Source organism: Patella vulgata, chromosome 7, assembly GCF_932274485.2.
Source record: "Patella vulgata chromosome 7, xgPatVulg1.2, whole genome shotgun sequence".
NCBI classification, from domain to species: domain Eukaryota; kingdom Metazoa; phylum Mollusca; class Gastropoda; family Patellidae; genus Patella; species Patella vulgata.
This window is the reverse complement of record NC_065885.2, coordinates 32232777-32290912: the sequence shown is the minus strand read 5'-3', so window position 1 is coordinate 32290912 and position 58136 is coordinate 32232777. Positions and strand designations below refer to the sequence as shown.

General features: G+C 36.5%; 3 protein-coding genes and 1 pseudogene across 3 annotated transcripts; 1 reads left to right on the top strand and 3 right to left on the bottom strand.

The window, feature by feature from the left end:
* Nucleotides 1-9476: 9476 nt before the first annotated feature.
* Nucleotides 9477-18915, bottom strand: LOC126827196 (arylsulfatase B). Its single transcript, XM_050556433.2, has 14 exons — nt 18789-18915; nt 15805-15916; nt 15319-15370; nt 14804-14907; nt 14573-14679; nt 13977-14041; nt 13253-13354; nt 12617-12680; nt 12418-12515; nt 11419-11555; nt 11220-11278; nt 10673-10796; nt 10028-10173; nt 9477-9694 (listed from the first exon to the last, which is right to left on the bottom strand). Exons 1-14 carry the CDS (start codon nt 18892-18894, stop codon nt 9516-9518), a joined length of 1455 nt encoding a protein of 484 aa, XP_050412390.1. The 5' UTR covers nt 18895-18915; the 3' UTR covers nt 9477-9515.
* A 6865-nt stretch (nt 18916-25780) lies between these two features.
* On the top strand, nt 25781-26548 carry LOC130013566 (G-protein coupled receptor GRL101-like; annotated as a pseudogene).
* A 1923-nt stretch (nt 26549-28471) lies between these two features.
* Nucleotides 28472-32106, bottom strand: LOC126828007 (G-protein coupled receptor GRL101-like). The gene is made up of 6 exons (XM_056102422.1): nt 31084-32106; nt 30615-30869; nt 29953-30080; nt 29540-29603; nt 29068-29303; nt 28472-28749 (listed from the first exon to the last, which is right to left on the bottom strand). Exons 1-6 carry the CDS (start codon nt 32054-32056, stop codon nt 28612-28614), a joined length of 1794 nt encoding a protein of 597 aa, XP_055958397.1. The 5' UTR covers nt 32057-32106; the 3' UTR covers nt 28472-28611.
* A 2077-nt stretch (nt 32107-34183) lies between these two features.
* LOC130013565 (complement factor I-like) lies at nt 34184-38594 on the bottom strand. The gene is made up of 3 exons (XM_056102273.1): nt 38450-38594; nt 36531-36743; nt 34184-34197 (listed from the first exon to the last, which is right to left on the bottom strand). The coding sequence occupies exons 1-3, from the start codon at nt 38592-38594 to the stop codon at nt 34184-34186; spliced, it is 372 nt and encodes a 123-aa protein (XP_055958248.1).
* Nucleotides 38595-58136: the final 19542 nt, after the last annotated feature.

Sequence of the window (58136 nt, the reverse complement as noted above, 5' to 3'; positions counted from 1 at the left end):
TGCTTAAACAAGACTTTTATATTGCCACCTAATGCGTGACAGCTGAGGTCCAGTTTGGTTAATTTTATTGCAATGCGGTACATTGACAAGTTAAGAGTTGTTGGTGATAATAAGATATAATATTGATATCCTTGTGTAAGGGGAGAATTCTTCATAATATTAATTGATGTTATGTAACTTAGTAAGTGGCAGGTTGTTGATGATATTAATAGATAATATTTATTTCCCATTAGAGTGGGTGACTGGAAATTACTACTGGGTTATCCAGGTAGTATAGACGGATGGTATGAACCTATGAATGATACTAAAGACACACCCCTTACATACTACATCTTCCCAAATACTGGAGATTCACCAGCAAGACTCTTCAATGTTATAGGTATTATTGATTTAAATATATAGATATAACCACTATTAAATATTATGAAAGCACAAAAACTAGACTACTAGAAGCGATTTTGAAAGTGCAGAGGCTACGATCACCAGCACTGGAATTAGTCTGCTGTATAGTCAAATTACATTACAAACCACTTCACCATGTCTCGGAGAAGACATGCCTTACTCGATCATCTTATAATACTCGCCACTTTATTTTTTTATATTGTAAAACAGAATTCAAGAATTATGGCATTCTCGATTGGTACACTGGAATTAAGTCAAAAACACCCTTTTGTATATTAAATTCGGGTTCTTTGCATTATCTTTCAGAGGATCCAAGGGAATTAAATGATCTTGCTGCAGATTATCCTGACATCGTTCAAAATCTTACAGCAAGGATAAATGAATACCGACAAAGTTACGTTAAAGCAAATTTCCCAACACCCTTAGAAATTGCCGTGGAAAAAGCAAAACAAAATGGAGGCGTTTGGTCACCCGGGTGGTGTTGAACACTATAATAAACATTAAACATGTATCAGTCATTCTAGTCTATTCTGTCTTGCCTAAGAAGAAAGGTGGTGGGGGTCATCTTCTTGTATATGAAATAATATTGCAGAATGGTGAATCGATAGATTTCACATCAGTACATTACGCGAATAGTCTTACAGCTAGTTACACAATGGTTGAATCCGATACATTATAGGCTGGAATGAAAGAGACTCACACTATAAACATATATAAATTTAGCAAATTCCCATAGCGTTGATCTACTGAATAATTATTTTGTAATGGCAGTGTAAATAATTATGATGCATATATACATATTAATCTTTACGTTTTAAGTTCAGAAAGAATAGACAGTTTAATTCGGATTTAACCTTTCTTAATAAAAGAGCTAAGCCTAACTAAAAGAATAATATATTGAAGTGTTGTATAAAATACTGTATTTGGTGCCGAACAAAAAGAATAGTGATACTTGATAAGATTAAAATATTTACATTTTCATTGATATCGCAGTAGTTTTTATTGACCAGAGACGCACTGGGTAGCTTTGGGCCTTCCGACCAACTCGTTTACTTGGGCAATCGTCGCGTTGAAGAATACGTAGCATGACGAGAAGACGAAATTGGCCTGATTGCCTGATTCACCTTTCAAACAACCCACGCACAGATCATTTTCCTACTCGGATTTATGGCCATTATATTTTTCAGTGGATACGAAGAAGAATTTTATTTATTTTCAAAACAATATATTCCAATTGTCTTTTCCAATTGGGCCCAACCCTTGCTTGTTTATACAATAGATCAAATTAATCAAATATAGATTCACTTCCCAAATCTTCTTGATGTGTTAACTGGCTTGGTTTCGAATCCCCGGTTGTACGTGACAAGGAGGGTCGCCTGTCCAACCTCGTAGGTTTTCTCCGGGTCCTCCGGTTTCCTCCCACTGCTAAAGATCCCTACGCGAATTATTGAAATAAAATTAAACCATATGTTAGTCCCGAAATGACATAGTTTGTGTCGAGTGGACGTTAAACCACATTCCTCTCTCTCTCCCCCTCTTGATCTGTTTTAAGTGGGAATTAGAAACATTATATTGTTTTAACGTATGAATATTGAAACAAGCTTTGGTATGTTACATCATGCCATCATAACTTAGGAATAGATCTAAAAGTTTATGTTCTTGCTCTAAAGTCACAATTTAGTAGTAGTTTGCGTACATATTGTAATGGCATGACCCAATGATCAGTGTTTAGTCCACCCGTTTTCATTTGAAACGGTAATGATCGTGTAAGCTTTACATTTCGTATCTTCCTAATAAAAGAGTAGATATGATACGTCATAAAAACAACAATGACTAAGTTTTGAAACACACACGAACTATTAAAACCAATCTGATTAAAATACAGATCTATATTTCGTTTCGTGTTTTTTATACTTTCGATAGCCTACACTACATGAAGATCTGGCAAGGTTTACTTGGATGTCATACGACCGGCTTTTAGCCCCAAACGTCAGACCGTTTCAGAGGCTAATTCCTCACACCAACTAAAGCGCCTGTTATACAACCGAACCTGTAAACTTTCAGGCACGACGGGTTGTTGCATACCGTCTCAAAAGTTTACCCACACTATAGACGTCATCTGGTTGTTTGGAACTTTCTTGGTCAGGTAAAACTAATTTAGCTGAAAGTTGAGTCTTCAGAATTTTCTATAAAAATAATGCACAAGTAACATTATTTACATAAATTGTTCATTGATTTTAAATAAAAGCATGGCATCGGGCTTTTGGTTTTATTTTGCGATTGATCAAAATTAAAATGTCTGTGGTCATAATATTTTTAAGAGTCTTCAGAATTATGCAATAAACAACCATGGACTTTTCAGCGATCTTTTAATGACGTGGGTTTATCATAATTTTACTTTTCATTGTCCTTTTCATTGACTTATATCCTTTCTCCAAACATTGTATGCTCAGAGAGTTTAATCATTGCTAATTCATGGAGTAAAGCATTTAAAAATAGCTTACCTTTTTATTTAGAACAATAAGTATATCTTCTTCGGTAATATTGCCAAAATACAGTTGTTGACTGTGAACCCCTACCATTCCACGCACCACCACTTCCACAATGGCTGGTATGTCACCACTAGCTGATAGCTCTGACGATGACAACAATGCTTTCAGAGTTATCACCTGATCACCAAAAGCTGCTGATCCAAAATTGAAATAGTTTTAAATATTGTTTAGTTATTAGTTAAACCAGTGGTTCTCAACTTTTTTTGCCAACGGCACACCTTGAAACACATGAAAAAATAGCGGCACACCTGGCTAAATATATAGAAAAATATTTGAATTTTGCCAAATAAAAACAGGGTAGCAGACGGCATACAACCATAGACAGAGACTAGTCATAGACACATGGAATGACTCAAACTGAATAAAGAAAAACACAGCTATGTATTTATCAGTAGACACCGGTGAATACTAAATTGGGATCACGTGATTTTTCGCATTTCTTAGTGTGCCGTGAAACTTAGGAAGATCTATCGAAGCCTATAACTACCATTCATAATTTCTACTTTTCACCTCTTCAAAACACGAAAAGTCTAAAAGTCGAAAAGAAGAAGTTACGACAAAATGTGAGGCGACAACACGCTATACAAGCCAAAATCAACTCGAAACTAGGAAATTAAGAGATAACAGACTGCGATAATAGAGCCCCTCGTTTTTTCCTAATTTCTTATTTTCGACTTGCATTTTGGCTTGTATACCGTCTTGTCGACTTTCGACTTAGTCATATTTTTGTATTTATTGATGTCAGTAAGAAGGCGCCAACACGCATACCAAGCCAAAATGCATTCGAAAAGTAGAAATTAGGAAATTAACACATCACGCTATTAGCGACTTTTCGACTTTCGCCTCGGAAGTTGTTGTAGTCTCAGTTTTCCAGGTCGCATTTAAATACGTGCAATCAGGGCTCGACACACTGTATTTCATTCTTTTCCGTCAAAATGGATAATAATTTTTAAATAAAAAAAAATGTTCATATTTTTTTCCCGCCAACTGGGATTTAATTAATTATATAGGCCTATTATAAAATAAATTTCCCGTACCGAGATATATACAATATACAACAACATACATGGGGATTGGGTGGGCTAGTGTTTTAACACGTGCGCGTGAAATCACAAGGTCTGACATTGATTCAAATGGCGTGGTTTCGATTCCCAGCTTAAACATGACAAGGGAGTTGGGTCGCTTGTCCAACCTTGTGGGTTTTCTCCGGATACCCCAGTTTCTTTCCACTGCTAAAGACCCCTACGTGCAAACGAATTATTGAAATGATTTAGTTTGCAACGAGCGGATGTTAAGCCAGCCTGGAGGTCGGGTTTTCGATCCCTGCATTGGCCGAGAAAGTTCATCCAGATTTTCCGGCGGATTCCCCCTTGTCAGTGATGCAGGACGGGGGGGGGGGGGCTGACAAGGACAACTGTCGCATACTAAGCCAAAATGCAACTCGAAAAGTAGAAATTAGGAAATAAACACACGCGCTATTAGCGACCTATCATTTTGGCTTGCTGTCGTACTGGCGACATTTCGAGTTTCGCCTCGGAAGTGGTTGTAGTCACAATTTGCCAGGTCGCATTTAATAACATGCAATTTGCGTTTACAAAATAGTCTGTATGATAAAGTCTAGTATTGAAGGCGATATTAGCGATCTATGATTTTGGCTTGCTGTCGTGTTGTCGACTTTTCGCCTCGGAAGTTGATGTAGTCTCTACTTGCAAGGTCACATTAGAATACGCGCATTGATAATTGAATTTCATTTAGGCCTACTGTGGTTTCATACCGCATATAAAATATACAGGTTTTCCCGATTGTATATTATTATTTTATTTCAAATTATATTATCACCATGGGTAGGAAATGTAAGAACGAGTCGAATATAGTGACGTTTCAGTACCGCCGCCAAAATTCTCTAATGATTGTAAGCATGTCTTACAAATAAAATTGAAATTTCTATGAGGATTCAGATTCTGGGTCATTACGGTACCTGCAATTAAGAATAGGCCTATTGTACATGCAAAACTTTAAAAAGGGAAATCCTTGGATGAGACTGGCGTGTAGAGGCTGAATATATATTGTTCTGTAGCGGGGTGGGGGTAACGTCCACTTGAGACAAACTAAGAGTTATTCAGTGACTAACATGGTGCAATTTTATTTTAAAAATTGGCGATGAGAGAAAGAGAAATTAAATGAAATTGGGGTTTAACATCCTACTGTTCTGCTCCGAACTGGGCTAATGAAGACGGGCATACGCCATACAATGTGCTATAAGGGAAATTTTGCCCGGACAGCGGCAATACGGTCTACACTTATATCGAATCCGAACTGTCAAGGGATATTTTACGTGCACGCCAATGTGTACACGGGACCTCGGTTTTTTTGGTCCCATCCGAACAACTAGACAGTTGTCCTTGTCAGCCCCCCCCCCGTCCTGCATCACTGACAAGGGGGAATCCGCCGGAAAATCTGGATGAACTTTCTCGGCCAATGCAGGGATCGAAAACCCGACCTCCACGTCCTGCATCACTGACAAGGGGGAATCCGCCGGAAAATCTGGATGAACTTTCTCGGTCAATGCAGGGATCGAACATCCGACCTCCAGGCTGGCTTAACATCCACTCGTTGCAAACTAAATCATTTCAATAATTTGTTTGCACGTAGGGGTCTTTAGCAGTGGATAGAAGCTGGGGTATCCGGAGAAAATCCACAAGGTTGGACAAGCGACCCTACTCCCTTGTCATGTCCAAGCGGGGAATCGAGACCACACCACTTGAATCAATGTCAGACCTTGTGATTTCACGCGCACGCGTTAAACCACTAGACCACCCAATCCTCATGTATGTTGTTGTATATTGTATATATCGGTACGGGAAATTTGTTTTATAATAGGCCTATATAATAAATTAAATTGTTGTAGCCTAAGATGTTTTTTTTTATCAAACATTTTTGGCAGATAAAATATCCCAGTTGGCGGGAAAAAATATGAACATTTTTTTTATATAAAAATTATTATCCATTTTGACGGAAAAGAATGAAATACAGTGTGAGCCCTGATTGCACGTGTTCAAATGCGACCTGGAAAACTGAGACTACAACAACTTCCGAGGCGATCGAAAAGTCGCTAATAGCGTGGTGTGTTAATTTCCTAATTTCTACTTTTCGAGTTGCATTTTGGCTTGGTATGCGTGTTGGCGCCTTCTTACTGACATCAATAAATACAAAAATATGACTAAGTCGAAAGTCGACAAGACGGTATACAAGCCAAAATGCAAGTCGAAAATATAGAAATTAGGAAAAAACAAGGGGCGCTATTATCGCTGTAAGTTATTTCTTAATTTCCTATTTTCGAGTTGCATTTTGGCTTGTATAGCGTGTTGGCGCCTTCTTACTGACATCAATAAATACAAAAATATGACTAAGTCGATAGTCGACAAGACGGTATACAAGCCAAAATGCAAGTCTTTTTGCTTATAATTAAATGTTACTTAGACTCATAACCGATGAAACGAAATGAAATGCAGTCTAACCTGGCAAATGAAAACGGACACAACGACCGCAGTGGGTCTTCATCGAATTTCAACTGAGAAGGGTTCTATAACGTACAGGGATGGGCCTTGGTTTGTTTACCATTAAAGGACTCGATATCCTGGCACCACTGACGATGGAAACCAGGCTAGAAAATCCCAATGGAACTTTCTGGGCCAATCGAACACGGGACCCCCTAATTGGTGAGCTAGAACTGATAATCGTATGTTCAAAAATGTAAAAGTAGAGATTTGCTTTTATTTTACTTACCTTATTTCCAATAAATGACGTAACAGTATACAGAAATGGGTTTAAAGCTGAATTAACTAGTAATATATACTATTCAAAAAAAGTAGGGGATATTTGATTTTGGGGGCATAATACTAAAATATGCAAATGACTACGAAAAAAGTCACTATAGAACCTAACAGAAGAAACATTTCCAGTTACATGTGACGCCCAAACGCACCAATAGCTACCGCATGGAATGCAGGTGATGCTTGGGATCATCATGGGGGTCCAACCCAAGATTTGCACGACTCTGACTTTGAATGTTACAGTCATTGTGGCATTGAATTCCAGGGTGGAAACATCAGTTTAATTGTTTTAGTGACCAGAAAACAAATTTTGATATGCGTCGGCTTACCCAAAATGAAAGGTTACGTGCCCTTGGCATGCTACAGATCGGCACAACACAGGCGGTTGTGGCGCGAACGATGAATGTTTCTCAGTCTGTCATAAGCAGGCTATGGTCCAGATACCGTGATACACAATCTGTACAGGACAGACCACGCTCAGGTCGACCAAGGGCGACAACTCAAGCCCAGGATCGATTTATCCGTACCTTGGCCTTGAGAAATCGTGTCATCACAGCAAATCAGATCAGCGCTCGTCTTCAAACAGACACTGGTGTGAGAGTGAGTGGCCAGACGATTCGGAATCGACTGCATAGGGGTCACCTTCGCGCCCGACGTCCTCGCGTGATCCCTTGTTTGAGAGATCATCACATTCAGGCAAGACGTCGTTGGTGTAGGGATCGTCAACACTGGGATAATCGACGCTGGAGCAATGTGATGTTTTCAGATGAGTCAAGGTTCACTGTTGATTTTTTGGACAGACGTAGGAGGGTGTGGCGTCGTCGAAACGAGCGCTTCCAAGACGTTAACGTCATCAGACATGATCGATTTGGGGGTGGTTCTGTTATGGTGTGGGGAGGCATCACTGTTGCTGGAAGAACGGCTTTACATGTTGTTGCAGGGCGTGTTACAGGCCAGTACTACCGGGACAACATCTTGGCAGTCCATGTTGTGCCGTTCGCACGACGTCATGGCCGCCGTTTCATCTTCCAGGATGACAACGCAAGATGTCACAGGGCCAGGATCGTTACAGGTTACCTCCAACAACAGAACATCACCACATTACCTTGGCCAGCACTGAGTCCCGACCTCTCCCCCATCGAGCATGTCTGGGACATGCTTGGACAGAGGTTACGTCAACGTCAACAACGTCCTGCCAATGTCCAAGAACTTGCTGCTGCGTTGCAACAGGAATGGGACAATCTGGACCAAAATGACCTTAGACGTCTCATTAGGAGTATGCCACGTCGGATCAATGCTTGTTTGGCAAACAGAGGAGGATTTACCCGTTACTGACTTGGTTGTGATGCTGTGGTAACTTTGCTGTTTGACCCCGGGTATCATTTTACCCTTATAATGGTCAGTCTGTGCCTTACTTAGTCTAACGATCATTTGGAATAAATCGATGAATGTGAACTTCATTTCATTTTGTCATTTGTTTCTTCGTCAGTTTCATTAGGTGACTTTAATAACACTTAAAAATCAACTTAAAACGTAAAGTTTAATATGGGGACACCTCATTTTCCCCACATCTTTTGATTAAGAGTCTAGGTCCACCCGGCCATGACTAATTAACCAACAAAGGGGGTTTAAGGGGATTTAAAGTATAGTCTGTAACAAGTTTGTGACACTTCAACATAGTAAATAAATAAATAAATACATTTTTATAGAATAAATATTTATAAGCAGTTTGATATATAATAAGTACAAATATATAATAAATAATTATATGTGCATATATTAACTGAATACAAACATGTTTATAGTATAAATATTTATAAACAGTTTGATAAACATGATTTAACTCTGAATTTAAAACCATCTAGCACTAAATTCTGACCACCTTTAGTATTAGCAATGTATTTAAAGTTAACCAGAGCGTTCGCCATTTTGGAATGACCTTTTGCGTGTGTGTGAAATAGCTTTATTTAACGTCCGCTTCCACCGAAGTGATATCGCAGACAAAACCATTTGCGTTCGTTCGTTTCTAGAGTTTTACGTCCACTTCCACCTAGGGTGATATCGTAGACAAGAAAAACCATTTGCGATTCAGAGGAGCTATAATTATATATCAACCGATAAGCTATGATTAAATATCAATATTTTATTTGTTTTTATTTCAAATTAATTATTACATCAAAACAGCTCACAATGTAAATTTATTAGTAAACTGATTTCAATAATTTGCCCAATCTACTGATAGTGGGAAGTGTTCACCAGTAACAATAATTAGAGTGAGAAGTTTACACCAGTGATACTAATTAATTAAAACAGACTATAGTCCTACACCCACGATCTACTAACCTTCTAATCCTTTATCAAAACAATCAAATGTGGGGAAAGTGAGGTTAAACGTTTAATATGTATATATGCATCATAATTATTTACACTGCCATTAAAAAATAATTATTCAGTAGATCAACGCTACGGGAATTTGCTAAATATATATATGTTTATAGTGTGAGTCTCTTTCATTCCAACCTATAAGGTATCGGATTCGACGGGAATAGTTCTGAGCAAAAATTCAACCATTGTGTAACTAGCTGTAAGACTATTCGCGTAATGTACTGATGTGAAATCTATCGATTCACCATTCTGCAGTATTATTTCATATACAAGAAGATGACCCCCTTTCTTCTTAACCAAGACAGAATAGACTAGAATGACTGAGACATGTTTATTATAGTGTTCAACACCACCCTGGTGACCACACGCCCCCATTTTGTTTTGCTTTTTCCACGGCTATATCTGAGTGTTTTGGGTAATTTGCTTTAACGTAACTTTGTCGGTATTCATTTATCCTTGCTGTAAGATTTTGAACGATGTCAGGATAATCTGCAGCAAGATCATTTAATTCCCTTGGATCCTCTGAAAGATAATGCAAAGAACTCGAATTTAATATACAAAAGGATGTTTTTGACTTAATTCCAGTGTGCCAATCGAGCATGCCACAATTCTTGAATTCTGGTTTACAATATAAAAAAATAAAGTGGCGCGTATTATGAGATGATTGAGTGAGTAAGGCATGTCTTCGCTGAGAAATGGCGAAATGGTTTGTAATGTAATTTGACTATACACCAGAACAATTCCAGTGCTGGTGATCGTAGCCTCTGCACTTTCAAAATCGCTTCTAGTAGTCTAGTTTTTGTGCTTTCGTAATATTTAATAGTGGTTATATCTATATATTTAAATCAATAATACCTATAACATTGAAGAGTCTTGCTGGTGAATCTCCAGTATTTGGGAAGATGTAGTATGTAAGGGGTGTGTCTTTAGTATCGTTCATAGGTTCATACCATCCGTCTATACTACCTGGATAACCCAGTAGTAATTTCCAGTCACCCATTCTAATAGGAAATAAATATTATCTATTAATATCATCAACAACCTGCCAATTACTAAGTGAAATACATAACATCAATGAATATTATGAATAATTCTCCCCTTACACAAGGATATCAATATTGTATCTTATTATTACCAACAACTCTTAACTTGCAAATGTACTGCATTGCAATAAAATTAACCAAACGGGACGTCAGCTGTCACGCATTAGGTGGCAATATAAAAGTCTTGTTTAAGCAGTTAATAAAAGAATAAACTTGAAGAGCTGATGAAGTGACAGCACCAGAGTGGGGGTGACGCATATTCCAAAATTAATGTATGTTCTTTTCGAAAAGAAATAGTTAGCCATATCGTTGGCACCAACATAGAATAGGCCTGAATGGTGTGTAACGGACGAATTTGAAAATTGACATTACTCTAGGTTTTAGAGAAGAACCAAAGATATTTCGTACAAAGAAAGGTTACATGTATGTGGTCATGTTAACTAAATATTATTGTTACCTTATACCCGCATGGCCCTGTGTTGGAATATAAAAATCATCTAAATTATAAATAAATTCTGTTCTTTTAGAAGGTTGATTTAATCTAATAGAATCCCATTGGTTGATTCCATCAATACCAGGTACTGAAAATAAGATCAAATACAGTATAAATTACTAAACTAGATAGACGGCTTAATACAAGCTAAAACACAATTGTGATGTAGTACACGACATTGATTTAACAAGAATGTGTATATATTCAGATGTTTATTTAATCTAGTGTGGTCAGGTCCATACCAGAAGTACGAATTTTGGTTATACGCTTTGAATCTAAATCACTCGGTATGGCGACTTTGGTGATGACCATTAGCCAAATGTTGCCTTGTACTCATTAGCATCTGTTTCTGAACTATAAGCCCATTTATCTGAGACACCCCATCTGGAAAATAACATAACGTTGCCTTCTACTGATTATTAAATTTGTAACCTTCTTATATAGTATCATTCTTAATATCCACAAGAGCTCATACATAACAACTATTTAAAGTATAGTATCGCAACCTCACCTTGTTCAGCCCCAGCAGCACCAATTAATGTTGGCATCCAGTCAACAGCGTGTAATAAACTGGAATTAAAAGCGACTACTTTAATTATCATTTTAAATATCCAGCTTACCCGAAAGAACATAGGTTATTATCAATTTCAAATATTATTTGTTAGCTAACCGAAACTAAGATATTAAAAAATGATTGTGTAACCACTTACCCAGTATGTGTAATGCCAGTTTCTTGTAAACCATACCCTGACATGAAAGACGTCACCCTTGTGCCGCCTTCCCATAATGTGTGTTTTCCTCCTCTTAGAGGCCAGTTATTTCCATATGCAATCAGCTCAGCGCCATTCTTTCAACGGAAAATATACAAAAATAACCATTAAGGGTATTTCCCAAGGAATTGCATCTACTGTTTAAAGATATCCATGTCTTTCCAATAAGAAAGCTGACAAATGACATACATAGTTTAATTTTAAATAATAGGTTCAAGAACATATTACATGTCTTTCCAATAAGAAAGCTGACATACATAGTTTAATTTTAAATAATAGGTTCAAGAACATATTATTTAAAATTAAACTATGTATGTCAGCTTTCTTATTGGAAAGACATGTAATATGTTCTTGAACCTATTATTTAAAATTAAACTATGTATGTCAGCTTTCTTATTGGAAAGACATGTAATATGTTCTTGAACCTATTATTTAAAATTAAACTATGACATACATAGTTTAATTTTAGAAAATAGGCTCAAGAACATATTTCAACTGGTAACCAATCTCTTAACTTACTTTCACTGTACACAAATAACATATATACATGTAACAAAGTTCAATTAAGGGGTCTCTTATTTAGACTTTTATAAACCGGGCTTCCCAGGGATCGATGCTTTGAACCCCTGTATTTTGTTTACTTATAAATGAAATAGGCTTCAAGAACATATTGTAATATAATACTAGAACACTTATTATGGATACAATCACTTGGTTTATTATAATATTTGTAACTAGTACCCAACCTCTTAACTTAATTTCATTGTACACAAACAACATATAAAAATCAATTAATATTATTAGGTGTGTAACACCAGTTACAAAGGGTCCCTTATTTAACTGTTTATAAACCGAGCTTCCCAGGGATTGATGTTTTGGCCCCTTGTATTTTGTTTACTTATAAATGAAACCTTGCTTATTATTTAATATCCTACTTACATCAGCTGTCAATAATATAAGTGTATCTTCATACATTCCTTTATCTTTAAGTGTTTGTGTTATATTACCAATAGCTTCATCTAATATAGTTACCATACCTGTATAGATTGTAAAAATATATGACATTTTTTTGTTGTTATTATTTGAAGATGGCCGTGATTGTATTAAATGAACAACGTTTATCTGTTTTATTACTTACCACAGAAATTTTTCCTTCCCCAGTTTCTGACATACGGGTACATATTCGCATACTTTGGAGGTACCTAAAATACATTTACTTTAAAATAAAAAGCATCTACTGTACATAGGGCTAACTGACGCCCTACCATACAATCTATCCCAATAAGAGTGTGAAAATTATATCAAAAAAAAAAATTATTTTATAAAATTTCACAAAGTGGAGAGTTGGTGCCATGTATCCCACCAAGAGAAGATATACTCTCTTCGTGTACGAATCCCTTGATTACTGCTAGATTATTGCTCTGATGTCGAAGGTATCCTCGGGACAATGCCCCTCCCCCTCCCTCTTCATCCCAAATAACAATATGAAAACTTCAATTATTATTCTTTTTCTATAAAACATGTAAAGTTGACCTTTTTGTTCAGTTTCTGTATAATGACATTGTAGCTAATAAAACTGAACGTCATACTCGGGTCTAGATATACATCACAAATCACTACCAACACCCCGATTTTTCATTTGGGGTTGGGGGGGGGGGGCATAGCCAAATATAATGCGGCTGGGTCTGTTTAATCAATGTTAAGACCTTGCAGAATACGGATAGCCAACCACTCATTGAACTTAAGCAGTTGTTAATTTTTTAATAAACTTTACCTCAATAGGAGCATGTACATTCTGGAATGGTAGATACATAAATAAAGGCTGATCTGCGTTATGGTTAGTTATTATCTGTTGAGCTCTCTCGGCAAAGAAATACTAAAATGTTAAATAGAATAGTTCTTTAGTTTTGCTGTTGTCTTTTCTAACTTTAAAATAGACGAAAATAGATCTAAACGCCCAAATTAACGTAATATGGGTGTATATAAAGTGAATTACATTAAATTTATTTAAATTTATTGTAATTTCTAATCATTTATGTTCGGTGAAATACGTAAACAATCCAAATCGAACGAAATTTGTTTGCGCCTGCTTAGTCCGTTATCCACGTTGTTTATTATTATTATTATTATTATTATTATTATCACGAATCAGCCATAGTATTATTTCCGCAATGTCGTCTGGGATGTGTTTTCTTTGTTCATTACAAGTGGCGCTCGACTTCCTGTACATATTTCAAAATGCCCTTTGTATCTTTAAATATTTGATATTAGGATCGCATATTTTCACGGCAAGATAACAACATCAATTGTGATTGAAATGGACCAATATTGCATTCTAGATCGTATTTTCAATTTAGAATATTGAGTTAGAGATTAGTCTCCTTTAATGCCCTCTTATATTATGTGCTCATAACATTTAATGAAACAAAAATGACTAACAAATGGTCAACATATAAAACGTTTCTGACGGCCAGATCTTGTGAGTTAATAAAACTTACAGCAGAATATTTTCCATTGAAATTCCAACCAGGAGTTTCATTGTCATGAAGATCATAAAATCCAGCTGAAATAAAAACAATCAACAACTTACAGGTGATGTAAGAAAATACACATCACTGAGGATCTTCTCTACTGGCACTTACAGAGAACTCGCTGGGGAAAATCACGGCGTATTTTTCCTGCTTGCACTCACAGAGAACTCCCTGAAATGGGTGGGATAGGGTAAAAATGTTGTACTTTCTGACCCAGACGTTCCAATTTTAAAGGACCTATTCTATCACATATGTACTATTGATGCATGACAACGCAGTCTTTTATAGGCCGCATGTCCACCGTAGAGTCGCCATTGCCTTTCATTTTAGATTCATGCGTTCATGTAGTTTAACAACTTTAAAGTAGAAGTTAATGTAACTTTACCCTCAAAAATATATAATGGCGGTAATTTGAAGCTATTTGCGTTTTTGAGTCGTGTACTTTAAGGGAAATGTTTGAAGCTTAATTTTCACACGTTGAGTATTTTATGACACATAAATTGAGTTTGGATGATTACTCAGTAATTTAGCTTTGTATAAATCTGAATCCTACTCCAACCCACCAACAGTATGTTTATAGTAATCTTCATCAGCATTATAATACCCTAAATATGAATCAAAACCTCGGTAAGTTGGTGTACAGTTCCAGTTACAGAAACCAAGATGCCATCTGAAATACAAAGATGAGCTTCAAATGTGTTATCAATGCGATGACTCAAGTAGAAATAGTTTTGTTTGGCGTCATTCAGCGCTATATGAATACATTGCAAACTACAATAATGAAATTTACTTACTTTCCTATTATATGCGTAGCATAACCAACTTTTTTTAACTGTTGAGGCAGTATTGTTAGGTTTAAAGGAAGACACACATTTTGCGCTGCTCCGATAACTATATGCTAAAAAGACAATAACTTCTAATGTAGGCTACATATCATAAGAGTAGCACGGCCAGGTTTTTTTTTAACATTTAAGGATAGAAGATAGTCATTTCACAATAGTAATACATTAACTGATGTTCCGATAACTCCGCCGGGACTTCCTGACAATTAACATACAATCTAATGAATTGGTTTACGAATCTGAATTAAATTATGGATCATAACTGAAACACAAACACAAGCCTACAATTCTACAAAAATCTACAAGGATACATCAGTCTCAACTCTTATACGCTCGGTATCTGGTATCAACTGGAATCAAAAGAAATATCAATAATGTTAACTTTAGTCACTCATATATCACAATTAAATAAACCTTAAAAAGGCGCATTTAAATGTCTTACTGTTAATGAATAAATATATGGTTACCTGCAATCCAGTTTTGAATGGATATATACCTGACATAAATGCTGATCTCGATCTAAAAATAGATCATAATAGATATTCTAATATGTAACTTATAATATATATAAAATTGGTTTAACATCCTATATTGTTCTTCTCCGATTGGGCATACGCCATACAGTGTGCTTTGAGGGAAATTTAGCCCGGGCAGCGGCACTTTGGCCTACTCGAATTCCAACTGCCAGGGGGTCTTTTACGTACACGCCAATGTATACACGGGACCTTGGATTTTCGTCCCATCCGAATAACTAGACAGCTGTCCTTGTCAGGCCCTCCTTCCTGCACTACCGACAAGGGGAAACCGCGTCGGAAAATCCCGATGAACTTTCTCGGCCAATGCATGGATCAACTTACAATATAACAATTATTCTGCTGTACTCATTTATGTGACTCAATCTGCATACTATAAATATTATTATTCAATACACATTGATTTAACGGTAAACTTACGGGCTACAAACCGGCAAAACGTAGGCTGAATCAAATATAACACCTGTATTAGCTAATTTATCTATATTAGGTGTTATCATATCAGGATTTCTAAAACCCACATCATTGAATCCTGTAATATAATATAACATCTTCATCAGCTAATTTATCGATATTAGGTGTTATCATAATATCAAGATTTCTGAAACATACATCATTGAATTCTGCAATATAATATAACATCTTCAGTAGAAGATAATTAGGCGTTATCATTACGATTTTTAAAAAACAACATCATTAAATCCTGTAATGTAATATATTTGTTAGCTAATTGATCTACACTAGGCGAGGGTCCTATTGGACTAATGCCATCTTTAAGCTTAATCTTTAAGAGCACATAAGGACAGCAGCCGAAATTTTCTGTACTTATAGCGCCACTGGTCATTATATACACAATTTACGGCAAGCTCACGCCAATCTGATTAAAATTATTCGACATATTACCCTTTTAATATCAGACACCCGAAAACACTTTTCAATTTTTCAATTACAGCCTTAATCCGGTTGATTCGGCGGTGACGTCACAGGGATCACACATACAACATACACTATTAAGGTCGTATCACTATTCATACACACCACCAGTCGACTAGTGTGTATTGACTGTTCCATTAAACATGCTCACTGACCTAATCATTACCCGGTTATAATTATCTATGTGTAGGCTACAAATCACTATAATTCAAAGCCTTTTTAAGAGCTGACCTTTCTAGTCTTGATTGTAATAGATTACATACTTTTGACTGGAATTTGTTTCATTGATTCTTAAAATGACTCATTATCTTTGTGTTGTTGGGAGTTGTGGAAATTCCATCAAAGAAAATGTGCATTATGTGCCGTCGATTCTCGGTAAAGACATTTTCGAAAATGAACATATCCATACAACCGCAGCTACGAATATGAATCACGAACGAACTGTATTACATCCAGCTATTACATCCAGCAGATTACATTGTCGGTGTCAGATTAAATGAAAACGGTATAACGGTGGGAGGAGACGGGAGGACAGATACTCCTGACCACAACGCTAAGTTTGTATTTGATATACAATTAGTCCAGGTAAGGCTCAATTCGTATTTATCACGTTGCAAAGTAAAAAAAAATATATTATGAGGTTTGTGTGAACCTTTATCTTAATCTAGCCGACAAACAAAAGATAATTACCTAATCAGCGTCGTTAATCCTGTCAGCACTCCTAACATCGAAGTGTTAATTAATTTACGTCTGTGCAACTTTTAGTCGGTATTGATTAATCAGAGATTACCGATACGTGTACACTTACACTGATACTTGCATTAATACACCAATATAGTCTGTTATTCAATTTAGTTGGTTACCGACAAAATTAATTAGCCCAAATTTAGTTGTAGGCCTACTGTTAATTCTAAGGTAGTGAGACATATTTCTTATTTTCCAATTTCACTTATTTATTTATTTTTTTTGACGGTATATTTTAGAGTAATGAAGTCAAATCCAGCATCCACCCGCAGAATGATGGTCTCATTCTCGATGACACTAGGTAAACGGATCCGCGAAAACCTGGTGAATATGATGCACGTCTTCGATGTCTTGCAAGAAGCTAAAGGTAAACTTGTTTTATCTGTAGCTTGATAGAGTTTGGATCATCATAAAACATACCATGGACATATCAAAATTGACTTTTATGTCAGACCTTATCTTGAAAGGCCGATGGAACGAAGAAGTTTCTAAAATAAATGTTAATTATAACATTATATTTATTATTGTTTCTTCGAGGTTTGAAAACAAAGTTGCCGACACTGTGTCCGCATCAATCTCCGGATTCCAAGCATAAGGAACCGTGCCTATTGGTGAGCTGCGACCAGAGACGAAGAAGATTCGACGCAGTTGTTTCGTCAATCACATCCAGAAATACTACCACGAAACCATTTCGTTTCGTAAAAGCTGACAATTTATTATCTCTTGACTTCATAGATGTTCGTAGCGCCGTCTTTAACAATTTTGCATCTTTCTGGTTGTCTTCATAAAAAGCAAATTATTATACAGGTTTACTCTTGTCTTACTCCAATTTATTCTGATCAAAAGGACACCGAGAATATGGCTACAGTGACTGTCTTTGTTATGGTATGGTAAAACAAAATAAAATAAATTACAAAACAAATTATTCCGTAGTCAATTGTTTTATTTAATTAGGGGATTAAGGAAACAGTCAGGCGTTAATGAATACACTTTGAGTGAAGATGGTTGATTTAACATTAATCAGATTGGTGTGAACTTGCCGTTAAGTGCATTCAGCACTGGCTACAAGTACAGAAATTTTTGTCTGGTGGTCTTATGTACACTTTAAATATACTTTTTAGGTTACAGATTTTTAAACGACCAACCAATAAAATATCGTTATAATCTGCAAGCTCTATTTAGCTATAGCTAACAGGGTAACTATTTAGAATCCCCAAAAATATATAACTTCTGAAAAAAGTAAAGATACTTAGAAATACAGCAACACTTGGATTATCTGAATTTCTTAAGAGATGGGAATATGAGAAAGAGAAACGAACTGCTTCCCAGGCACAATATCTATTCCCATTACAACGTACATGTATTTATAATTTCAAATTGACCTTGTTAAAATATGTTACTCTATCTAGAAAAATCCCCCTATTTAAAACCAAAGTTTTATTTTTGTGAATCGTGAACAGGGGTTAGAGGACATCCCTGGCCTATGACAACCCTCTAAAAATAGCCAATTCTATCTATGAAAGTAAACCGCGGACAAATAATTTTATGAATACACAAGTTCTCGATTACATTGGTTTTATGAGGTGTATAATTTATTCACCGTTGCCGTCCAATTATCTAAACTGCATATGGGTCTGAATACTAGTGAATACGCCAGCACAGAAAGGACACAAAGAAGATCGACGGCTTTGGGTTTTCATATTATTGTATAAATAAGATAGGCTTACCTAAATCATCAGCAACAATAAAGACAATGTGTGGTCGTTTGGCAGACACCAAAAGGCATGACAGAAAACAGACAAATACAAGAAAAATAATGTTTCCTCTAGCCATATTGAAACTATGTATGCATCCACTGTACAGTAATACCATATGTGGATTTGCGTATAAGTACAGCAACTAACAGATTTTTATAGCAGGCTACTGTAATCATTTTATCTTATCAGAGATTTTTTGTAATATCGTACTCGTTGATATTTATTGAAATTAATAATCTCTTATCAAATGATAATGAAAGCTATTATCTTTTAAAAGAAATTTTGAAAGACTTTGATCAACGTTAGCATGTCAAGGTCTTGTCCCATGGCCATATTATTTTAAGAATGTTCGTAGAATGTCATTAAGTGACGCCTGCAAAAAGTAGTGACATTATCAATAAAGTTATAACAAGAAAACTGTTTGTAAAATCTCAAATGGTTTACCAGACTCCCCGCAGATCTAATGCTAATATGAAATAATTTCCAGTATGCACCTAAATATACATCAACTACAACAAACAAGTTGTTTAACGTGGCCTCAGACAGACGCTAAGACAATACCCTTAAACAGAACTCGCCCAGGAACATGGTTTCTATTAGGATGAAAATGGAAAATGTATGCTATAATTGTATCTTCGGCAGCTCAAGCTGTCAGATTTACCACGACGTACACCGGATCATATTTATCGAAAGGCTTCGTTGAACAAAAGTGTTTATTCCTATATTTAACACATCTCTTCTGGACACGGAAGCTTTTGTCACCATTAAGACTATGGAGGCACTACTGCTTCTTAAACGTTTCAACCTCATTTCAACCCAGATCATAAATTCATCAATTTTACGAGTCAATAATTTCATTGGAGATGAAGTTTAGCTGGATGGTCGTGCATATCCATATGTGAATGTTGGACGGTTTTATGCCTGGTACACGATGTCCTGTCCAAATTCTCTAATGTCTGCATGGCACACGTAACTACAGAAATAAAATTTATCTGAAAACGACCAAACTATCACGATGACTAACCATTAAACCCAACCCCATCCTACAGTATTTTGAAATCAGACTGTCATTGTGAGAGAATGTGGTTTCGTTACCTGAATACAACTTCTTCTGTATTTCTGTAGAGTACGTGGCTAATATATTTGTGGTTTTTTTTGTGGCTTTTTTGTTTGTTTGTAGACTATCTTGTTCAATCAACTTGGCTGATGACTGCTGATGCCCATAACCCCGAGTTTGCCGGCTATCAAGTACCGGTTGATTCTGAGATTCAAGTCTCGATTACGACGAGTGTTATCATGTCCGAGTCGAGGAATGCTTCCTCTTTCTAGAACACTGGATAGCAACAATTCAAATATTTTGGATATAACAAGGACTAGACGCTTTCGATTTGGTAAAAAATAAAATATGCGTGACTATCTTAATATATTTACGTTTCCTTTCGTCCAGTTTTATAGTCTAATAATAGATTTTATATCTTTCCTGATTTTCAGTTTATGTAATTAATATATACTATTCAAAAAAAGTAGGAGATATTTGATTTTGGGGGCATAATACTAAAATATGCAAATGACTACGAAAAAAGTCACTATAGAACCTAACAGAAGAAACATTTCCAGTTACATGTGACGCCCAAACGCACCAATAGCTACCGCATGGAATGCAGGTGATGCTTGGGATCATCATGGGGGTCCAACCCAAGATTTGCACGACTCTGACTTTGAATGTTACAGTCATTGTGGCATTGAATTCCAGGGTGGAAACATCAGTTTAATTGTTTTAGTGACCAGAAAACAAATTTTGATATGCGTCGGCTTACCCAAAATGAAAGGTTACGTGCCCTTGGCATGCTACAGATCGGCACAACACAGGCGGTTGTGGCGCGGACGATGAATGTTTCTCAGTCTGTCATAAGCAGGCTATGGTCCAGATACCGTGATACACAATCTGTACAGGACAGACCACGCGACAACTCAAGCCCAGGATCGATTTATCCGTACCTTGGCCTTGAGAAATCGTGTCATCACAGCGCTCGTCTTCAAACAGACACTGGTGTGAGAGTGAGTGGCCAGACGATTCGGAATCGACTGCATAGGGGTCACCTTCGCGCCCGACGTCCTCGCGTGATCCCTTGTTTGAGAGATCATCACATTCAGGCAAGACGTCGTTGGTGTAGGGATCGTCAACACTGGGATAATCGACGCTGGAGCAATGTGATGTTTTCAGATGAGTCAAGGTTCACTGTTGATTTTTTGGACAGACGTAGGAGGGTGTGGCGTCGTCGAAACGAGCGCTTCCAAGACGTTAACGTCATCAGACATGATCGATTTGGGGGTGGTTCTGTTATGGTGTGGGGAGGCATCACTGTTGCTGGAAGAACGGCTTTACATGTTGTTGCAGGGCGTGTTACAGGCCAGTACTACCGGGACAACATCTTGGCAGTCCATGTTGTGCCGTTCGCACGACGTCATGGCCGCCGTTTCATCTTCCAGGATGACAACGCAAGATGTCACAGGGCCAGGATCGTTACAGGTTACCTCCAACAACAGAACATCACCACATTACCTTGGCCAGCACTGAGTCCCGACCTCTCCCCCATCGAGCATGTCTGGGACATGCTTGGACAGAGGTTAGGTCAACGTCAACAACGTCCTGCCAATGTCCAAGAACTTGCTGCTGCGTTGCAACAGGAATGGGACAATCTGGACCAAAATGACCTTAGACGTCTCATTAGGAGTATGCCACGTCGGATCAATGCTTGTTTGGCAAACAGAGGAGGATTTACCCGTTACTGACTTGGTTGTGATGCTGTGGTAACTTTGCTGTTTGACCCCGGGTATCATTTTACCCTTATAATGGTCAGTCTGTGCCTTACTTAGTCTAACGATCATTTGGAATAAATCGATGAATGTGAACTTCATTTCATTTTGTCATTTGTTTCTTCGTCAGTTTCATTAGGTGACTTTAATAACAATTAAAAATCAAATATCCCCTACTTTTTTTGAATAGTATATTTACGGTTTCCCTTTGCGTCAACCATCACTATTGTTCACTCTTACCCCACCCCCCACCTTCATACACGCATTCTGGTTAAATTATTGTTTATCTCAGATTAATATTATTAATACATTCCTCTTTGTAATTAATAGGACTTTTTCCTCCTTTTAAGCCTGTAAGAGTTTAGGCTGTGTTGTGTAAGACTATTGGTAGAAGTTGTGCTCTTTAAATTAATAATAAATTTATAATAGCATTATATTGTATCTTTAACTAATTATTGGATTCACACATTCTATAGAAGTGATCACGCACTGAAATGATGAGTGACGGGTTGACAAATAAAAAGACTTATCAAAACAAAACATAGCTGGTTCTATATGCCAGAAAATATAACCAGATCACTCGTGATCTGAAAATTCCGGTTACGTCATTTGGCTTAAGTAACCAATCATCATAATTAATTACTAGTATTTGACCAATTAGATAACTGAAACTCAACCGAAGGCTAGAAAACTATAACATCTCTGGGCATTCGACAGACAACCTTGTAGTTCTTGGAGAACATAGACCGTTGAGGCTCAAAAGATGCCATCTGGATTCAGAATGCCCCGTTAAGTCGTAGAAGAGCTATATGATGTAATAAGTCCGTCAGTAAACGCATTCTACGAAATGGAGGGGTTGAGAGAGGAGAGAACAACTTTATTGTAATATATGCTTGTATTCCCGGTAGATGAACGTCTTAACTACTGAGGAGATAAACGTCTTAACGGCGGAGATAAAATATATCTACAACGTGAGTCCTAAGAAGAGAATAAGAAGCAAATACAATCAGAGACAATAATAGATGATCACAAGGCTAATAAGATATGTAGCAGAGAAGAGAGTGTGTGGGGAGTTTTGTGCCTCGTGGCTTTCCCCATCTAACCAGCTACTAATGACGCACGGCATAGTGTTACAGTTGGTTTAGTTGTAAATGACCATCTAATTGTATTTGATTGTTATTTTTGTTACATATTCTTCATATATTTGTCTACTATTCACATATTTGTATCATTTGCTTGATAAAAACGAGAGTATTCTCGTCGAAACGTCGCTTCGTATTAAACTCAGTAATTGTGTATCCATAAAATTGTATAACCTTATTTTAATGCGTGACTGTGTTTATTTAACGTCTTCTTTCACGGGGTTAATGTCGCAGAAGATAGAATTAGTGTTGCCATTTAAGTGATTTTCTATTCAGATGAATTCACGGATAGAGTTAGTGTTACCATATGCTCTTTAAAGGCCGATGGGTATGATAGTAATGTAATTGGCAGTTTAATATGGGACCTTGGGGAGCGCCGACCGTATAAAAAATGTTCAGATCGGCAAAAAATAGAGACTCAGGCAGTTCCTGTACGCTATCCAGCTTTTATGGTAATCGACTACTCAGATCAGGATTGTTATAGAGGTATTTTATTATTATTATTTAACACTACGTTAACTCTTTTCTCATTTACGGGGAGCCACGGTGGCTAAGTGGGTAAGACGCTGGCTCGCTAGCCCGGAGGTCGCGTATTGGCCGAGAAAGTTCATCGGGATTTTCCGACGTGGTTTCCTCTTGTCAATGGTACAGGACGGAGTGCCTGACAAGGACAACTGCCTAGTCGTTCGGATGGGATCAAAAAACGAGGACCCGTGTATACTTTGGAGTGTACGTAAAGGATCCCTTGGCAGTTGGAATTCGATATAAAAGTAAGCCACAGTGCCGCTGCCCTGGCAAAAAATTCCCTTATAGCACACTGTATGGCGGATGCCCGTCTTCATTAGCCCAGTGTAGAAACAGAACAGTAGGACGTTAAACCCCATTTCATTTCACTTTCTCAGGCTAGACATATTCCACAACTCCTGTCAAACGGTGACGCCATATCTTACCTGGAGAGCATGCGCAATAGACGGGAATAACCAGGCGCTAGAAATTGCTATTCGGTTGAGACTCGTGCCGAATTTCGCTGGACATAACTGATTTGAAAAAGTCAAAACGGAAACAATTGAATGTAAATCAGTTTATATACAATCAGATTACATTATTATATGCGTTGCGAATCATTTGGGTCAATTTCTAGGTCTCAAATATTAGCGATTTAGCTCCTTAAAAAGAAGCTACAGATACCCAGATCATCCCCATAGTTCTTCTATGTCGGCAGCAGAAAGAACCAAATTATACACACGCGCCTTCGTCTCCAGTGCGCAGTGAGCTCAACGGGCATAAATATCTAAGACACATCTCTGACAATCCAGAATGTAATTGCGGTCATATCTTCGAGGATACCAAACATTACACTGTCCCGTATATTCAAATGACGCAAAAGATCTATATCTCTCGTGTCCCTAGTTTTTATTTCATCACACACTTTACATCGTGTTCGGAAGGGACGAAAAACTGAGGTCCTGTGTACACATTGGCGTGCACGTAAATGATCCATGGGTAATTGGAATTCGATATAAGAGTAGGCCGTAGCGCCGCTGTCCGGGCAAACTTTCCCACATAGCACACTGTATGGCGTATGTCCGTCTTCATTTTCATTACCTCAGTTAAACCCATTTCATTTCTTTTCATTTTCTTTACTTTACTTCATGACACACACAAAATAAAATGGTTCATACATAGTTCGATATTCCACATCTCCAAAGATTATGAATTTTTGATCATCATTATAGTGAAGCACGCTGTACATAATGTGTATCAATCTGATTAAAACACAGATCCAATTTCGTTTCGCTTTTATAGTTCAAAATTTCGATTTTACTTGTCTTTACTACATGATAATAAACAAAGTCTCGGTTATGCATTTTTACAGTTAATCATCAACTGCCGTTGATGTAAATTTGTTGAAAATCGAACCCATGAGATGGCACCGAGTGTTGTTTATGGTCTAGTCATGTTAATGCATGTCTAATTAATAGTTGATATAAAAAAATTTTTTCAGGCCTAAAAGACCAGCAATAGGCCGATTTAGCTCTGGCATCCCGCTAGTCTCTATCATCCAGAAAAATATTCTACGAATATTAGTCTGGATGCGTTGTCAACATTTGAGAATAATAGGTGGTTGGCTAGCTAATTATCCGGCTTTTTACATTATCATATACAAAGTCTAAGTATGGTAGCTAGTCCTAAAACAAGCTGTTGACGCCCATGAAATTTATTCAAGAATGCCATTTCAAAATATCCATTAGATTGCATGCCAGTTCAATATCCAACACGCTTATTTTTTTATTGTGAAATTTCTCTTTTCATCGGCGATATCTATGGTTTTTTTTTTAAAAATTAATCCTAATTCGTCATCACGATTCATGTTTGTTTATATTAATGCAGAATTATGGGATTTATAGGGGGAAGGGACACAACTCTTACTTCACTTGGTCAGAAGATACTGTATAATCAACCACGTTAAAAACCGAACTCCCGGTTACGCATGGGCAATAGACTGTTCATCAAATATTGACAACGGTCGCAGACCCCACGTACGTTGAAGACTAAGAATTTCTGTGTGGCCGAGAATAGCATCATGCCAGTTTATTATTCCGATAATGCTGTGTAATTACATTTTCTATTTTCACAGGTAATTATTCATGTCCATGATTTTTAAGATGCGAAAGATCTCCTATCTGTGTTGATGCTTCGCACATCTGTGACAATGTTAAAGACTGTCCACATGGCGAGGATGAATTAATCTGTGATTTCCCTTGCCCTGACTCCTGTACGTGTACAATTGGCCACGTCATTTTTCGTGGAAATGGTGCACCATGTAGAAGAAAAAATCAAACAGTTTTCCCATGATACCAAATATCTGAATTTAAATTACAGTCCAATCGATGGGCAAAATTTGGATTTACAAAGGTTTGCTTTATTAGGAGAACTTCATCTATCCTACACCGTACTTAAATCTATTATCCAGGGGATGTTCATACATCAGGTTAACTTATTATGTCTTATGACTTGAGTTATAACAGAATTAAGATCCTTGGTAAAGGAGTATTTCACGGATTACAGCAGTTGAAATCACTAAACCTCATCGGAAATAATGTTCTTCATAAATTAGAGGCTGGTGCATTTGCACAACTGCATTCTCTTACCTCATTAAGTTTATTGAACACAAAGATTGAGATTCTAGGTGCGGATACTTTTAACGGAATGGACTATCTTCAGAATTTAACTATATCAACAGGACTTCTTAACCTTGTAGAGGATGGGACAACTAAGTCTTTGGTGAACCTCAGCAGATTAGATCTGAGAAAGCAAAATATCCAAGATTTTTCGGGGGACATATTTTTCGGGTTGTCCAGATTAAAAGGGTTGTACACAGATTCGTTTATATTATGCTGTTTGAAACCAGAGTCAGTGACGGAGTGTCTTCCGGAGGCAGGTGAATTCTCTTCTTGTGATGATTTGATACGAAGAGAAAAATTGCGGATTTTCATGTGGATTTTAGGTCTTATGGCTCTGCTTGGAAATTTTTGCGTTATTTTGTATCGATTAGTATTTGACAGAGATGGATTCAGACGTGGATAAGGATTGTTTGTAACCAATCTAGGAAAATCTGATTTCCTGATGGGTATATACATGATTATCATTGCTGGCGCCGATATAATGTTTCATGGACGGTACATTTGGAATAATAAATGGTGGAGGAACAGTCCATATTGTCAGTTTGCTGGAGTTTTCCGGTGTTTTTCTGTGTTTTCCGGTATATAGTATAGCCCCTTAAAACATCTACAATCCCTTCTTTGTGCATGGGCGGGGGGTAATATTCTTTCCAAAAACAATGATAGTCATCAGTCCAGTTTGGTATCACGACGTCAGTCCTACATTTTAAAAAAAGGCCACTAAAACACAAAATATCGAATGTATTGGATGTAGGGCGATGACAAGGTGTGTGTGTGTGTGTGGGGGGGGGGGACAAAGAGCTAAGCCATTTCGTTGCTAACACAGGAAACAGGATAATAGGTGAAAACGCAAAATGTAGCCACGGAACGTTTTGTTTAAAATAAAATAACTAAAAGAATAATATATTGAACTGTTGTATAAAATAGTGTATTTGTTGCCGAACAAAAAGAATAGTGATACTTAATAGGATTAAAATATTTACATTTTCATTGATATCGCAGTAGTTTTTTATTGACCAGAGACGCACTGGGTAGCTTTGGGACTTCCGACCAACTCGTTTACTTGGGCACTCGTCGCGGTGAAGAATACATAGCATGACGAGAAGACGAAATTGGCCTGATTGCCTGATTCACCTTTCAAACAACCTACGCACAGATCATTTTCCTACTCGGATTTACGGCCATTATATTTTTCAATGGATACGAAGAAGAATTTTATTTATTTTCAAAACAATATATTTCAATTGTCTTTTCCAATTGGGCCCGGACGGGCTTGTTTATACTATAGATCAAATTAATCGATACATTTATAATAAACCGACCTCATACAGTTTAAAGAGTAAGATAAGTTTTCATTATTAGAAGGAAGGGTTTACAAATTCTATTAATTCTAAGGGCGGAACACGATGGCTCAGCGAGTAAGACGTTAGCTCGTTAACATTGCGCTCCCGGTTATTTTAGATTCTAGGTACCTAAAAAGTATACAAAACCATAAAAGCGATAGTCTTGTCATATTAATCAATTTTAAGTATCCCCTCACAATGAAGAAATAAAACCCGAAACAATATATAATAGCAATTGTAATATTTAATAGTTAAAGCAAAGTTGACAACATTTGTATTCATTTAAGAAGTATATAGGTAATGGTAATATAGGGGAGTATAATCACAAGGAATTCAAATATAGATTCATTTCCCAAATCTTCTTGATCAGTTTTAAGTGGGAATTAGAAACATTATATTGATTTTACTTATGAATATTGAAACAAGCTTTGGTATGTTAGATCATGCCAACATAACTTGGGAGCCACTGAAGGAGAGCATGGCAAATAAATGACATATGATTTCATTTTCATCTAACTCTTACTATGGGAAAACTTACTGGGAAGATAAATGTAATAAATATCAAAAAGCTGCGTGAAAGTAAATTATCCGCCCTTTCGATAAATACGGACATATAAAAAACATGGATATATTATACCCTGAATGTCCGAGGACAATTTCGTAATATATTTTTCTTTAAAAAAATACGAATAACTTTTTATCATACGATATGATGAATACCACCACTCTTCCTGTGCTCTTCGGAATAGATCTAAAAGTTTATGTTCTTGCTCTAAAGTCACAATTTAGTAGTAGTTTGCGCACATATTGTAATGACATGACCCAATGATCAGTGTTTAGTCCACCCGTTTTCATTCGAAACGGTAATGATCGTGTAAGTTTTACATTTCGTATCTTCCTAATAAAAGAGTAGATATGATACGTCATAAAAACAACAATGACTAAGTTTTGAAACACACACGAACTATTAAAACCAATCTGATTAAAATACAGATCTATATTTCGTTTCGGTTTTTTTTTTACTTTCGATGGTCTACACTACATGAAGATCTGAACAGTTGTACTTAGATGTCGCGTCAGGGGTCATACGAGCGGCTTTTAGCCCCCAGACGTCAGACCGTTTCAGAGGCTAATTCCTCACACCAACTTAAACGCCTGTTATACAACAACTCTTCCTGATCCTAGAGTTGTGAAGACAAGTGAAACGAAATTTTGAACTATAAAAAAACAAAACGAAATAGGATCTGCGTTTTAATCAGATTGTGTATATATTTATATATGTTATTGCCCAAACCGAACCTGTAAAGTTTCAGGCACGGCGGGTTGTTGCATACCGTCTCAAAAGTCTGCCCAAAAGTTTACCCACACCATAGACGTCATCTGGTTGTTTGGAACTTTCTTGGTCAGGTAAAACTAATTTAGCTGAAAGTTGAGTCTTCAGAATTTTCTATAAAGATAATGCACAAGTAACATTATTTACATAAATTGTTCATTGATTTTAAATAAAAGCATGGCATCGGGCTTTTGGTTTTATTTTGCGATTGATCAAAATTAAAATGTCTGTGGTCATAATATTTTTAAGAGTCTTCAGAATTATGCAATAAACAACCATGGACTTTTCAGCGATCTTTTAATGAAGTGGGTTTATCATAATTTAACTTTTCATTGTACTCTTCATTGACTTATATCCTTTCTCCAAACATTTTATGCCCAGAGAGTTTAATCATTGCTAGTTCATGGAGTAAAGCATTTAAAAATAGCTTACCTTGTTATTTAGAACAATAAGTATATCTTCTTCCGTGATATTGCCAAAATACAGTTGTTGACTGTGAACCGCCACCAGTCCACGCACCACCACTTCCACAATGGCTAGTATGTCACTGGCTGATAGCTCTGACGATGACAACAATGCTTTCAGAGTTATCACCTGATCACCTAAAGCTGCTGATCCAAAATAAAGATCTGGGTTGTCCCACAACGACTTCAGCTTTCGGATCATCACTTATAAAAGTAAAAATAATTGAAATAATTTTCGATATTGTTTAGTTATTAGTTAAAAGAACGAATGCCCTTGATCATCCACGTTAGTGAACAATTCCCATTGTATGTTCTCTGTGAGATTATTAAAAGCATTGCGTTTCTGTAATTTGAAATATGGAGGTCATATCTTTATCAGTGAATCTAAATACGATATTCCAATCGTGAATTTTGCCATTAATAACTAGAAACAATATTACCAGAAGATGCGTTCTCTGTCGAATACGTTGCTTTAGCTTCTTGTATAGCTGCTTTCTTTATTTTCTATAATATTAAAACGTTTTGCTTAGAATTAAATGTTACTTAGACTCATAACCGATGAAACGAAATGAAATGCGGTCTAACCTGGCAAATGAAAACGGACACATCGACCGCAGTGGGTCTTCATCGAATTTCAACTGACAAGGTTTCTTTAACGTACAGGGATGGACCTTGGTTTGTTTTCCATCAAAGGACTCGATATCCTGGCACCACTGACGATGAAAACCAGGCTTGAAAATCCCAATGAAACTTTCTGGGCCAATCGAACACGGGACCTCCTAATTGGTGAGCTAGAACTGGTAATCGTATTTTCAAAAATGTAAAAGTAGAGATTTGCTCTTATTTTACTTACCTTATTTCCAATAAATGACGTAACAGTATACAGAAATGGGTTTAAAGCTGAATTAACTGGTAATATAAATACTGCTGTCCATGCATAAACTTCACTATTAATTACCGTACCACTTAATGTCATTAATCCTTTATCAAAACAAAATATAAACAGATATATGTTCACAAAATTTCATAGAAATAACTATATACATCATGGAACTTGCTATGTAATTAACTTTCACAATGAGAAGTATCTCAAGTAAATAATATTCGGATTCATAATCATCCCTAGACAAGGCAAATGTCCTTCTTGCATTCTCAGACTAGCTCAATAAATTATGGGGCAAAATCATTCATGGCCTAAATCGAACCGAATCATGGCCTACATTCACGGGTTCATGCTGGTTAATTTGATACCACATATGTCGGGTGGATCGCGGTGACGAAGCGTGATGGGCGAACATACACTCACACATACATACATACATACACATATCATTAATTTTATTTATATAGATATCTGTATACCAGTGTAATTATAATTATATATTTTATATTATTTGCTTATTTTATTTTCATGTGTAGTAGTTTAATTGTATTTTCATTAACTAAACTGGACATAACCAGTCGGTATCAGAAGATATAAACTCGGGTTTAGCTTAAAGTATTCTAAAGTCGTACCCAAGCAGCAGACAGGAAACCAACAGATAAAATCCGTGAGCACGATTAGTGAAAGATTCTTAGCTACTTGTACATCTCTGGATCGTCTTCCTTTGTTTTGGACAATTGAACTTGATTTAACAATAGCTCTGTACATTAAGAGCTGACCCAGACATATTAATGCAAAGGTAAGGAAGTTGAAGAAGATAAATATTCCAGCAGAAAATTGCCATCCTGGTGTACGTTCTCTTGTTAATGGTAACGCTAAGCATATTCCTACAAGATACAAAGTAAAATACCCGTAAGCACAACAAATCCAAACTATAGATAATGGGACAATCACCCAATAATATTTTCTCAATCTATCATTTATCAATAATTTACACCATAATGGAAGTGGAACAATTAAAATAAATTTACTACAGTGATAATTCCGAAAAATATAAAAATACAGGTCATAAAACACCATAAATCCATAGGAAAGACTAACCTGTTCGGCTGTAAAGCTCTCCAGTAAATCCAGTTCCGGGTAGGATTGGTACCATGGCTACAATTATTGAAAATAACCATATGCAGCATGAAAAGATAATTGTTGTCAATCTGTTCATCCTGCATTGTCCAAACGGATACTTAATGATCAAGTAACGGTCTAGAGTGATTGCACAAAGGAAAAGTGCAGACGCTTCGCTTGACATAGTAGCCAATGCCCCAGCAAACTGACAATATGGACTGTTCCTCCACCAGTTATCATTCCAAATGTACCGTCCACGAAACATTATATCGGCGCCAGCAATGATAATCATGTATATGCCCATCAGGAAATCAGATATTCCTAGATTGGTTACAAACAATCCATATCCACGTCTGAATCCTTCTCTGTCAAATATTAATCGATACAAAATAACGCAAAAATTTCCAAGCAGAGCCATAAGACCTAAAATCCACATGAAAACCCGCAATTCTTCTCTTCGCATCAAATCATCACAAGAAGAGAATTCACCTGCCTCCGGAAGACACTCCGTCACGGACTCTGGTTTCAAACAGCATAATATAAACGAATCTGTGTACAACCCTTTTAAATTGGACAACCCCAAAAATATGTCCCCCGAAAAATCTTGGATATTTTGCTTTCTCAGATCTAATCGCCTGAGGTTCACCAATGACTTAAATGTTCCATCTTCCACAACGTTAAGAAGTCCTGTTGATATAGTTAAATTCTGAAGATAGTCCATTCCGTTAAAAGTATCCGCACCTAGAATCTCAATCTTTGTATTCAATAAACTTAATGAGGTAAGAGAATACAGTTGTGCAAATGCACCAGCCTCTAATTTATGAAGAACATTATTTCCGATGAGGTTTAGTGATTTCAACTGCTGTAATCCGTGAAATACTCCTTTACCAAGGATCTTAATTCTGTTATAACTCAAGTCTAAGACATATAAGTTAACCTGATATATGAACATCTCCTGGGGAATAGATTTAAGTTCGGTGTAGGATAGATGAAGTTCTTCTAATAAAGCAAACCTTTGTAAATCCAAATTTTGCCCATCGATTGGACTGTAATTTAAATTCAGATATTTGGTATCATGGGACAACTGTTTGATTTTTTCTTCTACATCATTTCCACGACAAATGACGTGACCAATTGTACACGTACAGGAGTCAGGGCAAGGGAAATCACAGAGTAATTCATCCTCACCATGTGGACAGTCTTTAACATTGTCACAGATTTGCGAAGCATCAACACAGATAGAAGATCTCTCGCATCTTAAAAATCCAGGACATGAATAATTACCTGTGAAAATTGGAAATAGAAAATGTAACTACACCGCATTATCGAAATATTAAACTGTAATGTACTAGTCTCGGTCACCCAGAACTTCCTAGTCTTCAACGTACGGAGGGTCTGGGACCGTTGTCAATATTTGATGAAAAGTCTATAACCCATGCGTAACCGGGAGTTCGGTTTTTAATGCGGTTGACTGGCCAAGTCAAGTAAGAGTTGTGCCCCTTCCCCAAACAAATCCCATAATTCTTGCATTAATATAAACAAACATGAATTGTGACGACGAATTAGGATTAATTTTAAAAAAACCCCAATAGATATCGCCGATGAAAAGAGAAATTTCACAATAAAAAAATAAGCGCGTTGGATATTGAACTGGCATGCAAATCATGCAAATGGATTTTTTGAAATGGCATTCTTGAATTAATTTCATGGGCGTCAACAGCTTGTTTTAGGACTAGTTACCTCCCTTAGACATTGTGTATGATAATGTAAAAGACCGGATAATCAGCTAGAATATTTTTCTGGATGATAGAGACTAGCGGGATGCAAGAGCTAAATCGGCCTATTGCTGGTCTTTTTTAGGCCTGAAAAATGTTATATAAACTATTAATTAGACATGCATTAACATGACTAGACCATAAACAACCCTCAGTGCCATCTGATTGGTTCGATTTTCAACAAATTTAAATCAACGGCAGATGATGATTAACTGTAAAAATGCATAACCGAGACTCTGTTTATTATCATAACAACGGTGACAATGACAATCGAGGCTAGACTATAATTACTTTCGCCATTATCTCGGCTCAGAGTAGAGTAAGTTTACTGAAATTTTCAGCTTATTACCGTTACATTATCAATTTTTATTAACTATTATATAGAGAACTGTCAGCTCGTTATCTAATCTTTAAGTTTAAATTGTTTTGTATTGATTTTGTCAAAACAGTAATTTGTCTGTTCCGAAAATATACAATAAATATAAATTTGACTTTTAAGGAGAAATAAAATTTAAAGTAAATATTAATATACGTACCACAGTTAATTTCATCTTGATTATATAAACAATCTGATTTACCATCGCATACCAATGAAATATGTATACAATAACTCTTACTGCATTTAAAATAACCATCGGGGCACGTAAAAGTTTCTGTTAACAAAAGGGTATTGAATGCTTCATAAATTTCTATACAAATAGAGACCCAATTTAATCACATCACTTTTATAAATGGATGATTGTTAATCTCGTTTGCGATATACACTGAATGTAATAATTTCAGCCCACGACGATAACACGTAAGATAACACTCGAAAGAAATTAAGGATTTTATGTTGTTGAAATAGGGCCGCTTGGTCAAAGCTCCGTTAACTTTTAACGATTCGTTAACATGGATTTAATGGATCGTTATCTTTAACTGGGGGCGTGGGGGGGGGGGGGGGTAATTCGCTTGTGCGTAGGTTTTTTTTTTATTAGTGGGAAAAAAAACACGAGGTCGAACAAGGGACCGTACTCCTTGTCACGAAACCACGCCAGCTGACTCAATGACAGACCGTATGATACAGCGCACACGTTCGTCTGTTGCTGAAAGTCCCGTTAACTTTAGCATGTCAGTCGAAGTATATCCTTAGCAAAAAAGTCATAGATTACCATAATCAAATTGACTTTCCATCAACAGACATTTAACGGGCCGTTAACTAGCGACACGTTAGCAAGATAACGATCCGTTAGTTTAAAGGATCGTTAACATAACTTAGTTTTTAGCAACCGGCCCATGGTGTATAAAATGTAGCTTTTAAAAATCTAGGCTTTCAATTCTGTGGAAGAAACAAATATATACCAAGGTTGACACCTTAACAGTGTTTGGGCATCATGACTCTAAAATCCTGAGATCATTTGATCGTGTTCAGCAGACAGGGTCTACTAGAGATCGACCAAGTATTGCGGGCTATCGGCGACAATGCCTCAACAAGACCGTACATTATTCTGCATATCTGTAGAATCACACGATCTGTTTCCCGTACTGCTGCTAAGGTGATGGGGTTTACATGGGTTCATCAGTGTTGACATTGTTTGTCGCAGACTATGCTCTGTCGAAATCCGACATTAAGTTAGACAAATTGGGGCTTTCACCCTTTGTGCCTATAGTGTAAATTTGGTATGGTCCCGGTGAGTTGTTGCTGATTTACATGGGTCATGCCTAAAATTACATTTCCGCTACATTATGTCTCGACCGCACTTCCATGTTTGAACTGACAAGGAGTAGCCTTCTCTGATTTTCACTCACATGCGAAATAAATTATTGAAACACAGAGGCATATCCTTCTATTCCTGAAATAGCCTAGTTTCTGCACCGCCACACGCAGAATACTCTGTCCCGCAGTTTAATCGAGTGAGCGTAAAATACGACACCTAACATTCCTCTATAACCAAATACGACACCTAACATTCACCTATGACCAAAGCAAGAAATATTGCCCGCCAGTAAAGTGTCTGAATTGCGTCGGACCTATCCAGAAAGAAACCCCACCTTATCTCTTTTTTTAATTATACGTCTGTGCTTTGGAAAGACTTACCACAATCAACAAGGTGAGTAAAATCCCGACATCCTTTGTATTGACCAAATCCGTCTGGTACCAGTAAACATTTATCTAATTGTGATATAACATGGTCGTTATCACACAAAACTCCTTCTGGTTTCCTTTTTTCTGTAGAATAAGCATTTTTCTTTTATAAAGATCAAAAAGGTCATTTCAAATTTATTTAGTCGTCGATTATAATTATAGTTGCAAGCCCCCCCCCCAAAAAAAAAAAAATCCCCAAACACAGTACACAATGAAACCAAAAATTATTTTTAAAATTTGAAGAAGAATGTCAGTAAAGTTATCTTTATTAGTTTGAGCATAATTTTAAAGTACCTTCTTTACAAATCAGAGGTCCAAGCATAAGCTTTACGTTTGAATGTGTCACGCCTTGGAAAACTATAAATGACATCGGCCCATGTAAATATCCGGTGTCTGCCAGCCATTCATGTTCATCGACGCCATACCATGCAGATAGTGGAAGAGAAAAAGTACACCTGCATGATACCAAAAAATTAGGCTTTTAGATTTCCCAACATCAATGTGATAAATGCTGATTTATATTTGATTAAAAACATTTACTTCTATTGCTAATTGGATTAAAATAGAAATATATTAGTTGGTGGAAAATTTGTAGTATCTATTTGCTGAATCATGGTTCTGAATCATGCGTATACCTTATTTGGGAGCCGCTGTGGCTTGGTGATTAAGTCGCTAGCAAAGAGGTCTCGGGTTGGTTCGCTGCATTAGCCGAGAGAATTCCTCTGGATTTTAAGGGGCGGTTTCCCTATGTCAGTGGTGCAAAGGAGAGCCCAGAAGGCGTGGTTTCCCTTTGCAAACTCTAGTCGGTCGGGTGAAACGAAAACCAAAGGGTCCGTATACACGTTGGTGTGTACGCAAAAGCCATAGACGGCTGTCATGCCCATCACTGCAATACTAAGAGCGGGGTGGGGGCGTAATATCAGTATAAATGATTGTGAATCCTCAAATGACTATAGAGACGTATACAAATACAAACATAATAAAAGTATCTTATGATTAGGACTGTTCGGCCCAAAATATATCCTAAATAGGAGTTACCCTTTCCTAAACAGGGTACAATATATCATAATTAGAACTTATTGTTTCCTAATTAGGACTCCCATATCCTAATTAGAACTTATTGTCTTCTAATTAGGACTTAATAAGAACTTTAAAATTCAATTGGCCTTAACACGTTTTCTTGCGCCTGTTCTTATATTCACCAAGTGGAAATACTTACCCCTTCTGTTCAAATGAACAGCTGTCATATACGAAACATGAACAATTTGTGTTTTTGGTTAATGATTGTACATTGATAAAATCAACTTTATCAGTATAACTGCTTTCAATTATCATATAATGTTCGCAGGATATGTAGTGATGTTGTATTATACGAACGTCATTCTGGAACTCTGGTTTCAATGGGTCGTCCGACTTCACAAATGTCGTCCCCTCTAACGAATGGTGAAAAATATTGTATATGTCCTTTTCATGACTAAAATCACAAATTACGTTGAAAGTTATGTCCTCGTCAGCTACTGGGATACCCGCCATATTTGTCGACTGATGGATGGCATAAACACCCCTGTTAGTGAAGCCATTTTTATAATAATCGGAACAAGAGCTAAATTTTCTACCGGAACATCCCGAGATTTCATCCTCTCTTGTATTACCCTTACAATCAACCTGGCCATCACAGACCCGTGATTTAGGTATACACGAGCCATCATAACATTGAAACGAATCACTGGAACATTGATCTGCAAAAATAATATCAGAGCTTTAAAACACACAGTAGCTATATTCTAAAAGTAAAGACTGCGTAACCAACAATAATATCAGAGCTGTAAAAACACAGGGTAGCTATATTTCAAAAAGTATGAAAAACCAGTAAACACGGCGTAACAAAAAATAATGTCGGTGCTTTAAAACAAGACGATAGCTATAATATTTCTAAAGATACGAAAAGCCAGTAAACATGGCGTAACCAAATATAATATCAGAGCGTTAAAACACGTGATAGCTATATTTCTAAAAGTATGAAAAGGCAGTATATAAAGCACGACAAAACAAAAACAATATCAGAGCTTTAAAACACATGGCAGATATATGTCTACAGGAATGAAAAGGCAGTAAACACGGTGTAACCAAAAGTAATATCAGAGCTGTAAAACACATGACAGCAACATTTCTTGAAGTTGAAAAAAAACACTCGCCATAACTCCTGTCATTTTATTAACATAATAAAATTGGTTAATCATGATTTTTGTATTGGAAGTAAGAGTTCAACTATACTGAGGCAGGATTATCATTTTTTAAATATGTTTTTCTATTTTACATCGTCATTCTTCAGATGTATATATAGTTTCTAAGGCACTATCCAAATTTAATTATACAGTATTTATCATGCATTCTTTACACCTTCATTCGTTAGAGTCGATATTCAAACATAAATAAACATTGTTTCTATGCGACGAATCGAATGACACCACCGTGAATATAACCACACTGATCAGCAGTGAATATTCGCTAGGCCGCGATAATCAATGATAAGGATGACATCGATGCGACTTAATGAGCCACAAATAGTAACTTTTTTCATCCGACAAATTAAATTCCAAAACATTTTTTTTATGTATTTGTAGGTAAAGATTATTTTCTATTTAGTGTAAATGGGTATTAAAATGAGTAAAAGGCTCCATTTCGCCCGAACCAGTAAGGTCTTTTGTAAACAATGCACGCGCCATTACGCCGCGAGATGAGACGTCACGTGTTCAAGGTAGTCATATTTTACAGAGATATTAGAAGACTTTCGTAATCCTCTGTGAAACAAATTGGAATATTACATCCATATAAAACAGACAAACCACAATTTTCTTCATCTGACTCATCTCTACAGTTGGCCGCCATATTACATCTTTTATTTCCTGTTATACATTCTCCATTTTTACATTGCCATTCTTCTGATGTACAGTTTCTGGGTACTATTCAAATACAATTATATAGTATTTATTCTTCCATGATTGTATGCAGTATAGCATGTAATAAATCAAAGTAAAATTCTTTCTTACATCAGTAATATAACGTCTATTCCACCCAAACCACAGAAAAAGTTAACTCCCCTTAAGCAATTGCCACATCACACGTTGACGAAGTGGTGCGTACACATGCCACTAGAGTGTGTATAGACTTTAGATGACCTTAGAAAATGGAACAATGGAGTTTTATGCTTTTGTGACCTATATAAAATATATATTTTTAAAAGACGACCGAACTTGGCGTTCCAGGGGAAACAGTTTAAACAAAGCAATATGCTAAATCTAGGTTTTTTACAAGAAAAATGTTTAGATTTATTCAGCTCTTTCCCTTTCTATACAAATCCATTTTCCTTTTATTATAAATGGATATCTTCCGTAAGGATACTAACATAATTCCATGCACCAATAACTTATAAAAATCATATTACCGCATCGAATTTCATCTGAATCGTCACCGCAGTCGTTTTTAAAATCACAGTAAAAAGCTCGAGAAACACAGCGACCATTTTTACAAGTGAAGCTAGTATTTGGGCACGAATGACTGAAATCTAGAAACACATAACCATTAAACATACATTATGCAAGAGCTAAATCTGCCTATTGCCGGTTTTTCTTTAGGCCTGAAATGTTATCTAAATTATTAATTAGACATTAATTAACTTATCCAGACCATAACCAACTCTCGATGTCATTGCTAGCCTCCGATATTTATTGGATTAGGATCTAATTTGCTGCTCAACTTTCATTCATGATTTAATCATGAAATGGATAATCGAGACTATGTTTTTTTTTTATCGTACCGACTTTAGTTCTGATGACGAGGCTAGGCCGAAAATTCAATTGCTAAATTCTCGGTTCACAGTGGATCAATTTGACTGAAATTTTCAGCAAATTCCCTTTAAATAATTTAGTTTTTAACTATTATAGTGAGAACTGCCAGCTCTTTATCTAATCTCCCATAATGTATCTTAAAAAAAATTACTTGAAAGCTAAATACAACTGGCGAAATTACAACCGGTATAATTACAACAGATTGTCAACGCATGCATGTATGAAGAATACAATCCACAAAAAACACCAACGCATAGTAAAGCTATTATCCCCTCAAAAATGAATTAAAAACAACAGTCACTTTAGCTTTTCTTGTATGGATAGTCATATAAACCTAAATATATAATATTATTACAATATGGAAACGGTTCAGTGGATCAAACCATGATGTCTTGACAGGGTTAATTTTAATTGAACCCCACAGCACAACAGACGGAATGTTGGGAAAGCGAAAAATTATAAGACCATTTTTTTTTTATCCATTTCTATCCATTTTATCCTATTCAAACAATTTATCAGGTGTTTTTTTTATTGGAAAATTAGATAATGCATATTTGACAGCAATTTCTGACATAAAATGTTTCTAGACGTTGCTGATGTTGTTAAAGTGGTTCGCGACCTTTAAGCCATAAAAGAAACAATAAATGAAATGAAATGGGATTTAACGTCCTACTGCTCCTGACTGGGCTAATGAAGGCGGGTATACGCCATACAGTGTGCTATGAGGGAAATTGTGCCCGGCAAGCGGCACTATAGTCTACTCTTATATCGAATTCCAACTGCCAGGGGATCTATTACGTGCACGTCAATGTATACACGGGACCTCGGTTTTTCGTCCCATCCGAACGATTAGACAGTTGTCCTTGTCAGGCCCTGCGTCCTGCACCACAAACAAGGGGGAACTACATCGGAAAATCCCGATGGACTTTCTCGGCCAATCTATAGCAGGGATCGAACTCGTGGCCACCAGGCTAGTGAGCCAGCGTCTTACCCACTTACCTACACAAAAGAAACAATATGGACCGATAACAAATCGTTACAGTATCCTTATCTCCTTGAGTAAAACACGTCATCTCCGTATGTCCATCTACGAACCGTAAAGTAACACGAATCGAATAATTTAGAGTAAGGAAACAAGCGTTGATCGAAAGAAACCCTTAAAATTACATTACATTTCTGACAATCGTAATGATAGTTACTTTGTAAGTTCTGCCTGCCTTATTGTCAACAATTTACAAATCATTATTTGGGAACCACGGTGGCTAAGTGGGTAAGACGCTGGTTCGCTAGTCTGGGGGTCGGGTGGTACGAAAAACCGAGTCCCGTGTATACATTGGCGTAAATAATATATATATGCAATTGGAATTCGATATAAGAGTAGGTCATAGTACCACTGCCCGGGCAAAACTCCCCTCATAGCACACTGTCTGGCGTATGCCGGTCCTCATTAACCCAGTTGGAACAGAACAGTAGGACGGTAAACCCCATTTCATTTAAATTCATATTGTAATTGTTAATATCTTATTATGTTTGCTTACTTACCACAATGATTTTCGTCACTACCATCTTTGCAATCTTTGTTTCCATTACAAACAAATACTAACGCTATATATTCTAAATTATCACACATAAAAACACTTTGTTTGTCACTGAACTCAGGATCTTCCTTATTTATGGTGATATCTACAAAAATGTACCCACATAATATTTAGTATAGTAAAAAATTGGCACAGCACGTACTAAACATTTCAAGGAATTTTTCAAAATTTTCATCAACAACGTTGCCTGGGAGCATCTCCACAAACCCTAGGTGCAAATTCAAGGTATAAGTTACAGAAATATGATCATATAAACACGAGTATTATGTCATGTTATCAGAATTTAAATATGATCTGCGTCATGCGAGAATGGGAGAGAGCGAAATTGGGTTTAACGTTCAGCCGACACACGCTAGGTTTCTTAACTAATTTATTTTAATAATTCGCTTGCGCGTAGGGATCTTTGGCAGTGGGGCTGGGGGCGGGGGTCATGGAGGTCCCGGAGAAAACCCATGAGGTGGGAACATGCGACCCTTATACTCATTTTCGCGTACAAGCTGGGGAAAGAAATCATGCCACACGACTAGACAGACCTTATGATCCAATTCGGCAATCCATTTGGAACATGCGACCCTTATACTGGCCATAAGAGAGAGGGAGAAATGGAGTTTAACGTCCACTCGACACAAATTAGGTCATTTCGGGACTAACACATGGTTCAATTTTATTTCAATAATTCGCTTACTCGTAGGGGTCTTTAGCAGTGGGAGGAAACCGGAAGACCCGGAGAAAACCAACGAGGTTGCCATTCGGCCATAAAACCCCTATCTGGTTATGCATGACATTTTCATGACGCTTAAATCTATGGTTAGCATTAATTTAATTAGGACATTCTAGGTACTTCAGCTCATGAGATAATTAAGATTACCAGAGTATATTAGATGTATTTGCGACGATCTCCGGCGTTCACATACAAACTGGTTAACTTGATTATAAGCACACGGCACATCTTGCCAAGATTTGACAAATCTACCAGAAGTTTTCTTCATCAAAACACAGTTTTCAGATCCAACACCATCAGGTTGATTTTTTTCCCTAAACATACCAATTCTTATATTTTACATAATTTCTTTCAAAATTATTTTTTCTAATTTCGAGTGAAGTATTTGTAATTTATTGTATAAAATGATCTACATGGTTTAATTATATCACATAGTCCTCTATTTTCTGTTTGGAAATTAATTTAAAAACAAAATTAAGATTGTCCCCATTATTTTAAATCATGAATATTAAATTATTTACCAGCTAGTATATGATAGCGGGTTACCATTTTCCCATCGCAGTTGGTCATCTCGTTTACGTAAACCTGTTTTTAAAAAAAAAAAAAAAAGTATCTATGACGAATACGCATTATAGAATAGCCAGATAAAATAACCCCAGCCATGTTTACAGAGCATTTACGCCAAGATAAAATCTACGATATAAAATGTCACATCCCATAATAGTATTCACAAGAGGTAACATCATCCAATAGTCCAATGATAGACATTAAAAGGTAAAATGTCAAATAATGTAGACTTCCAATAGTGGACGCCACAGGGTGAAACCAGGGGCGGACATGGGATCGTTCCCCTTGGCCTGGCCAACTTTCCAGCGGCGGTAAGTGGCACTTTCTAGAGTATATCCTGATATTTCTAGATATGTAAAAATTTGGCTTGTGGCTACCAGCAGTCTCATCCAAAACGACTAAATTCAAACTAATAATGACACCCAGACTAAAAGAAAGGGCCACAAAACTAAGTTAGAACATTAAATTCTGTATGGGGCCTCCGAAAATACTATATTCAAAGGCCTCTTCATTCTCAGTCTACCCCTGTAGTAAACAGTGGAAGATAAAGGCCACTTAAGGAAATATCAGATACACATTATAAGAGAATACTTGACCTATATAAACATCTGGAGATGTAATATTCCATTTTGTCGTCAGAAACGCGTATATTGTTTGGGTTTCTTGTTCGCTTTCAAGGGAAACAAGATGTCCGCTGGCATTTCTACAAATCTCTGCTGCCTGTACCCACGATATACCCTGCCGTTTACTGTAAAGCGTGTAACAACTCTGTTTATAATTAATCCACCCTTCCTCACACGCTTCGCCCGTTTCTAGAAAATAATATTCAAAATTGTTTAGCAGACGATCCAGATTTCAGAACACCGGTAAACGGATGTTTTCTGATCACTGAGTGTACAGATTCGTGAAATGCTTGTGAAACATGAATTTAACCACCAAGAAATATACAATTTACCAATTAACTAACTGCATTTGATAACGTCCGGTATCTGGGAGTTATTATTTCTTAAATTGCTTCATTAGAACCAGTGCAGGTTAAACTTTAAATGAAACTGCTACTCTACAGTTTCTAAAATATGCCACATTCTGCACAGTCTGTATAGTTTAACGGTCGAGTGCAATACATTAAGTAATATATTGATATTGCACGAGTGTGTTAGCACGAGGGCTATGTGTAGCTTAATGATCGAGAGCGAGACATTAAGTTATATACTGATATTGAACAAATGCGTTAAGTTAGCACAGTGCTATATCTATATTACGCAATGACTTGCACGAGACCATTAAACTTAAAATAAAGACACTATCCAGCACGTGCATTTCAATGAAATACGTAACGCGGGTCCAATATCTCAACTAGTATAAATAATGTACGCGTGGCACATTTGAAACAATGGTACGCCAACATCAAAGGATTACGTCACATCTGTATTTTAAATCTATATATATATATATTAGGCAATGTCTTGCACTAGACTATTGAATAACTTAACATATAGACACTATCCAGCACGTACATTTCAATGTAATACGTTACGCAGGTCCAATATATCAGCTAATATAAATAATGTACGCTTCTTTGGCACCTAGAAATGGACACAAATTTATATACATGTAAACTGATTTACATTCAATCGTTTCTGTTTTTCCTATGTTCGGCGAAATACGCAGAAAGTCCAAATTGAATGGCAGTCTTTGGCGTCTGGTAATACCAGTCTACACCTTTAGTATTTTCCCGTGGGATATGTTTAGCCTCGCACATCGAGTCGATTCATTATAGATGGCGCTCAAAAGCAGATGTCAAGTTTAAATTGTTCATTTTGTCTTAAATATTGGATAGCAGAAGCCCATTTTTTCACAGTACGATAACAACATCAATGTTCATTTAAATTGACCAATAAGTCGTGTTGGCAAAGTCGAAGAGAGTGTGGATGATTTTGAGTTAGCGACTTGCCTCCTTTAATGTAGTAATCGTTAAAAATACTCCGGTGCTAAAATAATTATAAGAATTACCTTTGTCTTCGATAGATTGGTCTACGGTCTCAAAAGAATACCTGAGCAGAAAGCCAGTACCCATCTTACTCGTCGCAGTGGTATCAAATTCAACCGTAATTTTACCGAATTTAGAGAAAATAGTACGGGGTGGATGGTTGAAGTTGCAGTAACGTCCTATAGTATTTTTCTCTCCCAAAAAATCTGTATCACTAATGGTTATGGAACTTTCCAGGCATGTTTTGCCTGAACTCATGACGTTAAATTCCAGAATTTCTAATTTCACATAGTTTCGCAAAATATTAGGAGCTTCAACAGTCCAATGACATGCACGAGCTGGCTGGTAATGTCGTGGAAAGTTCATAGAACTTATATAACCACATTTATCAGTACATATTTGTGGAGTCTCGGGACACTCATTAATAGGATTACACCCACCACACTCTTCTGCAATACAAGAAAACAATGGTATGTTTTAATAATGAACAGACAGACGATAAAATTAGTATGTACAGTCAGTAAATTGGAAGCTTGGGTAAAATATGTTGTTATGAATGGTCCTATTGCCAATTATATTGCACCGGCGATCGTCCTGTGTCTAAAAGTCAATAAGTTGTTCTATTTCATCAACAAATTGTCCCATTACACAAAAGTGAACACTAATCACACCCCGAGTCCGAAAATAACTCTGACTACGTTTGTCACAAAAATGCCTTAATATCACAAATGCATTACATAAACAGGGTTATGAAAATCGATTCGCAGAGCAAATGTCACTCGATAGAACATAATTTAAAAACTAAAATTATTTTTCTGGGTTCCTTTAAACCCCCTTACGCTGGAATTCCTAGATGTGGTAAGTATATAGTAATATCTCTACAGTTCGGCGTTTCATTTGTATATGTTGAGCGCAGACTGCCGCTCGCGGACAGATTAACTCTGCGCATGCGTGAATCTCTGTCCATTGACTAATCTGCGTGCGCGGAGTGAACTCTGTGCAGGGTATATTTAATCTGCCCCGTCATTAAATGTTTCATCTGTTCTGTACTTATATTTAAATATTTCACTAATTTGTTCAATTTTTCGCTAATCACCTTGTAAATATTTTATTTTGTATATAGATAACATCTATGTGTCCGCAATATCACTTAGGTGGAAACGGACGTTAAATAAAGCTATTTCACACACTGATAATCCGTCTAATCCTACTCGGTATTCATCATGGATCACAACGTTTGTTTCATAGGCGCACGAGCTCGATGACAGTTAGGGGGGACAGAACCCGAAATGCCCGAAAAACATTCGGGTTACAGACGGCGGCGCCGGTCTTCTGCGAGAGCGGAGTACCGGAGCTTACTGTGTAGGAATCCCCCAAGAAAATTTTGGAAAATTTGAGGGTGCAAACGCGTTTTACTGCTATTCCAGTTCATGAATACAGCGACTTCAAAGTGGTCTAATATACCCGAATTAAGAAGGCTGACTTGAATTCCAATCAACCAAATCAATCTTTTACAGGTCGGGAAAAATTTTTGAAAATTTAACTACCACAAATGCGTTTTCCTGCTATTCCAGCCAGTGAATACAGCAATTTCAATGTGGTCCAGTATAGCCACCCTATTCTAGGTTCCCACTGTCGTGCGATGCGTTACGATAGGATTGTCCCTATAAAGTCCACAATCTTGTGCGCACAGATAAGTTCAGATACGTCTCGATACGATCAACACGATTACTACGACTGACCTCAATATATGATAAGACCCGACAGGATCACCACGATCACCTCACGATTAAAACCACGATTTTACTGGCAGCACTAAATGACTAAGCGTGATAGTGGGAACATAGCATAAGGTGACTGATCTGAATCCGAAACATCCATACGCATACACGTATCTGAGGATTTATGTCCACGCATTGCACTTCGTAAAATATTTTAAAAAATCTGTCAACTGTTTGTTATTAATGTATTATTTCAACTATACAAAACTAACATTGAAGTGTACGGTAATGAAAGCAAATATTTTTGAGCAAATATTTCAGTGACGTGATCAGTTGAGGTATAGCGAAGATTACTGCGGACTCGAACTTAAATCTTATTCTTAGCACACACGATAATTATGCAGTGATATTGAAATTGATTTGTAAAATCATTACAGACAAAGTCGATAGAGGACAGATCCTACATGGGTCGTCTATCATCCTACTTTGAATATTTACTTTGATCCTTAAAAACATTGAGGAGTAATCAGCGCAAAGTTGACAATCTGCGCACCAGCTTGATACACGCAAATTACCCTCGCCCAACATATACATATACTTGCTTGCTTGTATCATCCAGAATCGCCTTAATTATTCATCTTCAGAAAACCTATATAGCCTACATTTATAAATATGTGCTGTAAAGGTTAAAATGTATCTTACCATCATAAGAAATATTAAATACAAAGCCACGAGCCGGAACGTTTAATGATGTAAAGCAAGTTGTAAATGTTAATTTTATAGCATTAGTACTAGCCCTTAATCTTGAACCTATAATATAAGACAACAAAAATCATCCAAAAATAATATCCTTACTTTATAATATGTATATTTAAGTCAAAGAATCGCCCATACAAATCAAGTAAGTATATTTAGGTTCATCAGTTTTCTATAAATAATGGCTGAATTCATTATAATGATCCCGTCTTTATTATCCCAGTCGGAGTAGAACAGTAGGACGTTAAACCCATTTCATTTTTTCCGGCGTGGTTCTCCCTTGTCAGTGATGCAGGACGGAGGGGCTGACAAGGACAGCTGTCTAGTCGTTCGGATGGGAGGAAAAACCGAGGTCCCGTGTACACATTGGCGTGCACGTAAAATATCCCTTGACAGTTGGAATTCGATATAAGAGTAGGCCGTAGTGCCGCTGTCCGGGCAACATTTCCCTCATAGCACACTGTATGGCGTATGCCCGTCTTCATTAGCCCAGTTCGGAGCAAAACAGTAGGACGTTAAACCCCATTTCATTTCATTTCATTTCATTTCATTATACTGATAATGTGTTTATTCATGTTTTAAACCGATCCATTTTCTGATATTTATTTTTATTTCCGTCTTTAGGCAGTAAATGGTAAAAAGCTTTATTTATTATTTTCTCTGTTGTGTACGAAAGTTTTATGAGAATTATTTTTTATTCAGATTGCGAGTCCACTGCATTAAAGGAAAATCACTATCCACGGATTATCAATTATACATCAATGTGTTAATATTTGTATTCAAACACCAGTCCGCTAAAGGTTGAGGTGCTTCAATTCTGCATTTGCTGAACTAGAAGTCGAACAAACAAAAGAAATTACAAGATATTTTCACTGCTCGTCGATTTTGCAACTACTGTGTGGCTACTAATGGCAATTTTCTTTCTCGATGGAAATTTGCTTTGAAGGAAGATAATGCGTTGACTGGGCCCCAATCGCTAATGCTTTTTTAATAAACAATATTATTATATTCATAAATGAATGGGATTGGAGAACAGACATGGCCTATTTAACTCCTCTCCTATAAATAATAATAATAATAATAATAATAATAATAAAAAAAAACAGCGGTTTTCAGGCAAGATACGCCCACATCCAGCAAGAGATGGATAGAGAACAAGCTAAAAAAAACCCGGGATTCTTCGAACAATCAGGGACCATAATCCAGGAAGATATGGTCGGAAATGCGCAAAGGACTCAGATTTTTGGGATATAAACATATTTTAAGTTTCATCAAAATCAGATAAAAATTGTGGCCTCTATAGTGTCCACAACCTTGGTATTACATACTTTTACACTATTTGGGTACAAGGAGCGGCCATTTTGTCCGGCAGTTTCGGTGTAAGGGTGATATATTTGATCGGTTTTTAAAATCGGATAAAAATTGTGACCACAAGCTAAAAACACGATTTTGTGTACAATCAGGGGCCATTATCCAGGATGTTACGGTCTGAGTGCAAATATCGAACGGGACATAAACATATATTTTTAGTTTCATTAAAATCTGATACAAATTGTGACTTGTAGAGGGTCCACAACCTTGGTATTAAGCACTTTTACATTATTTGCGTACAAGGAGCGGCCATTTTCACGAAATTCGAACTCAACCGTCATCAGGGTGTAAAGGTGATAAATTTGAACTTTTGTTTTTAAAATCGGATAAAAATTGTGACCTCTAGAGGGGCCACAAGCTAAAAACGTGATCTTTCTTACAATCAGGGGCCATATCGAATTCCAACTACCAATGGATATTTTACGTGCACGCCAATGTGTACACAGGACCTCGGTTTTTCGTCTCATCCGAACATGAAGTAAAGTGTGTGATGAAATAAAAACTAGGGACAAGAGAGATATGGATCGTTTGTGTGGGACAGTGTAATGTTTGGTATCCTCGAAGATATGACCGCAATTACATTCTGGATTGTCAGAGATGTGTCTTAGATGTTTATGCCCATTGAGCTCACTGCGCCTGGGAGACGAAGGCGGCTGTGTATAATTTGGTTCTTTCTGCTGCCGACATAGAAAAATATGGGGATGATCTTGGTATCTGTAGCTTGTTTTAAAGCTAATATTTGAGACCTAGAAATTGACCCAAATGGGTCGCAACGCATATGATAATGTAATCTGATTGTATATAAACTGATTTACATTCAGTTGTTTCCGTTTTGATTTTTTCAAATCAGTTATGTCCAGCGAAATACGACACGAGTTTCAGACAAATAGCAATTTCTAGCGTCTGGTTATTCCAGTCTATTGCTCTCCAGATAAGATATGGCGTCACCGTTTGACAGGAGTTGTGGAATATGTCTAGCCTCGTTCTTTCTGGTCACTAGTTACAAATGACGCTGAAACACACCATGATACATGATTCGTGTACCAATGGTAAAATGTATATTTTGTCTTAAATATTTGATATCAGAAGCCTACTTTTTCCTGGTAAGATCACAACATCAATGTTGATTTGAATTGACAAATAAAATTCGTAGAGAGAGAGAGAGAGAGAGAGAGAGAGAGAGAGAGAGAGATGAAATGAAATGGGGTTTAACGTCCTACTGTTCTGCTCCTATACTGGGCTAATGAAGACGGGCATACGCCATACAGTGTGCTATGAGGGAAATTTTGCCCGGGCAGCGGCACTATCGCCTACTCTTATATCGAATTCCAACTGCCAAGGGATCTTTTACGTGCATTCCAATGTTTACACGGGACCTCGGTTTTTCGTCTTATCCGAAGGACTAGACGGCTGTCCTTGTCAGGCCCTCCGTCCTGCATCACTGACAAGGAGAAACCACGTCGGAAAATCGGGATGAACTTTCTCGGCCAATGCAGGGATCGAAATTTAACCTAGAGGGCGCCTCTGAATTAAATCTTGCTCACAGTACATAGGACCTGTTGATTCAAAGATAGTTTTTATGCAAATATCTCATTTTTAGTGAAAAGTGGACATAGAACCAGTTAATCCTCAGCCCACGATTTATTCCTTCTTAGTAACTGAATAAAATGGCAATAAGAGTATTATTAAGACGACACTTCTCATCCGCGTCTTTGTGTAGTGTTGATGCCGCGGGTTCAACAAAGACCTTGCTTCCTATACAGAGTTATTAGATTTTCTAATTCAGTCCAGGATAGATTTAGATCCATTTTAGAGGACATCAAAGTACTCGAAGAACTGATCTATATAATATAGATCAGTGACTCGAAGCGACAGGAGAAGACATCTTTAATCAGGAATTCTGGTTGCCAAGTCAGATATGACGTCATACGGCGTATGACGTTGTCTAATATAACGTACTTTGATTGGCTATTGCATGAGTTGGTCGGATGAGAATAGAACTGATCCTATCCATGCAATAAGCAGTCCATCCGACCATTTGTCTGATAAGTTGGTCGGATGCGACGGTTGCTTCCGACGGTTGTATGGATTGATTGTATCGTGTAAACGCCGCTTTAGCAACTTTAAAATCTTTAATTGAGCTTATATTAGTAAAGGTGGGGTCTAGTGTATTCCTTTCTTTTATTGTTGAGGGGATAAAGGATTTTGAAAAAGTTGATGTTGTTGTTCTTAGGGATAACGCTCTTCGTCTACGTCGTAATTCCAAGATGGCTGCGATAACGTCATAATCAGTTCTTACATTAGTTACATACATGTATTTCTATGAGTTCTTCGCCCATAATCATCATTATTACGCCGGTACTGGTTTTGTACGCTCCATGATCTTTGTGGTTCGTGAATGAGAAAATGAAATGGGGTTTAACGTCCTATTGTAATGTTCTACTCCTATACTGGGCTAATCAAGACGGACATCCGCCATACAGTGTGCTATGAGGGAATTTTTTGCCCGGGCAGCGGCACTATGGCCTACTCTTATATCGAATTCCAACTGCCAAGGGATCTTTTACGTACATTCCAAAGTATACACGGGTCCTCGTTTTTTCGTCCCATCCGAACGACTAGGCAGCTGTCCTTGTCAGGCCTCCGTCCTACACCATTGACAAGAGGAAACCACGTCGGAAAATCCCGATGGACTTTCTCGGCCAATGCAGGGATCGAACACGCGACCTCCGGGCTAGCGAGCCAGCGTCTTACCCACTTAGCTACCGTGGCTCCCCGTGAATGAGAAAAATGTCAACGTAGTGTTAAATAATAACAATAAAATACCTATATAACGATCCTGATCTGAGTAGTTTATTACCATAAAAGCTGGATAGCGTACAGGAACAGTCTGTGTCTGTATTTCTTTAAGATCTGAACATTTTTTATACGGTCGGCGCTCCCCAAGGTTCCATTTTAAACTGCTAATTACATTACTATCATACCCAAGGGCCTTTAAAGAGCATAAACGGTCATATTACAGAATGTCTATAAGGTTTGGATAAAGGTAAATCAACAGCCCCTGCTCATATCAAATATATAATAGGCTATATTATTTTTTTTATAATATAGACATATAAAAGTAGCCTACTAATATTTAAAGGACCTAAATCGCTAATATTTGGGACCTAGAAATTGACCCTATTGGGTCGCAACGCATAAAATAATGTAATCTGATTGTATATAAACTGATTTACATTCAATTGTTTCCGTTTTGACTCTAATTTCAAATCAGTTATGTCCAGCAAAATTTCTAGCGTCTGGCTATTCCAGTCTATTGCGCATGCTCTCCAGATAAGATATGGCATCACCGTTTGACCTGAGTTGTAGAATATGTCTAGCCTCGTTCTTTCTGGTCACTTGTTACAAATAACGCTAAAACGCACTATGGTACACGATTCGTGTACCAATGGTAAAATGTTTATTTTCTCTTAAATATTGGAATCAGAAGCCTACCTTTTCCCGGTAAGATCACAACATCAATGTTGATTTGAATTGACAAATAATTCGTGTTTTCAACGTGTAAGACTTTAGATAATACTGAGTTAGAGACTTAGCTACTTTAAGTTTAATTCGCTTACACGTGTCTTCTAAATTAGTGAAGACTGTCCCAAAATGATTTGATTTGAAACGGAAAGACATACTATTATTTCATAGTCTAGTGTCTAACTATAATAGGCAAGATTAACATGAAAAACACAATATGTTTAGTGTGTTCAGCTATACCTCTTTGATCCAGGTAAAAATAAAGCAGTGAATGTATTATTTCGATTACAGCGATGGGATATACAGACACTATAGTGTTAAATTTCTATTTCGAAAGATTAGGCTAAAGCCCTTTATTTGCCAACACTAGCTTTATTAAAATGGTCACTAAATTTTCTAAGGGGTTTAGTCATTTTAAGATAATTTGATATCTGAATTCGAATCTTAAAAGAGCTAAGTCTCTGACTGAGTATCATCCAACGTCTTAGACACTGAAAACACGAATTATTTGACAATTTAAATCAACATTGATGCTGTGATTTTACCGGGAAACTGGAATAACCAGACCCTGGAGATTGCGATTCGATTGAGTGTAAATCAGCTTATATACATTCACATTGCATTATTATATGCTTTGGGACCCATTTCTGTCAATTTCTAGGTCCAGAATATTAGCGATTTAGCTCCTTTAAGCAATACGCAAAGCCTTCCACCCCACTAAATCGCACACTTTTTTTTTTTTATCCAAGACGGAAATAAGAATTAATGCAATATCATACCTGTGATCGTGAAATACTTAAATCTAATATATCTAAGATGAGATATGTATTAGCTGGTACTGTAATTATAAATATCATTTCCATCCCAACATCATATAATGGATAGGAGGGCGATGATATTAAGCCACCGGTAGTGTATATTTCTCTTTTAAAAGAGTTTTCTTCAACAACACCTACAAAAAAATAGTTCATGAAATTGTTCAATGTGTTTATGGAACGGAAAAGAAAAAGAAAACAGATTACTAATTACATAATTTTTTTTCCTTTATAGAAGATCAATTTTTTGGCTACTATCTGTTGCATTTCGTCCAATCCATGCTTTTCAAATGAAACAACCCCCCCCCCCCCCCAAAAAAAAAACAAAAAAAAACCTACGAAAATTTTAGATGTTCAAATTAATTTGATGTATGGCATTACATACAATTGGGTTTTAGGTATATTACACTATATCAACTATGTTATTGTCGTTAGAGATAAAGTTTCCTATCGGCTTGTGGTCCTTTCATGTAAATCATTCTGCATAATGTATCGAAACTAACGTACCATCAATACAAATCCTCTGTCCATACATACTACTTTTGTCACCTGTAAGTACCATTTTATCAAGAAAATGGTGGTTATATCTATGAGGAATACGAAGTAGACACGAACCGTTCTGGAACTGTACTGAATTACAAACCGGGCTAGAGCTGGTTTTACATTTTTCAATACAGTCGTTTATGTCTGAGACCGCGACAGATTTTTCGTTATTAGCTAGCGGCAGGTCCAACTTTTTGCCAGGTTCCACACCAAATCCAAACTGAATACTACTGTCGGGACATTTAACATTCCTTTGAACTAGAATTAGAAAAAAACCAAATGAAGGTATAATAATCTTTTCTAAGAACTGACCGATGACGAATTACGCCACAATCGCGACTAAACATTCTGATAATGCATTGTGGATTTAAAGAGACTTTACGTGACGTGAGCCCACCCCGTGCCTTAGTTCCAAATCAATACTTGAAAACGTTACATAACTTCTCATCGGCTATAAAAAGTTAGCTTGTTAGTTCGTTAAATTATCTGTGACAAAAAGATCAGATGAAAACCTATAGATCCGTAAAATTTTCGAACCGACTGTATTATCCTTAAAGTGTTAAATCCGGTGCAAGATGCCAGAATAATGATTAAATTTAGACAACACACAAATACTTTTTTTTTATTAAAGAAAATATTAGTCAAAATATTTCATATGGCTAAATCCTATCTTAAACCGTAGCCATTTAAAATTTAGTTGGTTTCCTTTGATTTCACACTGCCATGTCTGTTATATACTATATATATATATATTATACTATTTTGAATACACCGTACATATGTCCAATATTATTACCGTCTAGAATAATAACGAAATAAATCGGTCTATAAGGAGGTAACGCATATTCTTGAAAGTGGACCTTGCCGAATATCATTGCACGATGCAAACTTTATAAACTTTATAAACGATGCAAACTATATACAGGATAGGTGCTAATCACAAAAATTGAAATTATGAATAAATATGTAAATAGTTTACCGTAACGAAGACAGCCAACAAGTTCCAGTTTAAGACATGGTGAATGATGATAATCTACTACATCTATTCTCAGGAATCGAGTTAAAATATCATTATCAAACAGATAGAGTTGTTCCGAAAAAGCTTCAACAGTGTAGGTAAAATACTGGAATATATTACAAAAATAAGTTTCAAAAGTTTAGGTAAAATATTGGAAAATATAAAAACAAAGTTTCAACAGTGTAGGTGAAATGCTGGAAAACATAATACAAGAGCATCGCTATCGCTGCAATATACGTCCACATTCATGTTTTGATTGATATAATAATATGGTACTTTTTAAAATGAAAAGCATGAAATATGAAATGTCTGCAATGACTACAATATGACAAGAGGCAAAAAATGCTAGGCGTTCGGTTTGTTTTGCCCAATTTACAGATTAAATATTAACAAAAAGTGGGTGTGACACCGCCCTTGGGGGTCAAGGCATGCGCAAAAAAAGGGTATAAGGAATAAGTATGAAAAGTTTTCAAGAAGATCCATTAAGAATTGCGGCCTGTAGGTGACACACAGGCACACAAAGAGAACATGGGAGTGGCTCTTCCCCTGGGGGTTGGGCATGTACCAACGAAATGCGCCCTGTAGATGACAAACAAGCAAAAGCAAAAAGTGTGCGTGACTCTGCACCTGGGAATCGGGCATGCACCAAAAACAATAGGGATCATCCTTAGGGTATACGAAATAAGTATACAAGTTGCGCCCTGCAGGCGACCCACAGACACACAAACATACACACAAACAGCCCCCCCCCCCACACACACATACACGCGCAGGGGCGACGGCATACTACGTCCACATTCATAATGTGGGCGTATTAAGTAATACGTGTGAGGTAAAATTCAAACGATAATAAAGAGTGTAGCATGAGTGGGATAAAATATCTTAAAAGATAATAAAAATTAGTATGTGTGATACAAAGTACTGTAAAAGATAATAAAAAGCAGTATGTGTGAGATAAAACACTGCAAAAGATAATAAAAAAGCAGCATATGTGATATGATTTGATGTAAGATTGTTTTTTTTTTAGAAGAGGTAAATACTATCCATAAGGATATCGCAAATACTGTTTACCTCGTAAATGCTTTTGAAGCATTTGCTGACGTAACCCTAACTCATTAAAGCTGCTCGTCAAACACGGGTTGCTTTGTCTCGCTTCGGAAGGTTGAGAAGTCGTTTAGATCAGTTAGTAAAGATTCTTGCATTAATTCGGAATTGTTCATGTTCAACTGGAACTTAATATTTCCAGTCTTTGTTCATGTTATGTATTGTTTTTCGCTTCAATGTACAATAGTCATAGTCACATACCATTCATTGTATGTTAACCGATAAACCTCGTTAACATAGTATATCAATTAATTAATTACAGTACCTTTATCATTTCATTAGTATCCTGAACATTCGTTAGATTGTCCGACCTCATTCCATATTTAACTTGAAATTTCTTCGGGTATTTTCTGATTTCGTTCTGCTTGACATCACTCATCCAAAACCCCTGAACAATTGTTGGTATCAACAGATCTATCTATATAAAATTCCATTTATATAATTATATATAATCAAGCAGAAATTGGTCGTTTTCATTAATGGTATACTCGCAAACTCTTGGGTTTATTATTAATGATGTTTTGATTGACCTGCTAACCTATTGTTGACGGTTTTCCTAATATCCAATTTCAACATATTTTTTACCTGTACATATGGTTCATCATCTGTTTCCGTGGCACACCAGCCACCATTAGAATAAAGGCGAACATTAGTGGAAGGGAAATTGAGAGTTTCTGTTGATACTTGTATTTGATCATCCAGTATTCGACCAGTTGTTAACCCCAGTGATTTACCACATTTAGTTGCTGTAATGAAGAACTGAATGAAATATCTTAAACTCGAATCATTATTTCATGAACTGGACTTCTGAGTGTATAATTTAGTTTGACTTTAAAAGATCGCTTTCATGATTTATTATGATGATGATTATACTTAAATTGATGTGTATCTTCCATGGTCCCTCTACGTGATCAATGTGCCTATATAATTATATTACATTGTAATTTGTTTCTTAAAAATATACTTAATTCACTATATTGGGAGTAAATGTTATTCTAATATAAAGACAAAATGAGTCCAATCTTACCTGTTCGCTTTAGAGTAATCTCTATAATGACAACATCATTGTTCGTGGTTGGTACAAGTGTTGCGTATCTACCCTCCAGAGTTTTGTAGCAACTATCTGAATAATCTGCAAAGTTCTTCATTTCAAATGGCTTTGTACAGGCTAAAGCAGACTTCTCCAAGAAATCAAGCGGGTATTTGCTGACATAAAGTATGCCACGATAGTCCAACTGAGCCGATCGTGCTGAAACAGTTTCGAATATATAAAGTATTAAAGATAGTACCGGTAGCATCAATACAGAGAGTAAATAAATATATACGTCACATTAGCACAAGAACACTTGGGATTGACATCGAGGAACATGTAGATCAAAGGTATCCGTTCTTGTATTTGACACTGAGCTACAATACACTCAATACATTATTTCTTTAATTTAAATTATCTAATCTCACATTCCCTAATTGTTTTAATAACAAAATTGGGTTCGCTGGGTTTTATGTGTCGATTTGTTTTTGATGATGACAATCTGTTAAATTAATGAAACCGATAATTTATATAATTCTGTCAGCATACTTACGATGTTTAGAAATTGTAAATGCCGATATAAGGTAGGTAAAATCTAAGTCAATTTGATACCATCTAGGCGAATTCAGGTCCATGCCAGTGTATACTTTAAAATAAAAACATACAAGCATCATGTATAGAAAATAAATTTTAGAATGTCAAAAGCTGTGTTATTTATCTGGGTAACTTAATTAGAGGCTTTAGTATAAGGAATGCAGTTTGCATTTCTACATTTTATGATTTAAAAAAGTACGTTCCAGTTAATCTTCAAAAAATGTTGTAGGAGAGAAACGCATTATTTCACGCGTAACTTTATCGTAATGTTTGTATGTCTCTGCCAACACACACAGACAATTAAATTACTTTACACTTACGTGATACACCCTTTAAAGTGAACAAATTAAACGTTGACTGGACCATTGATAAAGTGTGACCAGTATATGCTGCAAGAAAAAATATACACCTGTCTTTAATCAACCCATAATTGCATTTTAGAGTCCGAGGAAATTTCTGTATTCTGATACACAGAGCCACTGATAGACATTTGCATATGTAATTTTTCAATCTAAAATGTACTCAAATTATTTCACATTTTAAACATGCATTATGACAGAGCTAAATCGGCCTATTGCAGGTATTTCATTTTGGGCATGAAATGTTATCTAAATTATTAATTAGACATTTATTAACTTATCCAGACCGTAATCAACTCTCGATGCCTTCGTCAGCCTGTGATACTTATTTTATTTGAATACATTTTGTGACGGATAATCGAGACTTTGTTTATTATCATACTAACGTTAGTAATGACGAGCGAGGCTAGCCGAAAATTGAATCGCTAATATCTCGGTTCAGAGTAAAATAATTTGACTCAAATTTTCAGCATATTTTGTTTTCATTATCTATTTTTAACTATTATAGCGAGAACTGTCAGTTCTTTATCTAACCTTACCCAGTGCACCTTAATATATTATCCCGTTTATATCGTCTGTGGAGGATATCGAATGTTGACAAATATTTATAACTTTGAACAGAATTGAAGCAATTTTGTACTGGTATCCAACTTCCAAAATAGTGTAGTTTCTAGGAGATTAAAGCGATAACTGCATTTTTTAAAAGTCATACATGATATTAAAGCCATTAAAATATTTTAAAATAATGTCTTATAAAGCATTGTATTTATACAGTCTTGCATTATTTAAGAATGACCCTATAAATCCTATATTCAATATTGTTGGTTAATGATACATTATGGGAGATTTTAATAGAGAGTTGGCCATTCTTGCTATAACAGTTCAAAAAAAGATGATGAAAGAAGAATATATTGAAAATTTCAGTCAAATTACTTTATTCTGAACAAAGTTATCATCATTGTAATTTTTCACTAGAAATATGAGTCAACTCTCTTCACCGTCTCCTAGACTGGCCGATCGTTTGATTGACAGGCGTTAACTCCACCTACATAATCTCGATTATCAAGCAACATTTTCAATGGCTGTGGTACTGTTAGTCATTCGGTTTGAGACGGGGTTACAATTCAATTCGTATCACTACAAATTAAAAATAATACTTTTAATATATAGAAGCGAAAGTCTTTAGAGTTTCAATCTGTTTATCTTTCAAAAAAGGTTAGATACTCCTAAATTTGTTTTCGCAAACAAAACCGCCTCTGTGAAATTATGTTTCATGGGCGCCGCCATATTGAATAATTAGAGGACTATTTTGTGATTCGGCTTTGATTAGTTTGTCATCTTTCATACACACAGCGGCTAAATAAACATATTTAATTTCATTCAATATGACAATAGAAGATAAATAAATACTTTTAAAAATTTCTAAAAGCATACTCAGTGTTTTCGACTAAAATCGTCGATGTAGGAATTTAAATGTCGGTTAATTAGCTTAGGGCCTATTCTCAGCCGGAGCTAGCTGTAGATAGGCAGCCTAAGTTTGGGATGGGCGTCATTGTGACAGCTAGAGACCCT

Excerpts from the sequence above, each read along its gene's own strand:
- LOC126828007 (XM_056102422.1), bottom strand. The coding sequence starts at position 32,056 with ATGTTCATATATCAGGTTAACTTATATGTCTTAGACTTGAGTTATAAC. Across the intron at positions 30,870-31,083 it reads AGAGCTTTACAGCCGAACAG|GAATATGCTTAGCGTTACCA; the intron begins GTTAGTCTTTCC and ends TGTATCTTGTAG. Across the intron at positions 29,604-29,952 it reads CGTCATTTATTGGAAATAAG|AAAATAAAGAAAGCAGCTAT; the intron begins GTAAGTAAAATA and ends TTAATATTATAG.
- LOC126827196 (XM_050556433.2), bottom strand. The coding sequence starts at position 18,894 with ATGGCTAGAGGAAACATTATTTTTCTTGTATTTGTCTGTTTTCTGTCA. Across the intron at positions 14,908-15,318 it reads CATTCAAAACTGGATTGCAG|CATATAGTTATCGGAGCAGC; the intron begins GTAACCATATAT and ends TTGTCTTTTTAG. Across the intron at positions 12,516-12,616 it reads GGGAAGGAAAAATTTCTGTG|GTATGGTAACTATATTAGAT; the intron begins GTAAGTAATAAA and ends CAATCTATACAG.
- LOC130013565 (XM_056102273.1), bottom strand. The coding sequence starts at position 38,594 with ATGTTTAATGGTTATGTGTTTCTAGATTTCAGTCATTCGTGCCCAAAT. Across the intron at positions 36,744-38,449 it reads TTCAGATGAAATTCGATGCG|ATCAATGTTCCAGTGATTCG; the intron begins GTAATATGATTT and ends TTATTTTTGCAG.